The following is a 72,089-nucleotide window of genomic DNA, read 5'->3' as shown; positions in this document are numbered from 1 at the left end:
TTGTCTCTTGAACGAAGCGAATTCTTGACAGGCAGGGTCTGTGAGTATATTTACAAAAAAAGTTTTTGTCTATGGTGGAAGCAGCCCTTTGCGCGTGACATCCAGGACTGGCACTCTCAAATATTTTGCACGATGTGGTGGAGCATTATCGTTATTAAATATCTGTAAATATGTTTGCGTGCCACACTGTACAAATATTCATTTGAAAAGCTAACTGTTAAAAAACGAACAGAGAAATACACCTCATGCATAAATCCCCACTTGCATGGTCGTCGAGAAAAATGGAATTAACTACTAGGTAGGGTGTAATATTCACAATGTTTACCTGCAGGAAGGCTTGAACAATAAGTAGCAAGATACAACTTGCCACCCGTACAGATGTAGAGTGCTCAACTATCATGTCTAAAACGATGGAGCGTCGCGCACGGAACAGAGCGAGCGACATCTGCAGTCGCAAATACGCCACATCTGGTTATGTGCAGCGCCAGGACCTAGTTGACTGACGGAACATCAGGGAGGCCTTTGTCTTGCAGTGAACGTAGTCGGGCTGCTGGTTCTCATGATGAGAAGGATCATGATATGTGAATATAAATTTGAACGCAGGAGCGTCAGTCAGCGCCACCAGTTTCTATGACGGTGATTGCGGAGCACTCTTCTTGCCTGTTTGGCGCAACGTAGTACGTGATGTTAGTACGAGATGGCAGCTGACCAATAATCCCTCCCATACCACCTCACGGTATAAAGTCTGCCTGAACGAGACCCTCGCTATTAATGAAGGAAAGCTTAAATTTAAGGGCTTGTTTTCTTTGTTAGACCCAGTAATAATGAGAACTAACAGACAATAATGCCAATGAAAGTATGGGCGATCTTATTCTAATTACAATGTATATGAGAAGAAAGAAAGTGGATGAAAAGATAACTTGTCAACGTCATGAACAGAACCTGCGACCTTGAAATAACGAATTTGATGCTCTACCACTGAGCTGCGGTGACGGTTATCTCCCCCCCCCCTCATTCACATTATAGGGCATATATGTGCATTGCTTGTCTTCCAGTGCGGCGGCGAGGAGAGTGAGACGATGGGCGAGGTGCCGCGGGGTGAGGTGCAACGAGTCGCTTCCACGCAAACGACAGCGGTGTGGTTGGCACATTATTGCGATAACAATTATATTGGCACTCTCGGCTGGATTTCACCGCCAGCGTCGACGTCGGCGTCGATGTCATGTACCGTATATGTATTGTACCGAAGGAATGCGACGCTATCGCAATGTGAAAGCCCTCAGAGCAGCCCCTCGAATTTCATTGACGTGCTTGTGGACGGTGTTCGCGCATTGGCTCTTATTGACACTGGAGCTGCCGTATCAGTCATGGACGAAAAACTTTGCCGCTTACTTCGAAAAGTGATGACGCCACTTTCTGTATTGTCCCTCCGAACTGCTAGTTCGCATCGTATTCATCCTACAGCAGGGTGCACAGCTCGCGTTGTCATTCAGGACGTTCTGTATGTCACCCAGTTCATCATCATTCCGGCATGGTCTAATGACGCCATCCTGGGATGGGACTTTCTATCCCACCACGACGCCGTCATCTATTGTGCCTCCACTGAAATTGAACTCTCACCCTTCTCGCATTTGACGCCAGAAGACAGTCCTTCGACACTGAGCAAGATTCTAATGAAAGACAATACAACAGTGCCTCCAAACTCGACGATGGCTGTGTCGGTCTACTGCACCGGTCTCTCCGACACAATTGCACTAGTTTCGCCATCTGACCACGCTTGTAGCAGGAAAGGGTGACCGTGCAAGTCACCCAAAGCAACGCTGCTATTTTTGTAACCAACCCATCCCCGTACACTGTTACATTGCTTCGAGGGGAATGTCTCGGTCGAGTGGAACCAGTCGATGATGCACAAGTCCTGGACGTACCCGATGACTCGCGTTGTCCCAGTTCGCGTACCATCAATGCTGTTTCCACTTCTGATCCATCATCTGCTGATGTGTTTGGCCCCTCCATCGCTGACAACATTACGGTGGTACAGCGTTCCGAGCTTCTGGACATGTTCCAAGAATACCGTTCTTTCGATATCGGACGAAGTTCTCTCGTTCGCACGTCCGCTGTTACGCATCGCATCGACACTGGTGGCCATCTACCTTTACGGCAACGTCCATATCGCGTGTCGCGTGCTGAACGTCAGGTAATTAACGATCAGGTTGAGGATATGCTCCGACGCGATGTGATTCGGCCCTCGGACAGTCCATGCGTGTCTCTTGTTGTGCTTGTTGCGAAGAAGGACGGTTCTGTGCGGTTCTGTGTGGACTACAGAAGGCTCAATAAGATCACTCGCAAGGATGTTTATCCACTGCCGTGTATCGAAGACACGAGTGACAGCCGTCACGGAGCCGCTTTTTTTTCTTCTCTTGATCTGCGCTCGGGGTACTGGCAAGTACCCATGGCTGACGACGCTCGACCGAAAACCGCCTTCGTCACACCCGACGGCTTGTGCGAGTTACACGTCATGCTGTTTTGTCTATGTAATGCACCTGCGACCTTTGAGCGCGTGATGGACACCGTTCTACGCAACTTGAAATGGTACACGTGCTTGTGTGACCTCGACAATGCCGTTGTCTTCGCTCCGGATTTCTCCACGCATCTCCAACGTCTCAAAGAAGTTTTCGCACGTGTTAGCAATGCCGGCTTGAAACTAAATCGGAAGAAGTGCCGCTTTGCAGCACGGCAACTCACCATCCAAGAGTACGTCGTGTCCAAGGAGGGCGTTCTTCCTGATCCGGCCAAGATTCGGGCCGTGGCTGAATTCCCCAAACCTGCGTCCGTCAAATGACTGCGTAGTTTCGTGGGCCTGTGCTCATACTTCCGACGCTTCATACGAAACTTTGCCACGATCAAATTTCCGCTGACGAAGCTCCTTGGAAGTAACGCGCCCCTCAATTCGCGGTCATCCGAGTACGACGACGCGTTCGCAAAGCTCCGCCATTTGTTGACGTCTCGTCCCATTCTACGCCACTACCACTCTACGGCCCTAACGAAAGTGCACACGGACGCAGGGGGTTTAGGCCTCGGCGCTGTCCTGGCACAGCGCAAACCCGGATTCCCAGAATATGTCGTAGCATATGCAAGCCGTACGCTCACGAGAGCCAAGACAAACTACCATCACGGAGAAAGAGTGTCTGGCGATCGTCTGGGCCTTTACCATGTTTCTACCTTAGTTGTACGGTCGCCCAATCAATGTCATCACCGACCATCACGCACTATGCTGATTGTCATCATTGAAGGATCTCTGAGGCCATCTCACCATATCACCCGTTGGGCTCTTCGCTTACAAGACTACGACATCCGTGTGCTGTACCGCAACGGACGCCAGCATGCTGACGCCGATGCCCTCTCGCGCTCCCCTCTGCCTGATGATGACGTGCCCTGCTCAGTAACCTCAATTGCTGTTTCTGCCATCGATGTTGATATCCTCGCTACCGAACAGCGAAAGGATAATTGGATCGCCCCACTGATTGACTTCTCTCTGATCCGTCCGCAACACCATCCACACGTGTCTTGCGTCGTTGAGCTCACCATTTCGCCATCCATGACGGCCTTCTACACCGACGCAATTACGACGCCGATGGCCGGCAGTGGTTTGGTTTGGTTTGGTTTGCTTTATTCAAGGCAAAATCGAACAAGATTGCCTTGGGGGACACGACTAAAGGCTAAGTAAATGCCTGACTTGGTCGAGCCACCCGGGCAGCACAGCAGAAACATACCGCAAGTACAGTACGCAGAAAATTACAACATCACGTGTTATCTTACACGGGTACCATAGTCGAATAGAAACTGCCAAAAGTGTGAATAAAAGAATAGAAATATAAACAGTCCTTATTCCAGTGGTGGCAAATACAAAAAATGCATGATTTCTATCAAATAAATTAACAAGAGACATCTTGACTAGGAAATCGAGTTGCTCTACAAGACAAATTAGAGTATAATAAACAACAGGCAAGGGACAATAATGAACACAGTGCAACGAACACAAAAACATCATTAACTACAAATTTCAAAAATCAAGAAAAGCATTGCTTTCATCCACTAGAAACTCTTTCGTTATTTTTTTAAATGATCTAGCTGAAATTCCGTCTTCCAGTAAATGTAATATAGTTGGGTGTTTGTTTAGAATGTTTGGAATTTGTGACGCTATTCGTTGGTCACCGTAGTTCGTGCGTGATCTATAATTGTATATTAGGCTCTTTCTCAGCTCGTATGGTGTTTGTTTCACATAATATGTGTCCAAGAATAGAGATGTATTTAGTTTATACTGGTGTAATATCTCTAGACATAGCTTATGCCTGTATAACAGTTTTATAGGCAATACTTTGTACATTTTAAAATATGGTCGAGCACTTTCGTAAAGAGGAGTGTTAGATATAGCACGTATAGCACGCTTTTGTAATATCAACAGAGAATTAAGATTTGTGGTGGTCGTTGGTAGCCACACCAAGGAGCAGTATGTTAGTCGTGAATGTACTAGTGCGTAGTAAATTTGCAGCTTGACATTTGTTAGGACGTAGTATCTCAGTCTATTCAAAATACCGATTCTCCTGGAAAGATCTTTTTTATCGCGTCAATGTGAGGAGACCAAGAAAGTTGTTCTTGGAATAGATCTCCTAGAAATTTTATTGTTGTTGTGCGCTGAATATCGGCGCTCTGAAAGTAAATTGGAGTGCATGGTATATGAGCTACTCCTTTAGGCTTGAAAAACATGTACTTTGTTTTAGCGATATTCAATTGAAGTTTATTTGCGTTTAACCATAAATTTAGTTTTTCCATCCAAACGTTAGCTTCTTTATATAGTTCACATACGTTTGAACCTGCAAAAATTCCATTTGTGTGATCAGCGTACAATATTGTTTTCTTGTACCCCTTGATATTTACGATATCATTAATGAGCAGCAGGAATAGGATAGGTCCAAGAATCGATCCCTGGGGGACACCATACTTAATGTGTTCAACTTGAGAGAGTGTATTATTTACAACAGTATATTGTTTTCTAGACGAGAGATAACTTTGTATTAATTGAGCTGTGGTACCCCGAATGCCATATTACGGTAGTTTTCGTAAAAGTAGATCGTGTTGTATACTGTCGAATGCCTTACTCGTGATACTCCGCAGTATGCAGTCGGAGATATGTGAATCTTTCCAATCTGGTCCACAATGCGCCCACTCTGAGGTATCCAAAACTTACCACCACATTCGACAACGCTACTTTTCGCACGGGATGTACCGCTACGTGCAGCAGTTCGTTCGCTCTTGCCTCGCTTGCTAACGCCACAAACCGCCAAGACACATGTCACACGCTGGTATGCAACCATTACCTTGCCCTGACCATCCGTTTGGGCGCGTAGGTATCGATTTGTATGGACCACTTCTTCTGACGTCGGCTGGTAACCGCTGGGCCATCATTGCCGTAGACCATTAAACGCGATACGCCGAAACCACCGCTCTCCCTGCGGTTTCTGCGCGTGATGTTGCGTCCTTCCTGCTGCATCAATTCATACTGCGCCATGAACCACCCCAAGAGCTTCTCAGCGATCGAGGCCGTGTCTTCTTGTCGGAAGTCATCGAAGCCATTCTCATGGAGTGCCATTCTGTCCACCGCAAAACTTCTGCTTACCACCCGCCGACGAATGGCCTCACCGAACGCTTGAACCACACCCTCGGCGACATGCTTTCGATGTACGTCACCCCCAACCACACGAATTGGGATAATATACTGCCCTTCGTCACGTACGCCTACAACACTGCCCCGCAGAGCACGACCGGTTTTTCACCTTTCTTCTTGCTGTACGGAAAGCACCCGTCGCACACCATGGACACGATACTCCCGTTTACGCCGGATCCATCTGAGTGTGCACCTAGTTCTGAGACAGCCAGACTTGCTGAAGAGTTTCGCGAGCTTGCCAAGACTTTTACAACGCAAGAGCAATAGCGGCAGAAGAGTATTCGGGATGGCTCCACCACTTATGAGCCCACGTTCCTTCCTGGTGTGGTTGTATGGCTCTCGATCCCGACCTCTGCCGCTGGCCTCTCTTCCAAACTACGTCCCAAATACGAAGGCCCCTACCGTGTCATCGAGCGCACCTCTCCGGTCAATTATCTGGTCGAATCCGTCGAACAATCTTCGGACATGAGCCGCCGTGGGCGCGACATCGTCAACGTGGAGCGCCTGAATCCTTATTATGACTCACTCATAGTAACAAGCTGTTAGGTCGCCAGGCGGCTCCCTCTTCGACCCAGGGGTAATTGTAGCGAAGCTTCCGAACTCTGAAATGGGTCGAACTCTTGAGTACCTCCTAGTGGGGCTACCCAACAAGGACGCCGCTCGCGCTGTGAGTCCGTGCTTGGCCGTGACTGTCGTCATAGCGTATTATCGCTGGTTGCCGGCTAATAAACGCCTTAAAGTATAAATATCTCTATAATATATAAATGAAAAAAGAAAAGAAAAAATCTCAGAAAAAAATTGGCCCCGTATCGCATGTTTCTGCAAACGTCGTCAAAAGACGATAGTCTTGCGCGTGGAGAGAGTGAACAAGACATTTATTTGATGATCTGTGGAAGAAAATTGGTGAGTGGTACGATGTAGGCGCTGCGTTATAGTGCCTCGAGCATGCAGCGGAGGCGAACGAGCTCCCCAAGTCCCGTCACACGTGATACATGAGCGCCATCTGACAGTTTTCTTAGAAAACAAAGCGCGTGGCTCTGAGACGGGTGTGCGCGCCCATCTCAGGGATGATAAGGTGCAGAACGCAAGACTACGGGTAGGTGCCACCACCATCTCGTCTTAGCAAAGCGTTGGAAACACTCCCCGTTCCAGTGTAAGCGTTGCATGGTCAGCGCAGCGTGATTAGCGCTACGGTCCTTAAAATTACTTATGTATGCCTTTTCTAGTAAAAGACGCACATGCAGAATATACGTGTTGCTATGGTGCCCCAGACAAGCGCAATAATTGCTTTTTATTTGACAGTTGCACAAGCATGAACGCTCAACCTTCAGCAACATTGGTGGGCGCTTCGGATGGGGTCGGCCGTTTCAAGTACCCGATGCCATTAGGAGTGGACAAACAGACAAATGTACAGACAGACAGACAGACAGACAGACAGACAGACAGACAGACAGACAGACAGACAGACAGACAGACAGACCAAGATTTTTGCGTCGAAGGTCCCCAAGAAAGACTATCGTCTTTAAAAGACTACGGCGCGTGGAATCGAAAGTGAGACCTCCGCGTCGGGAGAGGCGTTAATCACTGAGCCACCGAAAGGTACCTCCTTCAACGCTCAAACGGCAAGCTATTGATAGCACTTGCCGCTGTTGGCAGGCATGTCGGAGGGGAAATATTGTGTTTTCAGCATTATCAGCAAGATGGCGCAGTGAGCGCGTGGCAGCTCTCATCTCTCAAGCGTACTTTGACTCACGTAGAGATAAAGGGGGTGTACGCTCGATCGCGCGCCCTCATCTTGCAGTGGGGAGAATTGTACGTCTTGGCTAGTTTCGTCGGAACGATTCTGTTGTTACCTGGCGCGCAAAGGTCAATGCAATCATTGCGCCGCCTTTGTTTGCGAAAAGGGCTTTTCAGATATAGTGACTTCAGTAATAACTGAGACGCTTATTTGCGTTAATCTGTACTTGTGAGTACATTTCGTGCGTCCTTTTTGCGTGAGAAACGCGGGGCACGTTTTAATCTGCTTGCCATTCTGCGCGTGACTTTCCATTTTGTTGCTATCGCATTCATCGCTTCCCTTTTACGGCAAAGCTCTGACTTTGTTGCGAAGCATGGTCATGCGGGCTTCGCAGCGGGCGTCATGGTGGCCTGAGAGCATGTTTTTGGGTAGCGGATTGACGCAGAAGACTGTGCGAAGGGCATGCGGTAGTGAGAAATTGTATGGTAGATGAGAAGAGCTGTCGTGTTCAATAGAAGAGAGGATCCAACGACCAGTCGGCGAACGAAAAAGGCGTTGCAATAGAGTAGTACGGTACGCCTCAATCAACTCGTTGATGGTGTTGTGTACACCGAGGCGGAGAAGACTCCCTGTTGACGTGTTGAGGAAAGACCGAGGGAAGTCTTGTATGCCCGACGGATAAGGGTGTAAATCTTGTCGTGTTCGGATTTGAGGAGGTGAATGTAAGGTAGGCCATAGATAAGACAGGTAATGATGAAAACCTGACTTAGGCGGAGTAGATAGCGTTGGCGCGTGCCCTCGCGCCTCGCTCGAACACTAGCTAGCATGCATGCGCGCAGTCTCCTGACATTCTATAAAGCGAGAGCAGGTCAATAGTGTGAGTGTTGCGACGGTTGGACTGCAAGACCAACCCCAGCATGCGGAGATGAGACGACGGGAACGGGGGTGGAGTTGGTGTAAACCACGATGGTGTGATGGATTGCCTTGTGGCTGCGGTGGTCGGGCGGCTGTATACAGTGGCGGATCTAGAGGGGCGGGGTGGTAAAGGCAATGCCCGCCCCCCTCCCTCAAATCCTGTGTCGGCACTCCCCCCTCACTTCAGTGGTTGTTGTCGACCTTTCAGCAATTAGGACAAATAAGTGAAGCCACTGTGAGTATTCATTAACGGTATTGATGTTATGAAGTGGAAGCGGTTTTTCTGCTAGTAAAAACAAAATGTCACGACCACGCCCCCCTAGATTTGCAATGTTATTTCAGGCGACGCCCCCCTCCCCTAAAATGAGTGGCTGGATGCACCCCTGGCTGTATAATGAAAAGACCTGATTTGGCCACCGAGTAGGTGAGACCAGCTGCGCGCACATGGCTCATCACAACATCGGTGGCGCGTTGCAACGTGGGCTCAACGTGCGCATCAAAACATGACGTGACCCAAAAAGAGATGTCATCTGCATACAGTTCATTTAGGTCAGGGATGTGGTCAAGCTTTTCGGGTAGTGAGCGGAGGGTGAGATTGAAAAGAAAAGGCGACAAGACTGAGCCTAGCGGTGTTCCAAGAAAACCGTGAGCGTACGTGGGAGATAAGTTTGACAGTGCGATCAGTAAGGGAGGAGTGAACATAGTTGAAGAGTCAAGCGCCGGGGTTTAGGGCTTCAAGTTCAGGGAGGATAGCCGATTGAGAAACTTGGTCAAGCGCCTTATTAAGATCGAGTCTGAGGAGGGCCTTCGTGCTGAGAAAGTGCATAAACTCAGCAGATCATGGTGAAGCTGCAAGAGAACGTCTTGCGTTGAGAGGCCAGGGCGAAAACCCAGCATAGTATGGGGAAGGAGCCTGTGGGCGTCCACTTGTGTTTGCAAGCGAGCAAGAATGGCGTGTTTCATGAGCTTGCCGATGCACGAGGTAAAAGTGGTGGACTGGGTATTTTCGATCGTGAGCTTTTTGCCGGGTTTCGGAATGAAAGCTGCGCTCGCATGCTTCCATGACTGGGAGATAATACCGGAGCGCCAGCAGTCATTGAGGAAAGAAGTAAGCGTTGTGACCGAAGTGGCATCGAGATTGCGAGTCATGCAGGCCAGGGGCAGAGTTGGTGCGAAGGTTGAGTAGAGCTGCGTAAGTCTACACCTCCGGAAGTTCACGCAACTAGTTCCGAGTGGGGGACCCAGAATAGCACACAGGAGGGGCGGAGGGAGCATCAGAGGGCAAGAGTTGGAGGTACTTGGCAGCCAGGTCTTTCATGAGCGATGACGTGTTGATGTAACCGGGGGTCTGCCCAGAGGACCGGAGCTAGCCAGAGTATCGGGGAGATGTCGAGAAGAGGGGTCAGGAGCTGTTAACAGTAACTTTGAATTACATTATATACAGGTAGCATGTTATTACATGATGAGAGCAGCATCATGGAAGCTCTCGACGGAGGCATGTTGGAAGCTTCTGCGAGCTTGTGAGAGCTTGTAGGGAGCGCCTCGGCGCTGGCATTTTATGCCCTGGCCTTCCCAGGATTTCCTGCAGGAAAAAAACAATAGAGTCCAGGACACTCCAATGAATTTTGTCATCTTCACCTCCGCCCCCAAAAGGGGAAGGTGAAACACCGCCTCTTTCCCAACCCACGAAAGGGGGAAGAGGCACGCCCAGTTCAGCCCATGGCGAGGGAAAAAACACTGCACGCTGCGCACGACACAGCACAGCACGAAGACGTTGAGTCTTACGTGGAAGTCAATTTCGTAGTCTGTTGCAGTGATGGGTCTGCGGCGCAAGGCAGAACACAAATTGTAGAAACAGCGGCATCAAGGTGCCATGGAGAACGTGGGAAATGCATCCACAGACGGTTCTCAGACGCTGGGCCTTTTGCCCGGGACACCTTGACGACAAAGCAAGCCGCCTCGACGGCCAACAACTCTTCCTAATCCATCAGTCGGTCAGGCATGTCCAAAGGGTTTTACAAGGGGCGCCAACGACCTGGGATAACTAGAAGAACAATTTCTCTGTTGTCGCCGCTCTCAATTGGTGCATCTCTGGGAGCACTGACTCGGAAGAAATCAGGATAGGCTCAGTCACAATGTCTCATGCGTCAAAGCAGCGTCAAGCCAGGCAGGCTTATCATAATAGTGTCACTGGGATAGGGCCGAATCACGTGGGGCAGCTGCTGCCGGGTTACGGACTTCGCAGACTCAGGGTCGAGAAGATGGTCTAAGAGATGCCATGACTGAATACAGACCAGCTCCCGAGAACAGCTGTTTCCATTACTGGCGAGCAGGGGTGGTGGTTATGCGTTTCGATTTTCCGGTCGAGGTATGCGATTCGATGTTGAAGACGACGGTTGTGTAGTTGATTATTCCACCGGTTGATGAGGCTTGCATGAGTGGCCTGCAAGTGAGCAAGGTGGGAATCAGTCGCCGGATGGTTTGTCGTAGTGGTTATCAAGGCCGTGACACCGTCGAGGTCCGCCAGTAGCTGGTCAGTCCACTACGAATGATCCTAGGTGTTGAGAGCGACAGAGTTCTGCTGACGTGCATGAAACGCATCCCAGTCCGCATCACGTGGGCGGGGCTTGCACGGTTACGTTAGAACTTTCATGGTGAGTAATAGTGGTCGCTGCCGAGGGATTGCTGTGTGCTGAACCAGCTTGCATCGCGCACGTAACGGCAGTAGCTTAGGTCTGGGGTGGTATCGCGGCACACGCTGTTGCCGACGCGTGTAGGCTGCGTTGGATCGGGGGCATTGTGAGGCGAATGTCGTGAGTAAGTGGCCAAAGCCTCGTGTTTGGGTGGTCAGCCTTGGCGTAAACCCAGTCCGGGTGTTTGACGTTGAAGTTGCCGAGGAGTACGAAAGGGGATTTCGCAGCTTTTACTGCCGCGGCGCGTAGTAGGGCGAGAAGAGATGATTCTTCGGTAACACAGGGAGGTTTGTAGACATTCAGTATTAGGAGCGAAGGATCTTCCCGTTTCTGAGGTAGAATCTCAACGAAAACGTGGTGGACCGCAGGAAAGGGTAAATCGACGAGGTTCACCATGAGCGTACGCTGGGTGAGGATGGACGTGATGGAACGGGGTGCGGCATAGTGAGCTGCTTGATTGTGGAGGACGTACCCCGCCAGGGAGACAACTATGCTAGTTTCCTGGAGCGTGAGGACGTCAGGTGTATCTGAAATTTCAACTTGTTGAAAGTGTAAGAGTAGGTGGCTTCGCTTGAGGAAAAAACCACTGCGAAATAGTTACAATGACCAGTCAGCCATGATTAGCATTAGCAGAAGTTTCTTCGGCTTGCGGTTTCGAGGGTCAGGTAGCGGAGGTGGTGCGAAGCACGGCTATAGTGATGACTTTGCTCGGGCGCTCTCGAGCATGAAAGCGTGCAGGGTATCGACTGTCTCCTAAAGTGATTGAAGGGATGTTGTTGAGAGGAAGGCAGCAATGTCCTGCGCAAGGAGTTGAGAGCTTCGTGCTGCGTCGTTAGTAGCTGGTGAACTGAGTTGAAGCGGCTGTCTAGCCGCTTCTCGAAATTGGCTTGGGCCATTTTGATGGCTGCTTGGATCTCCTCATAAAGGTGTTGAGGTTTAAGCAGCGTGGTGTGCCTTTTCCGCTTGCCGACGCACCCATCGGCAGGTTGAGTGTCCATTCCCTATGCAGAGGGTGTGGATGAGAGAAGAGCAGATAAGCGGTCGAAGATGGTCTCGAGTTTCTGTTCAAGCGTGCTAGGCTGAGTTTGGAGAGGCTTCATTTCCACCATATGTTTCAAGCAGATAATCTTTGGAAGCGAGTTGCTGTCGTAGACAGGAAATTTCCTGTTGCAGTGCAGCGACCTGCGGCTAGGGGAGTGCTGGTGGAGCGGCGGAAGAGGGAAGAGGACTACGCTGAGGGTGTGGGTTGAGTGGCGGCTTTGGGCACCACACCGGCGAAGAATGGTAAAACTGTAGTTGTCATGCCGGGAGGATGGGGCGATTGTGGTGGCGGCGCAGGGCCGTGTGTAATTTCATTCTTAGGAGTCTGCACAGACTCTGTGGGTTGCTGGGGCGAGGATCAATTAGGCGGTCCCAGGGTCTTCCGGCGTTGTGACCTCTGTGCATAGCGATGCTTGCATTTAAAGCTGTGTGCCGAGCGATTCCCGTTAGACATGATGCAGCGAGGTGTGCATGCTGGCGGTGAGTTCTCGGGGAGCGGCGGTTGTTTCGCGCCGCAACGGCTGCACCTATGCAGTCATGGCTTGGAGCACGCGTCGGCTCGGTAGCTGGTCGAGCGCGGCATTTGAAACAAGCTTGACACCATGGTAGAAAATCCACTGGGGTACTTTAGGTTTGGTGAGGGTGACAAGAATGTGGAGAATTTTGCCCATTCAGTGGCCTTCAACAACAACAAGAGTAGGGTTATCAGCTTATAGTTCGGCGAGGATGGCTTCATCTGTGAAGTCATCGAACGAACGGTATAGAATGCCTCGCAGGGCATCATCCGGGGGCAGAGCGTAAATGTGCACATTGAAGGTAGTGCCGGACACCGATGTGATGCGGAGGTAGGCTTGGGATCGAGCCGAGTCTGTGACGCTGAATGTCAAAGTATTATTCACTGGGTGGATTTGCACATTGTCACGGGATGCGGTGGGGAAAACATGCAAGTGTGCTGCTTGCAGTAAGGCAGAATATAAGTGCCAAGGCTGAAGCTTATTAAGGCCGATGGAAGTTTTAGGACGGCCAACGACGTGGATGGTGTTGGCCGCGAGACGAGAAATTGGAGCGTGACGGCGAGGCGGCGTTGGCGAAGCACTGGTCTGCTTCAATGGCGACGAAGGTGGCGGCGGGGTGGCTGACTTGTCGGTGCACGTAGTCTTCGCGGCAGCAGTGCATTGCAATGCCGCGCGGCGTTGATCTTGGGCGCGAAGGCGGGTACATCGACAACGTATTCCACGATGATAGGCAGCTAGGAGACGGGCGGCGATGAAGCGGTGGGAGCCCGCACTCGATCTAGGCTTGAGTATATAGCCTAGGTCGGCACCAGGCTTGGAATTTCCGAAGGCTCTTCTGGGCCACCCCAGGATAATATCGGGATAAAATTGATGTCAAAATGATCCTGACAATTAGCTATACTAAGTCATGAGAAAACTATCTGGATATAACCTGAAGAACCGGCATGAGTGCTCAAAATATACGGAGCCGACGTGAGCTGCAGCAGCAGTGGGAAACGCTCCTGGTTCTCTGAAGCTCACACGCTTAATGGTCATTAGGAGGTCGCAGCGGAACTTGCAGTCCGCGTAATATACAGGAAAAACCTCATTTTTAATCTGACCCTTTTTAAGCAGTGGAGCTGCTTAAGTCTGACATAATCTGTCCACTACCAGCAAGGAAAAAGAAATTCTCTGCCGTGATAACGGAACGTGTGTTGCCTAGCAACCGGTTGTACAGGTATACACCTGCTTCACTTTCCCATACACTGCTCCGCCACTAGCCTTCTTGCCTGGACAGTGCACACAACCCCTCCGTCACGACAGAAGTGATGTCGCAGCCAACTGCGCATGCGTTCCCCCATTCTGTATAAAACGTGCACGTCAGACGGAGACATGGGAAGGCCGAAGAAGCATGAAGAAGGTTCGGACTGCCGATGAAGAAGCCGCTTACCAGACATCGCAGCAACCGGCCAAGCGAGACTGCTGGACTCGTCGCGCCGGATGTAGTCCACCATATAGCAAGGCTGAAATGGCGAGAGGCAATTTTGCTGGATACGATTGGAACTTTTCATAGCTTTGAATTACTTCATATCGGCATCACTCGGCATCACTTTGTATAACTAGGCCTCAATTCTCTGAAAGGTAACCTGAAGAGCCAGCAGGTACGTGTTACTGTGATGAAAACAGCGCGAAAACAGGACGAAGGCTAAGGATGTATGTTGATCAAAGATGCGTGGAGGAGCAGCGCACGTGTGATTTGATCTTAAGGATTCGTCCCATTTTCGCGCTGTTTTCATCAAACTGGCATCGCTTCGTGCGGCTAGGATTAGCTAGGAACACATCAGCTCCGCTCTGCCTTTAGCTCGCACCACTAGTGCAGACTATACCCGGGTGTATTTTTATTCTTGTTACACCAGCAGTTAGGGTACAGCTTCGCTTTACATGATGGTGATATTACTTAACGTTCCAGTCATAGTGCGAGCAATTGTATTCGTCTCTTCACCACCCACACTAGGTGCGAGTACCGTCAAAAACGTGATAATTTTTTTTCGAGAAAGAAATATAGATGTGAATGCTTTCTCGAGTAGTGTTGCGATTATTTGCATTATTACCTAAACTATTCCAAGCTGGGTAGAACGTGTTTTTATCGAACTGCCGTTCTGGTTATCAGACTTGTGTGGAGCGTGTACCTCTCTTCAATATGTTATCCCACAGTGATCACCTGAAGCAGTGGCGCCATGCACTGTCGAGGGGAGACCAACTATAGTGCCTATCGATCACGTCTGCTCTAAGCATTTTTCAAATGACACGATTGCAAGCACGTATTGATCATCATAATCATCATCATCATCATTATCAGCCTGACTACGTCCACTGCAGGACAAAGGCCTCTCCCATGTTACACCAGTTAACCAGGTCCTGTGCTTGCTGCCAATTTATACCCGCAACCTTCTTACTCTCATCTGCCCACCTAACCTTCTGTCTCCCCCTAAGTCGCTTGCCTTCTCTGGTAATCCAGTTAGTTACCCTTAATGACCAGCGGTTATCCTGTCTACGCGCTACGTGCCCGGCCCATGTCCATTTTCTCTTCTTGATTTCAACTATGATATCCTTAACCCCCGTCTGTTCCCTAATGACTCTGCTCTCTTTTTGTCTCTTAAGGTTACACCTACCATTTTTCTTTCCGTTGCTCGCTGTGTCGTCCTCAATTTAAGCTGAACTCTCTTTGTAAGTCTCCAGGTTTCTGCTGCGTAGCTAATTACCGGCAAGATACAGCTGTTATATACCTTCTCTTAAAAGATAGTGGCAATCTACCTGTCATAATTTGAGAGTGCTTGCCAAATGTGCCCCACCCCATTCTTATTCTTCTCGTTACTTCAGTCTCGTGGTTCGACTCCGCGGTTATTACCTGCCCTAAGTAGACATAGTCTTTTACAACTTGAAGTGCACTATTACCTATCTCGAAGCGCTGCTCTCTTCCGAGGTTGTTGTACATTACTTTCGTTTTCAGCAGATTAATTTTAAGAACCACCTTTCTGCTCTCCTTGTCTAATTCCGTAATCCTGAGTTGCGATTTGTCCCCTGAAATAATCAGCAATGCAATGTCATCGGCCAAGCGCAGGTTACTAAGGTACTCTCCATTAACTCTTATCCCTAACTGTTCTCATTCTAGGCTTTTGGAAACCTCCTGTAAGCACGCGGTAAATACCATTGGGGAGATTGTGTCCCCCTGCCTTACACCCTTCTTGATTCGTATTCTGTTGCTCTCTTTATGAAGCACTATGGTAGCAGTTGATCCCCTGTAAATTTCTTCCAGGATGTTTATATATTCTTCATCGACGCCCTGAATCCACAGTTGCTGCATGACGGCTGATATTTCTACTGAATCAAACGCCTTCTCGTAATCTGTGAAGGCTATATATAGTGGTTGGTTATATTCTGAGCATTTCTCAATTACTTGATCTATAGTATAAATGTGGTAGATTGTTGAGTATCCTGTTCGAAATCCTGCTAGTTCCTTTGGTTGATTGAATTCTAATGTTTTCTTTACTCTGTTAGCAATTACCTTAGTAAATAGCTTGTATACTACAAAGAGCAAGCTGATCGGCCTGTAATTCTTCAAGTCCTTGTCATCTCCTTTCTTATGTATTAAGATGATGTTAGCATTCTTCCAAGACTCTGGCACTCTTTCCATCAGGAGACACCTCGTAAACAGGGTGGCTAGTTTTTCGAACACAATCTGTCCTCCATCTTTCAGCAGATCTAATGTTACCTGATCCTCACCAGCAGCTTTGTCTCTTTGCATGCTCTCCAAAGCTTTTCTGACTTCTTCTATCATTACTCGTGGGATGACAGTGTCATCAGTGTTACTGCTAGTTCTTATATTATTAAGGTCATGGTTGTCCCGGGTATTGTACAGATCTCTGTAAAACTCCTCCGCTATTTTAACTATCCTATCCATATTGATAGTTATTTTGCCTTCTTTGTCCCTTAGTGCATACATGCAATTCTGCCTATCCCAAGTTTTCTTTTTACTGCTTTGACGCTTCCTCCGTTTTTCAGAGCGTGTTCAATTCTCTCCATGTTATACCTTCTTACATCGCATCCCTTACACCTATTAATCAACTTCGAAAGCTCTGCCAGTTCTATTTTGTCTGTTGTACTTAAGACTTTCATGATTTGACTCTTCTTATTGAGATTCTTCGTTTCGCGGGAAAGCTTGCCAGTGTCCTGTCTAACTACCCGGCCTCCAACTTCCACTGCACACTCCGTAATGATGCTCGTCAGATTATCATTCATTGTATCTATGCTAAGGTTGGTTTCCTCACTAAGAGCCGAGTACCTGTTCTGAAGCGAGACTCTGAATTCCTGTACTTTCCCTCTCAGTGCTAGCTCATTTATTGGCTTCTTGCGTATCAGTTTCTGTCGTTCCTTCTTCAAATCTAGGCGAATTCTAGACCATACCATTCTATGGTCACTGCATCGTACCTTGCCAACCACTTCCACATCATGCATGATGCCTGGGTGTGCACTCATTATAATGTCTATTTCGTACTTATTTTCACCATTAGAGCTCCTCCATGTCCACTTGCGGTTTCCTCGTTTCCAGTAGAAGGTATTCGATATCCGTAAATTATTGCGTTCAGCGAATTCTACTAGTAGCCCTCCTCTGGCGTTCCTAGTACCGATACCATATTCTCCTACTGCCTGGTCCCCAGCCTGCTTCTTCCCTACCTTTGCATTAAAGTCTCCCATCACTATAGTATAATGCGTTTTTACCTTACTCATCGCTGATTCCACGTCTTCATAGAAGCTTTCAACTGAAGCGTGATCATAGCTGGATGTAGGCGCGTAAGCCTGTACCACCTTCAACTTGTATCTCTTATTCAGTTTAATTACGATACCTATCACACTTTCAATAATGCTATAGTATTCCTCTATGTTGTCAGCTATGTTCCTGTGAATTAGGAACCCCATTCTCAGTTCTCTTCTGTCAGCCAAGCCCCGATAGCAAAGGACGTGCCCATTTTGTAGCACTGTATATGCCTCATCTGGCCTCCTAACTTCACTGAGGCCTATTATATCCCATTTAACACCCTCTAGCTCCTCGAAAAGTACAGCTAGACTTCCCTCACTAGATAAGGTTTTAGCGTTAAACGTTGCCAAGTTCAGGTTCCAATGGCATCCTGTCCGCATCCAAGGATTCTTAGCACCCTCTGCTGCGTTGCAGATCTGTTCGGCGCCATGGTCAGTTGCTTCACAGCTGCTGGGGACTGAGGGCCATGAGTTAATTGACGTATGCATGTGGGAGGTAGCAGCCAGATACTGCACCAGGGCGGCCAATCCTTCTCTGGTGAGGGAGTGCGTTGCCGGCGGTGGTTACCGGTGAGGCCGCACCCCAGGCCTCTTAATGCAGTTCCATCACCACGCGGATTTTTTTTTAATTCTGTTGGGAACTGCGCGGCACCGTGATTTGAACCACGGACCTTTTGCATGCGAGGCGGATGCTCAAACCACTACGTCATCGCCGCACTCATATTGCCCCGACGTTGATAGAAGAGTGATGCTCGACGTGCCAAAGAGGCGTATTCTATCTAGAAATGCTATTACCAGGCAGTTTCCAAATTGTGCTAAGCACTTCACATGCTCTTACTAATTAAAATTCCAGCCTTACTAATTAAAAGTACCACGCCACATTTCCACCCTATTCCTTTCTTAGGCGACTTAAAAAGGTGGCTCTTCTCCCCCTGCCCCTCCGTGCGCACGCCTTTATTGCAATGCATCAACATTGTCGCATCGATTTTATATTTAACAATATATAGCAATATTATGAAGGCTTTATTCGAAACGAGCTCGAGCTGGCACACACTGATGATGGTATCTACAGATGAGGAAATTATACAAATGATGATGACACGTCCAATTGATAAAGAAGCGTCAGTGGCTGCGCTTCACTAATTCCCCGTCACGTTGGAAGCGGCCTGCTGGCGAGCGACATACAATATTAAGAATTGCGTCGAGTATACAATTTTAGTCGAGAAACATGCACAGTTTATGTCCCACAGCAACGGTGGTTGGAGAGAACCTTAAGTGGTGAGATACGGTAATTAACGGGGGACGTTTGTTCAATGACCATATAAGGTCGTATAAAACAGCTGAGGAACACACGCACGGGAGTCCAGGGAAGAACTTCGTCTCCTGGAGAAAAGGTGACAGCACGGTGAGTCGAGTCATAGTGAGACTTGCGAGCTTTCGGGAGATGCCGATGTTAATTCGGGCCAGAGGACGGCAGTGCACGTGGTGAGACAAAAATTGTGCGGATAAAGGGCGTGCTGAGGTAGCCGGAGCCGAAAGGAAGGAGACATCCCAAGTTACAGTTAGAGAGCGGCGATGATCCAGAGAATAAGGAGGAAAGGTGGTGGTGCATTGCGTAGCCGTATTGTGGGCGAACGTTACGAATGGCAAAATGGCGCCCCAGTTCATGTGATCAGGGTTGACGTATATGGCAATCATGTCCGGGAGGGTACGATGAAAGCGTTCTATCAAGCCAATGTGGATGATAAGTAGATGTTGTCTTGTGGATGGTGTTGACGGCGCGTAGAACCTCTGCAACAATAGAGGAAATTAATACCTTGCCGCGGTCGCTGAGCCGAACACGTGGAGCTTAATGGCATAAAAATATGTTACGCGCAAAAAAAATTGGCTACTTCAGTGACTGTATAAGCGTGCAGCAAGGCTGTTTCTGCGTAGTGAGTGGGGTGGTCAACAGTCGTCACAATCCAACGATTTTCATTGGGGGTCATGGGAAAGGGGTTGTACAAGTCTATCCCGACGACTTCGAATGGCAAAGCGGGACAAGGAAGAGGTTGCAGAAAGCCAGAAGGAGCTGTAGTGGGCCGTTTCCGCCGTTGACATAAGGCACACGAAGAAACATATTTGGCAATGGCTGATGAGCGGCTAGGCCAGGCGAACCGACTGCGTGATTTCGTACGTTTTGTGATTGCCGAGATGCCCAGCGTCAGGATCATCGTGGAATGTCTCAAGAACCTGACGTTGTAGACAACGTGGTATAACGGGGACCCATTTGTTTTCTTCGACGTGGTAAATATAGTGGTGTAAAACACCTTTGTGAAGTTTGAATTGTTTAAGTTGTCGACGAAGTCGGGCGTTCGGAGGAGCGGATGTGCCTTCTAAGCGTGCTATATGGAGCGGCAGTGAGGGTCAACGCGTTGATGCGACACAAGGGTAGATGGGCGGCCGGATCTTAGCCAACTGAGACCCGCGATGGGTGATGCCACGGTGGAAATTGGCGAAAGTGGGCTATCACGGTTGAGTAGAGGGCTGCGAGAGAGAGCATCAGCATCTTGGTGCTTTTTACCAGACCTGTAGACGACATCAAAATTGCGCTCCTATAAACGAAGCACCCAGCGACCAAGGCGACCCGATAAGTTCTTTAGCGATGAAAGCCAGCACAATGCGTTGTGGTCGGTGACGACTGTGAAGTGGTGGCCGTAGAGGTATGGGCAAAATTTTTGTACCGCCAATACAACAGCGAGAAACTCTTGTACGGTCATTGTGTATTTTTTCTCGGCAGCAGTCAAAGCAAGACTGGCGTAAGCGATGACACGTTCGCGTGCGGTGTTGTCACGCTGCAGTAGAACGGCACCGAGAGCATGACCACTGGTGTCAGTGTGAAGAATAGTAGGTGTGCCTGGATCGAAGTGACAGAGTATCGGGTCGGATGTCAGGGCTTGCTTTAACGCCAGGAAAGCCTTTTCACTGTCTTCGGACCAGACGAATGCCGTGTTACTTGCGAGCAGTTGATGGAGTGGGGATGCAAGCTTTGGAAGTCGCGTATGAAGCGCCTAGTGTAGGATGCCAAGCCGAGAAAACTGCGCAGATCTTTTTCATGCAATGGACGGGGGCACTCGAGGACGGCGGCATGCTTTTCAGGATCCCATCGAATACTGTCTTTGCTGACTAATTGCCCTAGAACCTTGATTGTTTTGCTTGCGAAGGTGCATTTTTTCGTATTCAGCTGTAAAGTAGCTTTTGCAAGGCAACGTAGGACTTCTTCGAGACGTTGCAGATGTTGCGAAAAGGTAGACGAAAACACTATGATGTCGTCGAGGTAGCATAAGCAGGTTTTCCACTTCAGGCCACGCAGTACGCTATCGATCATCCGTTCGAAGGTAGCGGACACGATGTAAAGTCTGAAAGGCATCACGTTAAATTCATACAGCTCATCTGGGGTGGAAAAAGCAGTCTTCTCTTCGTCAGATTCAGACACGTACTGGTATTTGCCAGTAGCCCGATCGTAGGTCAAGGCTGAAAAAATACTGTGCACCATGCAACGAATCTAGTGCGTCGTTGATTCGATGGAGAGCGTAAACATCTTTGCGCATTATTCTGTTCAGTGCCCGGTAATCAACGCAGAAACGAACTGTTCCGTCCTTATTTTGCGCCAAAACAACTGGCGAGGACCATGGACTCGAGGAAGGGCGTATGATATTCCGTCGAAGCATGCCTGAAACGTTTTTCTCGATGATCTTGCGTTCTGCAAGACACACGCGTTATGGGCGCCGGTGAATAATTCGGGAGCCGTCCGTCTGAATTCGGTGAGTCGCGGAAGTTGTCATACCGAGGACAGCAGAATGAACTTCGAACAAAGGGAGACGTTGGTTCAATCAATTAAGCAAATCTTGATTGATATGTAGGGTTTAACGTCCCAAAACCACGATTTAATTATGAGAGACACCGTAGTGGAGGGCTCTGGAAATTTTGACCACCTGGGGCTCTTTAACGTGCACCCAAATCTGAGCACACAGGCCTACAGCATTTCCGCTTCATTTGCCGCTGCAGCTGGGATTCAATCCCGCGACCTGAGGGTCAAAATTAAGCAGTTATTGACTCTGGGCTGCTGTCAAATCAGGGCTTGTCGTCCCCGATAAAGGAGTGGGAGAGTTGAGTGGTTGCGAGCTTGGTTCTCGTAGGTCCTCTTGACTCGGAAGGGCAAACATTGCAACGGGATGCGGGTCAATAGCGGAAGTGACTGTTTATTCACAGGGCAACAATAATGATAAGGGGGTCTGATTTAACGCAGTAATGAAAGCAGACCCTTCAGAAAAATGGATAAGGCCTGGAATGATCGGAATGCCCCGTTGTACCGGTCAGCCATAAGGTAGTAGAAGCACGTCGCCATTCACAATTTTGATGCAATCAACGCTAATTACTTCTTTTCGGGATGGTCAAAGAACATAATCTGAGGTCGTGACGAGGCGAATGCGCCTTTTTTATTTCGATAAAGAAGAGTCAGTGGCACTGAGGTGGATGAGGCGCTGACGACAAGACATAGAAGCGCATGCAGACGACAGGAAACCCCACCCCAAAATGAGTTCGTGGGTTGACTCACGGAAAACTGAAACAGCAATGTGATGACGAATATCGTCTATGAAAACACGAACTGTACACTAGGCGAGTGGGCGAGTAATGGCGTTCGTCGCAGCACGGAGAGACGGGCCTGAGGAAGGTGTGATCACTTTGCGGAGACGGGAGCAAAGGTCAGAGCGAATAATCGAAATAGCAGCGCCTGTAACCACTAGGGCTTCGATGCGTATACCTTCTACTAACACTATTAAAAAGTTCGAGGGTCTGTCTGGAGGAATCGCTGGCTGTCTGGTGGATGCAGTTTCCACTCCTAAAACTGCACTGGGGAGTTTTCTGAGTGGGCATCCAGAACATTGGAGGCGGGTCGCAGAGGTGACACGGAACGGTGATTTGGAGATGGTGAGCGTCGGCAAGACTCACGGGAGTTCACAGGCATACCCATACTGTAAGAAGGAGAGGGCGAACGCCGAAAGGAAGACCGGTAAGGCGTGCGCTGGTAGTTCATGAGTTGACTGAAGCGTCCGCTTTACTCTGGAGCGTAGCCACGTTGCTCGTACTGTTGGCACCTTCGGCAAAAGCGAGATATGTGACCCCTATAGCCGCAATAATAACAGATCGGGCAAGAAGGGCACGGCGTGGCGTGTTACGGCTGTGGACGTATCGGTGGTGACACTGACGCCACAAGTACATGACCACCTGGTGTAGCCACTGGGATTGTGGTGGGTGCTGAGAGTGCCGAAACGTCGGCGTACGTTAGTACCTGATGAGGTCTGGATTCGGTGGAACAAGGTAGATGTGAAGCAGACGCAAATTCTTGCCTAATGATGTCCCGCAAGTTGGTTGGAGCTGAGGCTAAAGTAGATGGTGGAGCGCAGGAAGAGCAGTGCCCGTGAAGCTCCTTACGAATGATGTCGCGGACCGGGGCACGAATGTCAAGGGCCGCAAGAAGACGAATGTCCGAGACATCATAGCAGAGACGAAGAGATTGAAGTTCTTCTAGTCTCTGACAAATGGTGATGACATCTCGAGTTCTAGTAGGATTTTGCGACGCATGCAAGGGCGTTAAATGCGACGGTATTTATGTCTGATAATATGGCGTATTTGGTCGCTTTGGGTCATAGATGAGAAGCACACGCTTGCACAAGGCAAGAACATCTTAAATGTACGAGGTGTATGGTTCACTCGCCAGTTGAATGCGTTCAGGAAGCTTCTTGGTTGCTGCCTCAGGGCGAACACAGGGGGAACAAAAATCTCACGAAGCTGCCGTGTGAACGTGTCCCAGTCGGGAAGATCTTAGAGGTGGTTCCAAATCCAGGTTTTGGCAACATCAGTCAAGTAGAAAGGGACCGTACGTAATTTATGTAGAGTATCCCGCCTGTTCAGCTCGCTGACGAGGTCGTAGGCGTGTAGCCATTCTTCAACGTCATTCCCTTTGATACTCGACAACACTGGCGGATCACGCTGGTGGCTGTGGATGGTCAGAGTCGAAGGCGGCGGCTGCACTGAGCCGGTGGTGTTGCATGAACCAGGATTGTCTTGCCCTGCCATGGCAGGAAGCAGTAGACAGCGACACGAGCGGAGCTCCAGTGATAACGTGCGAGACGACTTGGGGATCGAGAAGCACCGTCCACCAAACATAAGGAAGAGCTTTATTCGAGACGAACTCGAGCAAGCACACGCAGATGATGGTATCTACAGATGAGGAAATTATAATAATGATGATGACACGTCCAATCGATAAAGAATAGTCAGTGACTGCACTCACAATATATATAATAATGCATAAAAGATTGAAAATATTATCACCATAGAGGAATATTTTAATAGTTGCTGATGATTTGCGCTCTAACACCTCAAGTTTATTGCGAGAGACGCCGCAGCGGAGTATTCTTGACCAATTTTAATTATACGGTGTTTCTTAACGCTCACCTGAAGTAAGCACAATGGTGTTCTTTGCATTTCGCTCCCATCAAAATGCGGCCGTCCTGACTGGAAATTATTTTGATGGTGGAATGTCACGCGGGATAACGTTTTTAAAAATTATTATTACAATTATTTTTCGACATGGGTGAATGCCTTGAAGAGACTAAAGTACAAATGCGCGCAAGCGGAACTTAATTGGGTTTTGAGTGCTTCCCGATCGATCGGTTTTCATGCGCATTCACACCCTGTACGTGGCATTTTCATGCAAACGAATCCTTAAACAAGGCACACTTCTCATTTTATTCCGCAATGACCAACTTACTTCTCGCTTTGTGGGGTCGCTGTCTCCACCAAAGGTGAAACGTTGGGCAGGCAAAGAAAAGTCGTCAGCATTACTTTGCTGGGTCAGTGACTATGGTGCCATCTATGGCCTGCAACAGAGCGCCCCTGAGAGACCGAACATACTGTGGCCGCTCAAGGGCACTATGTCAACACGTGAATATTCTGACACCGTGGTCACTACGGATAATCCTCGTATAATGACCAGTCGACAGTATGTACCTTAATTACGTCACGTGATTCACCCTTCTGGCGTGACGAAGTGTGCAAAAAACAAACAAGAAACACCAAGAGAGAATAACGTATTCGTTTTTTTTCTTTTTCATTTATCAGAGACGTTTGGAGGGTCTTTAAGAAAAGCGGAGGGAAGAATTGGTCTGAGCGAAAATACTGTAACGAAAAAATGCACGCGCCATGGTGATCGAGTGTATAGGTCTTTGTCTGTTGTGCGAGACAGTTTTGCCACTTGTGCGTGGCGGAGGTTTTTTCGGCTGTTAGTTGAAGAGAACAAAGGCGTTTTGGTCGACTGTGGCTGATGTGCTGAAAGCCATGCTATCATTTATTTCCATTCTATTACCATGAAAACTAGCGGAGACGCTGGGTACCATGCCCCACTGTGGTGGTCATTGGCTAAGGCGTTCGGATGCTGGCTGACCCGCAGGCCACGGGATTGAATCCCGGCTGCAGCGACTGCACTTTCGATGGAGACGAAAAGGATGTAGGCCTGCAGTGTGTGCTCAGCTTTGAGTGGAAGTTAAAGAACGCTAGGTGGTTGAAATTTCCGGAGCCCTCCACTACAGTGTCTGTCATAAATTCATAATCACATGGTGGTTTCGGGACGTTAAACCCGACATACCAATCAATCGATCAATCAATCAATCAATCAATCAATCAATCAACCAGCCAACCAAACAACCACAACTAATCAGTCAATCAATCAATCAATCAATCGATCAATCACTAGTTACAACCCTTTTGCGCTATTTCCATCTCACGACAATTTTCTACTACTGTTTTGACGATTCAGGAGAAAACAGGCCACTTCGGCACAGCCGTCGCTTGATAGGACTACCTCCCGAGTTCGGTTAATTAGGCTCAGCAAGAGTTTTCATGACGTAGACCACTTGACTACCATCCCGAGCGTGGTCTATCTAGCACTTATCCCAAAGTCTTTTCATGTCGATGTGTTCGAGAACAGGGATGATTGACTGAACCACTTCGACCCAGTCACCACAGCCAACTAGTGGAACGAAAGCAGGAAACTGCGCTATGTCTACTTCGCCCCCAAGACTGCGCTCGTACGTGGTATGGAAATCATGAGAGCCTTATGAACACTTGAAAAGAATTCAAATGACAGCTGCGTGAGTCATTCAGCAATCCTGGAAGAGAATAGAGCAGAGCAGGCCCTGCAGAGCCCAATGAAAGCGTGGCTGCGTTTGTTATGTCTGATATGGCTCAGTAACAGCGCGACGACGTGGAGCTTCGTCCACACATCGACTTTCAAAAGGAACAGCTAACGCATCCACCGCTGACGTTCAGACGCTCCATTTCGGCGTTCTTTCACCGAAACAACGTCTTATACTGGTACGGCGTTCGACTTAGCGCTAAAATTGATCTTCTGGTGGTACCATCTGCGATGAGAGAAGTGCGTAGTGCGTGTGATGACGGAGAGTCTTTCTTTTTTAAATAAATGTATACAGGGTGTCCCACATAACTTGAGCCAAGAGTTTGAAAGTGAGTCACTTAGGAGGCGAATTGAACCAAACACATTCTACTCGCACTAGCTTGTAGGTACTCAGGCTATTTTTTTATTTCTCCCCATACAAATAAATAACTATTCTTAATTACCTAACTAATAAAATTATGGGCTGGAAACCCGAAATATCAACACTGAGTTGTAGAGCACTTTCAGAAACAACCGACCAAATTGTTTCCTGTACGATACGTCTCGCGCTGTTATTTTTTCCCTGTTCCGTGAAATGTGAAAAGAAGCCTTGTGACGGGCCGCGAGTGCACTTCTATAGTGCTGCTATAGGCTTTCTTTAAAACGCGGAAAAAATAACAGCGCTAGACGTATCGTAGTTTGCTGTACGATAAGTCTCGCGCTGTCATTAGGTACACGTTGTAAAGAAAGCCCGTGAAATGTGAATAGAATCCCTGTGATGAACCGCGAGTGCACTGCTATAGTGCTGCAATGCTTTCTTTACAACGCGGAAAAAACAACAGCGCAAGACGTATCGTACAGGAAACAATATAGTGGGTGCTTTTTGAAAGTGCTCTACATCTCAGTGTTCGTATTTCGGGTTTCCAGCCCACAAATAAAAATTGGTAATTAAGAATTATTTATTGTTATTATGGGGAGAAATAAAAAATAGCCTGAGTACCTACAGGCTAGTGCGAGTAATACGCGTTTGGTTCAGCTGACCACTGAAATGTCTTTCATTTTCAAGTTCTTGGCTCGAGTTATGTGGGACACCTTGTATAAGGAGAGGTTGGTGGCGCCGGCTACTCCTCTTCTCTTGCACAAAAGTCGACACCGCATATTGTGTAGCAAACGCAGGGCTATAGATATGTACATATAGCACAGCACTTACGCAAAGAGTCCACGTTTTTCAACACTGAGATGTGTCAACATCACGCGGAAATGTGTTCACACCACATATAAATGTGTCCGAACCACACACAGTTTGTAAAAACACAAGTATTCGCGCCATATTAGTTGTCCACACAAAAAATGAAAGTTCAATAAAATGTCAAAGGTGACTTCTTACGTACTGAACTGTTTTTGGAAAGGTTTTCACAAAGAGATCCTAGTGAAACACCAAAAATAATGGTATGAAACATACCTATTAACAATAGAATATATATATTTTTTTCTTTTTTTCTTTAATGTGTTTGATATATTTCTGACTCCTCCAGAAAATGAATGACTGCACGCGCTGCAGTAGCTTGTAGCTTCCCTTCTTGCCATGAACCCAAGATTTTTATGATTGATGGAGATCGCTTTTCCAAAGAATTTAGTTTTTGGAAACGTTTTTCTTTTCGAGGTCCGTCATAATTTTTACAATGTAAAAGAATCTGCTCAACATCTTCTTGAGCTTCTACAAATGAGCAGGAAGGGGCTGCCAGCTTTCCTTATTCTATACAGGAAGGCGTTCATGTAGGCCATACAAAGTTGAAGCCTATGAATGACTCTTTCTACCGATCAGCTAACCTTTAACGGAATGTTAAATTCTATACCGGGATCAGTGCTATATAACTGGGAGTTTTGCGCACCATTTTCGAACCAGGTTTCCATGGACAATTGACAGCTCAGCTTATTTTTTAGACATAGCGCATCGTTCATCAGTAGAGGTAGCAGTGATATACCATTCTCCTGATGTGCTGCAAGGTTCCAGTGGGTACCAAGCCACTGTGAAATCATAGAAGACGGACAGTCTTCTGGGCATCTTCGGTTCACGCGGGCTCTCGAGCGTATCCGCCACAAATAATACTGGCCTAAACTCTCCCGCACTGTCAAACACTAGGTTAACCCCTGGGCTAAAACCTACTTGGACTACCAGCGGTGCAGCAGTTCACCCATGTAACTTGCTGGCTTTATACTACTCGTTGAATCCCCACGAGCGCCTTATCAGCAAGTTCGCATAAAATTACTTGGTCCATTTCCCAAATGTTCGACTGGTAACCGCTGAATACTAGTTGCGATGAATCGTTTAACGCGTTACCAAAAACACGGTCACTTCCAAGAGCCACCGTTAGTGATGTCACCGACTTCGTCATTCATGCTGTTGTCCTCCGTCATGGCGCATCATCAGTGGTTATTACCGACAAAGGTAAGGCCTGCAGCACCCAACTGTTGGAAGAAATGCAGATACCTATAGCGGCACTGATCATCGCCGAACAACTGTACACCATCCGCAAGCCAACGGTCTCAAGGAATGGCTCCACAAAACCATTGCTGACATGCTCTCTATGAATGTGGACGAAAATCGCAAGAAGTGGGAGAGTGCTCCACCATTTGTAATCTTCGCATATAACATTGCCGCGCAGGAGACCACATGATTCGCACCTTTACCTTGCTTCACGGCTGCGAGGTTACGACGATGTTAGACGTCGTGCTTCCACCTAACACGTTTTAGAGCACCACAGAAAATGCAGTTGAGTATGTTAAGCGCACCGAAGAATTTCGTCAGCTTGCCCGGTTTCGCATCCGCCCTCCGCAACAATACTAGGCTTACCGATACAACCTTCTTCACAGACAGGTGACGTACGAACCCGTAAAAAAAGTGTTGATATGGACTCCCGTCCACCAACGCGGCAGGTCCGAGAAACTCCTACGTCATTACTCTAGGCCTTACGGAGTTCTCGAGCGCCTCAACGACGTCAACTACCGAGTTATTCCCGAGACTAGCACACGGTCTTCTTGCGCAGCATACCCGCACGTAGTCCATATATCTAGGATAAAGCAGTATTACTCACGCTGAACACTTCCCTTCCCCCTTACAACTTTGTCAGTGTTGAGGCGATGCTTTTTGAGAGGGGGAGCAATGACACGTGCACACAGTGGGTCTTGGTCTGTTGTGCAAGACAGTTTTGCTATCTGTGCGTGGCGAAGAGCTTTTGGCGGCTAGAGGACAAAGATGTTAGGCTCAATTGTGACTGATCTGCTGAAAGCCAGGCGAATAAATGCGAAGCATTTCTTAGCGAACTTTGGTGACATTGACCGTATCAATCTGTCTATCTAGCCACCTACAACTTCTAGCTCTCCTGGCAATTTCGACAATGCGATATATACCCAAATTTGTATGGCATAACACAGCTGTATTACGAGCACAGATAAGTAGTCATAACATAAAAATTATTACATGTATGTCTTGAATGTCATGATTTACATGTCATAGTCTTGCTTCTCTTGTGGTGGTTTTGCTCACATCACATATTGAAAAACTGGGGTATGACATGACTGCATGGTGAACATAACCAACAGGCCCTAACGTGGAAACCATGGCATACGTGTCATATAAGTCTTGACTACACACTACAGTCTTAGTGCACTCGCGGTCGTTTCGCTATCTTCCCATATACCAACTTAGGTGTTACGTGACGTAAATGGATGACGAAGGTATATGACTGGTGCGAATATGATAATCATGACATGAGTGTCATGTAAAACATGAGTACATACCATGCTCTGGATGCACTCGCGGCCGTTTCGTTAGCTTCACATATACAAAATATAGTATTACGTGACGTGAATAGACGATGAAGGTAAATGACACGTCCAAGCATGATAATAATTATATGCTTTCCATGTAAAGCATGACTACATGCTATGCCCATCGCGCCCTCACCACAGTTTCGCTAGCTTCACACATGGCAAATTCGATATTATGTGACGCGAATAGACGATGAAGCTAAATGACAAGTCCAAACATGATGATCATGATATGCGAATCATGTAAAACATGAATACACGCTGGACTTATAGTGCACTCGCGGCCGTTTCGCTAGATACAAATATATACCAAATTCGGTATTACGTGACATGAATCAACAAAGAACAGAAATGCCAGGTGCAATCATGATAATCATCAAATGGAAGTCATGTAGGGCCTAATTTACATGTCTACCACTGTCGGTGGTGATATTGGAAACGTTTGTGGTGCAGTCGTCACATCACTATAAGCAACATGCTTGCATCTTATCTAGATACGCCAACGCACAAACGTTTCTACTTGTGTAAACTGTGTACTAAGTCGGTCTGCCTCGTAACGTCGTGCTGATTTGCAAGTGACATATCAACCATTCTCATTCGCGCTTCGCATATGATAGATTTCCACTGTACGTGAGATCTGCCCACTTTTATTTACTTTCCTTTTATTGCCGTAACAGCATCAATGAGACCTAACAAAAATGATGCCAAGAGAATTATAGGACATCTTATTAGAACTAGTTGGGATGTGTATGTGAAGAAAAAAAACGTGGGCGGTGAGATAACTTGCCGCTAGCAGGAACGGAACTTGCGACCTTCGAATAAAGTGTGCGATGCTTTGACACTCAGCTACGGCGACGGTCATCCCTCCGTCCCCCTTATAAAGTGTAATAATAAATAATAATAATAAAGTTTATTATTATTATTATTATTATTATTATTGTTATTATTATTATTATTATTATTATTATTATTATTATTATTATTAATATTATTATTATTATTATTATTATTATTTGCGTTCAATTTCATTCAAGACTGCGTTAGGGCCTATGTATAAAGGTTCCTTGATTACCGTTATGATTTTTCAAGTTATTCGATGCCCACACACACCATTAAATTTTTTGGACATGTAAAAAATGAACATACCGTCCACAAGTTTGTCCAGAAATTTTATTTGCCCGCAGCTAGAAAGGATAGCAGCAGGAAGATCATGCTTCAATAGACGACAATTATAAGCCCTAGAGTTGGAAGACGTAACCCGACTGCAAAAGAGGGTTTTAAGGAAAAGAAAAATAACCATTAGGGGAGGAGAAGCATTACGCTGAGAGGAAAGGGAGATTTGAAATTCGTGACCACCTTCGCAAAAAAAAAAACATAATAACCGTAATAGTGAATAAGTAATAATTAAACATGAAGTTCTGAGCCCTAGCTAGTGACCTGGCTCGAAATGAAATATATTTAAAATAGTTTAAAACATATTTCCACTGACAAGCTCTTCATTCCACGAGAAAGTGACTTTTGTCCATCGTACATCCTTCTTTCTTCCTATTAGTGCCCCCTATTCGTTTGTAAGCAACATGTTTAATGCGCTGTATGCACAAGCTTTGAATAGTGGAGTTTTCCGTCGGGGAGAATCGCGAAGAAGGCCACGACCACGTGTATTTCTGCATAGCTTATTACCTGTCAGAAAAAAAACGAAGACATTTTGACAAGAAAAAACTAAGCAGAACAGATTCCGGTGCTCCGCCAGCCCGCACGAAGTGCCTTGTGTATATAACATCACCCGTCATCTAACGCCCGGTCAAGGAGGCGTTTTTGGTATACCAACAAAATAAAATAAAAAACTACAACTATCCAGCTTAGCTCACCCCGCGTAATAGTGGCGGTGGCCGCATCTCAAGGCAGGCAATCCGGAGGAAATCTGGCAAAAACGTTTTTCCCTCGGGTGTGTAAGCTGCGTCCTTTGGAAGAAAATTGATCGGTGCTTTGACGTGGAAATGCTAGCTTACGGCCGTAGGAGTTACGTTTTGAGCTATATACAATGACAAACTGCGCGTTTTGGTGCGTTCTTTGGAGGCTTGTGTGGCCTTGATTTCGAAACAAAGTGCCCTGAGGGTCCGTTATAGTTTCAAGGGTCAGTGGACTGAGCGCGCGGCTGGTCCCGTCCCTCGAGCGACGCCTTGCTGAGCCTGCGACCGAACTGTTCCCGCTCTTCAAGCGGTTGAGTCTCAACGGGTGCCCAGGCGTCGAGCAGGAAGTCGTCCAGCTCGTCTTCTTGACGCTCCCGAGACACACTGGGCTCTTCTCGCAGCGGCTCGTAAACGGGGACGTTGAAGTCGGGCTCGAAGAGGTCCTCCAGGAACTCGCCGTCCGAGTTGTAGTCCGAGTCGTCCAGCTCATTGCCGTGAAGGAAGTAAAAGTCTTTGGACATCTCACACGGTAGTGACTCGTCCGGGTTTGTGCATGTCAGCGTCGCCTGCGGAGATACAACGCCTAAATGTTGGTGCATTAGCAAGGAGGAGGAGGAATACACCATATTGTGCATTAGCAAAATATGGTGTATGTATACGAGGTGATGAGCCACCTAACAGACATTAGATATGCTTTTCTGAACACTGCTGAAGGAAGTAATTTTTTTTCTGACAGTAGCAAAAAAGAAAGGAAGATTCGTCTAGGCGCAGAGAAGCCTAGAGCGCATTACCACAGGCCGACTTATCTGACTTCAACCAATATTTTATCTTAATCTCTTCTTTTTCGTTCGAAATCTTGGACTTCGAGCAGAGCTGGCTGGCTCTGGACATGGATATTCGAAGCCTGTGCATAAGAATGCACATTTATTTTATGATGACTTCATGGTTGAAACTCCAGGGATTACGTGATAACAGTTAACGCATAGCTAGCACCCCACTCTAGGAAGCCACTCAGAATAGGGCAGGAAATTCATAGCTGGTAACTACTATAATTCAAGCAACACCATTATAAAACAGGACCTTGCATTAATGGCACTGGATCAACGCCATGTCATTGCCCTTTTATGTTTAGTTCATAGGTACAGCCGCCAGCACGTTCAAGGGCGCGTTCACACTGAGCATTCCGGCCGCCGAAAGTGCCCTTTCCGCGCCGATCACTCTCGAACCAATTTCGCGGCGTCTGCCGCCGAATCGGTCGCCGCGGACCAATAGAAGCACTAGTCAAGGAATTTGAAAAATGGCGGCAAAGCCCTACATACTTGTCATGTTGCAGTGCACGTAACTGAATGTTGTAACCAACGGGAGTTCAACCCACTGTGTGCCTACTTCACGTCCTTATTTTGTGTAAGAGGTGACCGAGCTTGTCGTTGGCGTGCCAGCTTGTCGCGGTCTTGCGGAGCAAGACAACCCCACCAACGCCGCTGGTGTCGCCAGTTTGTTCTGCCCTTATAATGCATTACAAATTAGTGGCATGCCAGTAAAGTAAGCAGTACTGTTTATTGTTGCTTCCTGCGTACGAGAATCATCGAAGCCTAGACCACCACTAAGTACTACTAGTGGTACTGCCGCAAGTCAAAGGCGTTCTCTCAAGCCCGTCTTCCACATGAAGCACAAAAGTGCCCTCACAGACTTGTGGGCCGACGAGCAATGATACAACATGGTAAATGGGTCGACCTCGATCTACGATCTCGCAGCGATAAACGGAAGTGATGATACTAAGAACTATTAGTAGCCTTGAAGATTACCAATCAGATTAGTAACGAACAAATTTTACTGTAAGGAATTTATTACACGACATTTATATTGTCACCACTATATTGATAGTTACCTGGTTAAAGACTGTTTTGTTGTGGCACTGGAAGGAGTACCTGTAGAAGAACGTCGACTGGGATCCAGGCACACGGTGGCAGACGTGGTAGAGTCGGCAGTTGGTATCCGTGTCGGCGAAGTAGCCGACAGTGCGACAACGGAACGTGGTGCTTGCGTTGACAAACACAAAGGACGATCCAGAGGGCAACGGTTCTCGTACCTGAGCAGCAAAGCACCGCACAGAGCGTGTTTCGGACGTGCGATAGCAGTTTCGAGAATAACGTAGAACATGCTATGCTACGGGTTACATCTGTCATTCATTATCAAAATGAAATTTAATAAAGTGTATAGCGAGCACCCCACTGCTGCCGCTTCATTGCATATACTACTGCTGTGTTGCTACAAGTATTATGAACTGAAGTCTTTCAATAAGTTCAACATCATTCATTACGGCAAAATTAAAGATTCGGTTAGTAGTTACCTAACGCAAACGTAGAATTACAAAGTTGGGGCCTATGGAAAAAAATGGAGCCGAGGACGAATGAAAATTACGCAGTGACGAAAACACCAAGTCTGCAGTCGTAAGAAGCAATATGATAATGGAAAACAGAGGTAACTGGAGACCACTTGAAAAGGATGTTGTCCAACAGTAGCCGTGAATGAGGGCACGATGGTCTGAAGCACTAAGATCCTCTAAAATGTTTTATGACTTCTTGGAGTATAATGTAGTCTTAGACATACATCTGCGAAAAAGTTCAACTCACTCCAGCTCACTCAAAAAAAAAATACCGTGCGCTTTGGATCCACTCGGACTCAGACTCACCAGTTTTCCTGAGCCAGGCTCACTTGGGCTCATGCTCACAAAAAAAATTTTCTGCAACCGGAATCTCTCGGACTCAAACTCACCAATATGATACTCATTCGGACACACTCATATTCAAGCTAACAGCATAATCTGAGTCTGAATGAGTTCGAGTGAGTCGACTCATGAGTCCGTTAGTCCCTGATGAGCTTCTTCGACCATAGTGTCAATGTTATTTAAAACCAATATCTCATGTATTCAGTGTCTTTTGATATAGTACCTTCAAATACTAGTTATGGGTGGTTGTAAATCAGTAAGGACATTTTTCCTGAAAGAGATGATGTCATAAATATACTTGTGAAAACTTCCTGGAACAATGTGTGGTTCGGGGGGGGGGGGGGGGGTTCAAGGTACTTTTTTACTTAATTCACGCCGTTGATCAATAAACACTGAATTCGTGCATGAACCATAATGTTTTAGAATACGTGTGAGTTGACATGTGTATAAACGTCAATTCATAGAATGCTCATAGTAATGCTGCGGGTGAGTAGATAGCTCACATACAGCAATAGCCAGAAATGGGGCATTGATATGCTTTATGCGACAGTAATTTTCTGATACTTCTCTATTCAAGAGAGAGAGATTCTAGAAAGCACACATACGTATAAGCATCCTGTCTCATATTTGTTTTTGCAGCGTTCCTAATGCCGTTTCGAATACCATTTTCGGAAACGAATCTTTGGTCCATGGCTGTGCAAGTCGTTTGCAAAGAAATCCACGGCAACATTGCTAGAATACCAAATGTCGACACACCTTTGAAATGTTCGTACACTTTATATGCACTCCAACGCATCCGGGCAACTAGCACCCTTTCTGACTCCTTGCCCTAGTGCAGAGTTGCCAACTCCACGTGTCTGATCAATCTTCTTGAATCGTGCATTTTCCTTTTTCTTCAGCCTTGACTGGTGATGATAGTTGAGACTCCTGAATGGACACGCTAAAGTGCACAAATTTTAAATGAAGCGTGTACACCTCAAACATGAAGATGTGTGGTATATTTTGAAGTGATTAGTTTGTTCATGAACTAACAGCTTAGTGCTATCGCGAATACACAGAAGTTAAAATGTACTATACATGCTTTTGTTTATTTATGTTATTCGTGCAAACATTAACGATATAATTCGGGGACACACTGGGTGGTGAAAGGTAGTCATTTATACACTGAAAAACGACTGTGATACGTCCCCAAAATTTCTACCTCGTTCCTGCGGTGATTCTTCCTGTTGTAATTCCTGGTGTCATGAACGCCGTCCAGCGAGCCAAGAGTCCCTGCGTGCGATATGATGACATCGTAATGCGATGACATATATTGGGGGGAAGCATTGACACTTAAAGGGCCCCCAAAACACTTTTTTGAGTAACCATGAAATATTTCACTGGAAAAGCGTATTTCCTCAAAAATTCAACGTCGCAAAAATTTTAAGAATCTGTCCAGTACGACCAGAGTTACAAAAATTTGTCACATGCTGCATTCGCTTTCTCTCTTCTCTCGTCCTGACGAAAGCGCTGGAGACTAAGCAGGAAGGGATGGGAGGGAAAATAAAATAAAAAAACGTCATGCGCGCCTTGTTCCCTTGAGCACTTTTTTTTTTCTTCGAATACGTGGCTTTTTCGGTGCGATCGCGCGCGCACGCGTGGACAAGTGATGGCCTCCCGCGGCGATCTCTGCAACGACCGAGTGCACCATGTTCAAATCAGCGAATGATTGATAGATGGGCTTACTACGAGTGGTTTTTGGACTTAATTTGTGGTTTGTCGAGAGAATATAAAGCTATTTTTAGCTGACTTTGACAATTTATTGTTAATTTCAGTCCGCGTGCTACGCTATAATATTTGGCTCGCGTGTTGTCGAGAGGCTCTTTTACCAATCGGCACTGTTTTTGACCATGCTCAAAAAGTGTTGCACAACCCCTTTAAGATCGCGCAATATTATTAGTTGACATTCAGAAATATTAATCTTCTCTTATTGTCATGAAGTGTTTCAAGACTTTGGGATTTTCTCGTAGTAGAGCGCTTTGAACTGGTTGGTGACTAAAACTTCATTTATGTGCGATTGCTTCCCAAATAGATGTCGCTGAAGATTTTTTTGTCGAATGGTGTGATGGCACGAATAATGATCTCTCGATTTTATTATGATGATAGTACACAATATCTGCAGCTTTATCCCCGGAAACAGTTGCTTTCCTAACACTTTCCGGTAATTTATGATGATTTAAAAAGCTGTTGCCATAGCGGTTCCTCATTAAGCTCAATAGCTAAAAAGAAAATACAAACAAGTCTATCAACGAAGGAAAGATCAACGCCGTCACTCATTGGAAAAGTGCCAAGTCACTGCATATCACACATCCGTGCTCTCAGATATGAGTATTTGAGCGTAGAGCATATGGTTTTGAGTACACGAATAAAGGAGAAAACAAGAAAATCAGGACAAAAACCACTCCCTGAACGATGGTTGACATAAGTACAGAACATGCAGTGAACACTGGCAAATTATGATTAACAGTGCTATCTTGCACTAACTTACTGGACCGTGAGGGAAAGGAACATACAAGATAAAAAACATCTTGGTGTAATACCCAGCTGGCCTTTCAAAGCACATAAATTCACTTGTGTAATATGAATAGTTGCGTCTAGTTCACGAGAAGCATGTGAAGCATGTTAATTAAGCATGTCTCATCACATTGAAGACACAGATGAGAAATGGTTGAAGGGGGGGTTTCGCTGAAACCAACGTTTGGACAAGTGTACCTGTGTTTGTCAAGGCGACAAGTTATCGATTTCTCGTCGCTTCGAGCCTTCACTTCCCCCCCCCCCCCCCCCACACACACACTGTCCTTATGTTACATCGAATATGATCACATATTCATTCTTTGATCAACTTTCTTCTTGGCATCGTCACTGAGTTTTTGAATAATTTGTAGTGTGGTTATTTTCTCTGAAGATTTTATCGGAGAGGCGACTGGTAGCAGCTACATTGGGGAACGCAACACTCGTTGTCGAAACGCTAGCTTGTAGCAGAATCTGTGTTTTACCACCACTGGCGTATTGCGTCAAGACTCCATATTCCTGAGCACAGCTCTTGTTGGACCCCTCACGTCATGACTTACATTGCGTTTTATATGCATAGGAAGTAGAGGAACGCTAAGCACAAAACATGCTCATCTCACGGTGGGGTAAGAAAAAGGGGCGCCAGGTTGTAGTCAGTGTTCTGGCGTATTATCATGGTACAAAATAATACAGGTGAAATTACGTGCTCTTCCGTTAAAAGTGTGGTCCTCAGCATAACGAAAGTAGTCTAGGGTTTCACAGATAAAATATGTTTCTGATTTTTAGGCTTCTGTCTATCTCATTAACTTCATATAAGTGCTGCAGAAGCAGTTGACACTTTTTGCTATACTTGCAAAGGGCACCTAAATGCCAGTGCTGATTCTCTCCTTGATTAAGTATGTCAAGTATTAACTTATTTTTCTGTGAATGAAGAGTGAGCTTGATGCGCTTTCAAGTTAGCTTGTTTTAAAAGTAAGATTTTTAAAAAATAAAAATTCTTGTTTCATGCAAATAGATGCATTCCACAAGTCCGTAAATAGGACAGAATAGCTCATTCTGTCGGCATAGAACTGCACCTATAATTTGCTTCCATTATCTGGATAATTTGTTAACGATCTCAGCAAAATATGCGAAAACCTTCTTCAAGGACAATTTAAACTTTCTAGAGTGACTCGGACCTTTTCGTTATTTACCGCACATTATTACGTGTGAATATTCTCTGAGCACGCAAGGGGGTCAGCGCTTACACGTGCAGAGAACGTTCACCATTTCCCATACTCAGAATATTAAAGAATATCGCAAGAACTCGAAAACATACAATCCTACACTCATAACACTCTCCAACAAAACTGGCAAACCATTCAGCACGGTCACAGGGTTAGTTAAGTGCACCAGTAGAAAGAGCAGCGGCACGGATGCAAAACAGAGTTTGTCAACAGCCGGGCCGTGGCTTAAATCCATTATTGCAGGAAAACGAAGGTGTCATCCAAAGCAGGCCTACCTAGGAGGACGATGACGAAGGTCCAGAATTTTGTGCCGATCATAGTTCGCGTACTCCGGGGGAAGTATTCGGAGAAGGTGGTGGTGGTACACAAGGCGAGTCGGTGCGGTGTCTTGGCGTGTACTTGAGGGCGCACCCGAAGTAAGTATAGTATGCGTTGCTGTTACAACGGGCTCTCTGGTGCTCCACACTCAGGGGGAAGCGTTCTTATACGGGCGGAAAAAGTGCACAGAAAAGTGCTGCCCTTTCCTCACTTGTCTCCTTGCTAAGGTAGAAAAAAAAAAGCGGGCACTCACTTTTCCTGGGCGGCGCGTCGCTGCTCGAGCACTGGGCCGGCCGGGAGCAGAAAGGAATTTTCGTGTAGCACGTGGGTTTCACAGTCGAGCCCTGCTTCCCGGACTGCTGTCGTTCCGCGACACGACATTCAGCACTGTGACAGGATCGCGCGCGCGAAAATGGGCAGAATAAGCGCGCGGCGAAACGGCTCTGGCGCGAGTTCCGTCTTAGCGGGATGCGTTTTCGCCATGCTCACGGAGCACGAAAATAAAACCTCCGCCATGGCTTTTTTTTTCTTTTCACGCATTTATTTGTGCTGTCACGTGCTAAATCACGAGAGTCTCGCTGCACCTAATTCATTTTTGCGCTGTCGATTGCACAAGCTTTAGGTCCGACCTTAAATAACCTCCCAAAGAAGAGGGACCATGAGACGGGGTGGACTAAGTGACGTCAAACCGTCAAATGACAGTTTTCTCGGAACCCTTAAGTGACGAAGGTCGCATACTTATTTCCTTCATGAAAGACGCTGTCCTTATGTGCACAAGCAAGAATTTTCTTCGTTCCGGTATTGTTTTCGCACACTTTCAACCGACCGTCACAATTATTATAACTCTCACAAAACAATTATTTGAATTACAATTTATGAAAAGTCGTCAGTCAGAACAATAGAAATGCTGGCGCACTATCTCTTATCAGCACAAAAGTTGATGTCTGGTGCATACGACGTATTAAAGTAACATTTTTTAACAAATGTACAGCGCCCGTTAGAAGTTATGTCCCAGTTTGGAGCCTCGAACAGTATTTCGGTTGCATATCTACAAGTTGCTGTCGTTAAACACCCAGTTATTTTTAACAGTTAAAGAAAAAAATCGAATGATCGCGAAACATTTGTGGACGAAAAAGTCAAAGTTTAGGATTCTAGGAGCCACACAGTCGGAGGAGTGCTCCTTTAGGCAAGAGTAATGCGAACTATACTAGAGAAGAAATTGAAGTATTCGCGCGTTTTATGCATCCTTTGTCATGGAACAAATTATAGCTTGTAGATTTGAATGCGAGAAATTCATGCTGACCAGACAAGTACTGAGACACTAAATCATATATACACTTTTTTTAAAACTCCGTTTCATGAACTATCACATCGATTTTTGAACCAATGCGACAGCTGAGTGGAGAGCTCTGCATCGGCGTCACGCGTGTCCGATAAACATTCCTTTCTCGCTGCGCCCAGCGATTCCGACGTTTCCTCTGTGGTGACTATTCTTACGCGCGGATATATTTTCTTCCGTGCACACCATTGAGAACGTTAGTTGGAAGGCCATTCCGAGCAATGCTTTCGGGTTGTTTGAATAGCTGCTACGCGATTTCCGCAAACTGCACACATTCGCTTTGTTCCGCAGACTTTCATGCCGTACCCGTTGCCACCTCTATTTATGGTCACGTAGGGGCGTCTCATAAGTTCAGTCTTTACAACGGCTCGCTTTATGTTGCTTGGATGCGATAAGCGATCCAATCCTGCTTCACCCCCAAAAAAAGGAATAAAGGTGGTGTCTAGACTGTATAAACCCATTTTTACTAGGGCTATCTACGTCATTTTGTCCTTCACTGTAGAACACAAGTGAGTGTTTTCCCTACTCTTTTCTATAACTCGACTTTGTAAATAGCACCAATGATGACTTCTTTACGGTTGGTTCCACAACGACGTAACTTGCCAGATTGCATAGCTCTTCACTCTATTGAGCCATGCAGTTAAAAAGGGCATATGAAGTGTGTCTCATTATTGAAGTATTGAGAGTTTGACCAACAGTCTCGTGTATTAACAAGCCTGGAAAAAAACTTTGAAACTTACTCGATCTTGGAGAGAAGATCGTTCGCTCGCTGTCGGCCGTACAGGCCGACAGCGAGCGTGCATGTGCATGTTATGTAGTGTTTCTGTGAAACGGCACATTTCCCTGATAACCAGCTACCACTCACAGGGTTATCCCAAGGGTGCAAGACTAGGCATATTGCTGACGGGAGCATTCTTTTTTTTAGCCAAAGAATGGGCTTCTATAAATCTTCTTTACCGCCTAAGGAGGGCCCCCGTTAAAGGATTTCTGCATATTGAATGCCAGGAACGCTAGTACATGATTACATTTTAAGTCTAAAGTGCACGGTAATATTCCCGTGCTTTGAGAAAGCCATCAATAAGTGTTTTTTTAATTTTCTTGATTTGTGAACCCTTGATTCACACTGCTTATTTAGGTATGATAACAGGGTTGTTTGATAAATGAACGTTTGCTGTGCCATACAGACATTATCGGTACCTCGCATAGTCTGTCAGTAAATAATACTTAGCTGGGGGGTCAGCTGCGCACTGGAACAAATTTTATGCAATGAGCAGTTTAGAAGTAATAAAATAACAAAGAACCACATCATATCTACGGAGTGAATGATGATGAGTGGGGCGAAGTGTCCGTCAGCCCGTACGTGCATCCGTCCGTGCATACGACCACCCGTGCGTCCATACATGCGTCCGTCCGTCTGTCCAGGTGTCCGTCCATGAGTCCGTCCATACATCTGTCTGCCTGTCCGCGCGTCTATCCACCTGTACGCCCACGCGTCTATATATCTGACCGTCTGCCTGCTAGTCTGTCTGTCTGTCCGTCCGTCCGTGCGTCCATCTAGTGAACATTCCAAGTACCACCATCTCCCATCTCGCATCCACTGTCGCACATACCCATTCTAGAGCGGGTATGTGCCACCGGTGGCTACGTACTACTACATAAATACATACAAGGAATAGACCAGCCCACGCCTTAAGGAGCTTCGCCCCTGAAATCAGAATTTCGCTGCAATTATCCCGACGAAAACAAAGACGCTTGGTTATTGTTGTTCCTGAGTGGTACGTAGTGATTCTTGGTGCGAGATTATTCGTTAATGCAACCACATATAACAGGCATTTTGCAATAGAGTGGCGAAATAGATAACTTGAATGCGTGAATACATCTTCATTGGTCGGCACTTTCGCGCACGAGCAGGCACTTCCCTTTCTCCGTATGCATATAGTTGATGAAAAACTTTTTTCGAATCTTTTAGTTTTTAGTTTGTAGAACCATTTCACAACAAGAAATGTGTTCCATTCATTCCGATTTTGCGTTCATTCAAAGTAATTGCTGCACACGAGACTGCTGCCGCTTGTGCGACGTTCCTCCGACTGAGTGAGGCTACTCGGTGGCAGTTGTTATCGATTCAGAGCCTCGTAAGAATTGCGATGATGGTAGCGCCACCTGCAGGCATCCTGGCGAAACTTGTCTCGAAGAATGCGCGGGAAGCTTGTAGTGTCGTAGCGTTTGCTTCAATATTTGCGTAGTCTTGTCTGTTTTGATAGCACTTTGGCTTGGGCGAGTTGGTACATACTCGGATAGGTTTCAGCGTGGTTTAGACGAAGAACAAGGAGAAAGAGAAACACAGAACGCACAGCGCTTTTCTCTGTTCTGTGTTGCTCCTTAGTCTTCGTCCAAATCGTGCTGAAGCCTGTCCAGCCTGTTTTATTATGATCTATAGTAGTGTTGTTAGACTAAGAGCATGGCAGGGGATGTTAAAGCATGAGCTACCATCATCTATGTTGTATTTAGAATTTTCCAACATATAAGTTCTCACCAGCTACCACGAAGAAAAAAAGAAAAAGTCATGATCTCGATCGTGAGTAGTGATAGATCTTACATACATAAAAGCACCCGTTGAAGCCGAAGCGCCCGTCTTGAAATCTTCCGCAGAGAAGAACGATGAAAGAAATTTTCCGGAGTTTAGGTGGTGTCCATGAACCTAAACGAATGGTTGGTCTAACGGGCAGTAACTTCGTGGAAAGAAGGGTGCCTGCCGCTCCACAGTTTTTCTTTTTTGTAAAATGAAACGAGCGGAAATGGCACATCAAAATACGTGCACATCTACACATTCACGCAATCAAATATGAGTGTGTGAGTGCATGCGTAAGCGAAAGTACAAATTTTGCATCCAATTATTCTTATTTAAAAAACAAAAAAACTGTCCACTAGCCCAAAAACAAGTTTTTTTAGGGTTTGCGCTTAATATAGCTTTATTATTTTGTTACCGGTATTCATAACACGCTCCCGAACATTTCCTGATATCCTTTTCTTCCTATGGTTTTCGTGGATATTCATTTTGATAGTAATAGCGAGAAATGTATTCTTCTTCTCAAGCACAAGTTCTTAAAAAAGGACCAAACATTCGACTCTGTGAAGGCTGACGACAAGCGAAGCTTTTTAGCGCATCACCCAGAGGAGACATATCATTTCCAAGCATAGCTTATTGCACACCCTTCAACCAAATCAGAAATGTATTTCAATGAAGTACCTTCTGAGCTTAGCATGTGCTCCATTATTAGAAGCATGTATTTGTTTTTTTGTGACCTGCAACATGTCTAATTTGCTGCATGTGCTTCGCGTTTCGTGCGCGATCTTATTTGATGTTTGCCTCGCGTGTGTTAGTTTCTTTGATTTTTGTGGCACTTACGTTTAGGCCACCGAGCGATGGACATGTTCTTGCCGTTTGCAGCTTCTCGGAACGTGTGCTTTTTTTTCGGTATTCGCGCAGATTAGAGTCGGAGCGTGTGGGCTGCCTGACTTCGTGGGAAACACCAGGATTTATTTATTTATTTATTTATTTATTTATTTATTTATTTATTTATTTATTTATTTAGCAATACTGCTAGCCCCAACTTGGGGCCATAGCAGAGTGGGTGTACATAGTACAACAAAATCAACAGTACAATACTGCAGTCAACACAGAACAAAGCACTTCAAACAACATAAAAAATGTTTCACGAAGAAAAAAAAAACACTAGTCAGATATAAATTTTTCAAATGCCTCGATACTGTCTGTTTGAATAATTTTGCTGTCAAGCTCATTCCATTCTTTGGCAGTGCGCGGAAAAAAGGAATACTTGAAAGTATTATTATTGGGCTGGAAAGGATGAAAAGTGAAGCGGTTTGGCCAGCAGAAATCTAAATTTATGGATCTTTTTTTTTATCTGTCTAAGTGTTGGGTCCCTGTTTCAGTGAGCTCCAATGTGGTTTTACGGAATATTATTCTTTGATGCCCGGCTCCTATTTTTTTCTATATTTTGCCAATGAGTCCCTTCTCCATCGATCGTACCATCAGTGGCGCTGTCAGGGCTTTTGAGCTCTATTAGTGTTGGCGCATCAAGAGGGCGGAGGGGGTATGAAATGTGTAAAAATATCCTTCCAAATTTTACATATATACCGTACATTCACGCACACATGCAAACACGCACGTGAACATACATAAAGGATCGCAAGACTCCATCGATATCGATTTCTGCCTTAGGGCATTGCCTACGAGAAACTTGTTCGAAAATGAAGTACTTTCAAACTAGACTCGAGCGTTTTAAAACTTGCTGGGTGATTTTTTTCTCGCCTAAGTGCAAACATTTCTAACATATATTGGTGATAAGTTTTACTAATGTGCTGTAACGTCTTGCATGCACCAATGATGTGTTCTAAATCTTCTACTTTTTCTCACTTAGATTAACGACTTAACCAGTAATGTATCCTCTTCTGTAAGACTTTTAATCAATGTTTGAGGAACTCATTATAAAAACCTAACTTTATCAGCTCAGAGAACTCTTCCAGCTGGTCTCAATAAAGTTTATATACGGTGCGAAATTCTATCCAGTGAAATATAATGTGAACATTTGTTAACCAAGTACATAAGCTGCTCTATACAACATAAGTTAAATATTGTATTTCTAATAAATTTTAGTTGTATTGACCTGACTTTTTGTTGTGTTTCAATTCTATATTGCAAATCGTTATCCTACAAGCAACATAAGATCTTCAGAATTAGCTCTCATAGGAAGCATCCTATGCCTGCAATTGCTTGTTTAAGAACATCTCTTTTCGCACATTAGCTATTCGCTGATGATCAGCGACGAGAATAATTTGACAAGTATTCCAACTAATTTATAACTGTATTATTTTAGTTATTTATATCTGCAACGTTATTAAGAGTGAAATGAAAGGAAAATAATTTAAAAAGTAAATGCCTGTCATACCCTTACCACACTGCCTTCAGACAAACGCCAAGTATCCTAAGCTAAAGCTATCGTTAAGTACAACACCAAGCTTCCCTCGGGCTTCATCAAAGGATATAAACCATCGATGCCACTCTGTTGCCTTATTCGGCCTACAGTGTATATCAGTGTCACGAATCCGGAAGGAATTTGAGCTGTCGTGGCCAGGGCTGAATCAACTGTCTCTGCTCCTTTTGCACAGGAGGTATGCGGACAGGATACATATACATACTAATTGTTCCACAAAACTCCAGTTTTTCTCCGGAGCAGTGGTTGTCCCATCAAGATCTATTACCATATGCTTTAGTACAGACCACCCCACGACGTTGACAACTGCGGAACTAGCTGCAGTGCGCGCTGCACTTCGATTGGTCAATCAGGAACCACCTCAACGTAGGTCGATCTTCACCGGCTCCAAGGCAGCCCTACAATCTGTGCTATCAGCACTGTGTCGTCGGCCATGCGAACAGCTCATATTTGAAATTCGGCACTTTGTTCACACATCACACGAGAAAGGGCAACACGTGATATTTCAGTGGCTTTCAAGTCACGGCGGCGTCATAGGAAACGAACACGCCGATAATGCTGCTCGGGCTCCTCTTGATGGCACACATGATGATACATAACCACTTTCAAGTCTGACATAGCCAGCAGTATTCGAGAGCTTGCAGAGGAGATCATGCTCTCTCTGTGGTACCCTCCAAGTAGCCTGACCCACCTGACCAACCGTCAACGCCACCTGCGCTCTTAGATGTCTCACTACATGCGAAGTGGACTATGCTAAGTGCACTATACGGAAAATGGACGCCAAATGAACCACACTGCTTTATCGTTTATGGTTAGGAGTGCATGCCATTTACGAAATTGCATTTCTTCCGAATTGAAATGGCCAACAGTGGCATCTGCAATGCTGGTAGTTGCGAGGAGACACACACCCCATCATGTGTGACTGTCCGGTTTATAATGTGCAGAAGCAGCCACTTGCGTACCTCTTTAGCGCACCTTAACAATCGACAAATGTCTGTTTACTCTCTTCTAGCATTTCATCAACAAAGGACATTGCAGGTGAAGGCAACCAATGAACTGATGATGTTTTTTGAAAGAAACAGACATGAAGAAGTGGCTGGGATGGCGATGTCACGTTCACACGCCAGGTTGATGGACACTTACGGACAGGGTGCTTGTGCACGTTCTGTGGGGTGTGCTATATTTCTAGCTCTTTCCTCTCTCTCTTTCGATCTCCCGTTCTTGTTCCCTCGCGTAGGGTAGCAAACTGGTTATCCTCAAGTAGTTGACCTAGCTCCCTACCTTTTCTTCTCTACCATTTTCTCCGTTGTGTATTGGACTTCTCGCCAAAAAAAAAATCATGAACTGAGGTTTAGGTGAAGAATATATAAACACCTTATCATTTATTCATAAAATTATATACTACAAAGGCAACACGTCCACATCTTTGCCGGCATATTTGAGTTTTAACATGCCTGCGATATGCAGCCACATGCTGCAGGATGAAGAATCGAGTGCATTAGTATATTAAATCACTTAGAAGCAGGATTTGACGTGGCAAAATTTTAGGTGACTTATTATGCAGAGGACCCTACCACGACACTTTCAGTAGCTACGCGTGATTGAGCATGCAGGCTGTCCTAGTGTATTAGTGTTAATGTAGCAGATAATATGCCACGCATGCAAAGTCTGTGCAAAGTATGCGAAGCTGGCTTTGCAGGCACTGTCTTTGTAGTCACGTGGAATGCTTTAAAGTGAGATGTAACGTGCATCGTATCTTCCCTTCTAGTTTAGTCCTTCATCACTGCCGCGTTGTCACAGCAAGTGTCCTCGAGCGATATGTCTTCGAATATGCATCTAGGCACATGGCACAGCACTTCTTATTTTAATTAAGAAGCGAATGTTTAAGGTAACGCATACCGCTGATGAAATAACAACCTTGACAAATGTAGTTGTCTAATACATTCCTCTCGATGTCAATATTCTTCCCATCACTAGAAACTGCGCCATTTCTTAACATTCGAACCAGTCGTATTTTCTCACTCTAGTTACTTGAAAGTAAGTCTGTCTTCTACCTATTTCCTGGAATCACTTGGTCTTGGTGATCGAGCTTACACCTGTACCCCCAGCTACCTAAACATGTTATATTTCTTTGTGGAAACTGATAATGTCCACTTATCAGCGCTACTATCCGCCGCAATCGGAATTCAATCCCGCGACATGGTGGTCATAAACATGTAAACATGGGGCAGCTAATAAGAAACGCAGTGTGGGCAGCTGTAGTGAGCACATGTTTTATCGGTCAGCAGTGTGGCAAACAGTGCTAGAATAAGGAACAGAAAAGTGAAAAAACTAACAATATATATATATATATATATATATATATATATATATATATATATATATATATATATATATATATATACATATATATATAATTTGCTCCATTAGTCTGTCCCTTTCAATGAACATGAATGGAAGGGCACACCGAGTGATTTCTGCAACTAGAGACATAACGCACAAGCATTGCACAAAATGAAACTTGGGTGGACATGTTATGAGGCAAAATTAGGAACAATGTACATAGTAAGAGTAATTATTTAAGAGAAATAATATAAACTCTGGGCAAGCAACGTTTCACACAGCAAAGAGACACATAACATATCGAGATAGTGTTAGTTATCTTTTTTCAATTGACACGAAGAATAACACGCGTATAAAGCATCGGTCTTGTAATAGACACACTCGTTATGGCTTCTGCAACTTTCGAGCGCGTTTTTCCAACGCGTGAATTGGTTAGTCCCTTTGCCTGAACTTTTTTTTTCGAAAAAGCACACATGTCTAGCAGAGAGATCCCTCTTGATTTTGGAATACACCAGCAAGGAAAACATTTCTAGTCAGAGAGGTTGGAGCTTGAGTTAGCGCTTACTAACTGAGAGGAAGGTGTAGTTAGCGCCTGATTGCTATGGCGTCATTATCAAACATCGTCTAATCTCGTCATCCTGCAACTCTTAGCGCCTTGCCCACGTTAAACACGTAAATACCAATGTTGTTGTCAAGAATCACGGTTTCCGTGCATGCATCATGCTCCGATCTGTTTTCAGGAGTTTTTTCGGCCCACTATATAGTCATATTCAGGCAGTGCAGAATAACAGCTGGGAACCATTGTTTCGGCTGCTGCAGGCTTTTCGCCAGTTGTCAAGGGTGCACAGGGGCAAGAGTCACCTTTCGAGAAAAAAATCGTCAAGCGTTACTTAACGGCGTTTCGGCGCGGCCATCGAGTCTCATAGAAGGCCGCTCATTGACGCAGAACACGAACTACCCAGCAATGTGTGGAGGTAGCGTATTTAAAGGGGTGGCTTCGCATTGCTATAGGAAGCAACGCGCCCAGCAAAGTTCGGGCAGTGACACTGAATGCGAGAAACAAGAACTTTAGCGATCATACATAGCTGCTAATGTCCTGCCTAAAATAGCGCTCGTTTCTCTCCTGGTGGAAAGAATCGCGGGTATACATTTCCTCCGCTTCCCTTCAGGTGCCGTTAAGGTCGCGCTTGCCCCATGCCTATTCCACGCGTGAACCACCTCACGTTTGTGATTGCGCCCCTACCGAAGGCGGTTGATTCTGTTGTGTTGCGATGCATACCACACACGTGAATGAACGCGAAGGTGTTGATGCCAGCAATGAAGTTCCAATGACTCGCATCAGAATGCCCGGAACAGACAACAATACAGGCACGGATAGTGCACAGTATAGCGTAAGTAAACTCGTGTTGCATGCGCTGGCAGTTCGCGTCGGAGTTCACGCGTTCTAAGAAATAGATTGTGGTGTATTATGCTCTGAAGAACACCGGAGTTCATTCATTCATCACTAGTGAACTGATCATTCGAGATTTTTTATGGTACGAGGCTGCTCCTGTTCGCGCTGACGTAAGTGCCGCAAACACGAACCCACGTATACTAGTTAGAACAGTACATACATGGCATATAGATGCTGCTAGGTGAAATATTCTTTACACTTCTGAATCTGTTGATGTAAAAAGAATGACGGCTTCACGTTTGCAGACAACGGGAGACAGCTTGCCGCAACGCTATCCTTTCAGGGAACAGAGTGACGAAATGCACACACACACACTAAAAAAACTAGAATGTTACCCTTTTTTGTGCACACTTGAATTTTCTAGCGAATATACGCAGCAAACGAGTTATTTCTATGTGAGTAGGTATAGTCTTGTCCCAGGTGCATTTTCGATTGAGACCAACTGAACAGTTCTCAACAATGAATACCTTGCCCACGCAGATTGCGGGATGAAACCTCCACAATTGGAGTACTTCATTGCTATCAAAAGTCACAGTGAAACTGTAATATCAGCCAAGGTTGCGAGAAAGTCCACCCGAAAAATAACGCACGTGAAATCACAATGCCAACGTGCAGGATAATTTACAAAATTATTTAATGCGTATAGTGGCAAGCATAGTCGCAATCATAGTTGCAAGTATGCTTAGATGCGTGCAGTAAAGTAAAAAAAAAGTAAACTAAATGCTATCCCCGCGTCAAGGCTTGCCATAGGCATGCTTACTCTCTTCACAAGCATACGCATGGGGAGAGGGGGGGGGAGTCGCATGACTTTAATATACATGTACACAATCTGCTCAAACTACCGCTGATAGTCACGTCACAGAGAAATACTGATGCCTGTGCCCCCCCCTCCCCCCACCAGTGTCGGTGTGACCCCCTTCTACGCCCTTGCCGAGCCGAACTCATCCAGACTCACACCCATGAACAATCTTCAACCATATTTACTCGAACTGAGACTACTATTACTGTGTTAGCGTGCCTCGACATCCAGTAGTTTTAGAGTAATTCACTTTGCAATACCTGAAATATTCAGCTTCACACCAGACAGTGAAGAAGTCGCTGGTACAGTTTCTGCAAGCAAAGTGTCTTGTTTAACGACTGCGGCAATCAAGTAGCTGTGCGCGTGTTCCTACTCCTCATTCCACCCCCCCCCCCCCCAATCTTTCACTCATTTTTTTCTTGTTTTCATGTTTCGCCTTACCCTTCCCGCAGTGCAAAAGAGCAAACCGCATATTTGCCTTCCGACTAGTCTCCCTGCTTTTTCGAAACACAATTATCTCTCTTTATTTCTTGCAACTTTTCACTATATATACGAAGAAGCTGATCACTTTAAACTGACAAAGTCTATTGCCTCACTGTAAAATGCGTAATAAGTGATAGTGCAGCAGAAATCTTTGGGGTATTGATGACCAGTCTGCTTTTTAATGTGTTCCCAATGCTTGGCGGGAACTACGTTCTTCTAGCGTGGTTTTTATCATTACTGCATCGTGAATTAAGCCTTTGAAGAAGGCTTTGTCTTGCCCGTCTATTCATTATCTTGTGCTGACGACGGCCGCTGTCGTCATTCGTAAAGGATTCAGCAGGACATCTTGTCATTTCAAGTTTGTCTACCGCGAAACGTAGAAAAAAAAAGAAATCTTAGCGAGGTGGTGCGCAGAAGAACGATAACACAGACAAAGGAACATGAAACATGGCGCAAACAATCAGCTCAAAGTTTCTCAAAACAATGAACACATATATCCATGGTTAGAAGAACACGTGTTAAAAAACATAATCGGACAAGGATTGCCAAAATGACGCGATTTCAGAAATTCTAACTCAACGGCAAGTAACGTGACCGAGGGTTTCGCGACACATGGATCACTCGCTTTATTGATGAGATACGCTTCTTCAATTTCACGTGCTACCATATTCTTGAACCTCGATTTCACTGTCGTATTAGCGAACAAGAGTACGCCACCGCATTCATTGCAATGTAAAGAAATGTTAAAAAAAATGGCTTTCTTTTCAGGGAAGATTTATGCTAGCCGTGTTTTGCACTCCTTTTTCTGTGCTATTGTTAGAGGGTAGCTAGGTGGGCTACTTGGTGTCTCGTGATTGAGTATATCTTAGAGCACCAATAAATGACAGTGTACCAGGAATAAAAGCACAAGCACAAAGAAAGTAAAGAAACCTCAGAGGTCTATCACGGCGGAGGCATACCATATCAAAAACAATGCCGTGATATGCGTAGGCCAGTCATCTCTTACAATGCGTGTGAAGGAGGTTAGTTTTAATAACAGATGTTGAATACATACTTGTAACTCTATATATGGCATGCACAATGCAATATTTGTAGTTTCCAGTTCCAATTTATTGCTTTTAAAAAGAAAATGTTACATCAACAAATATACAGACAAGGGTCCCAAAGTAATGAAAGTGTGGTGGGATTCTCGGTTAATTATACAAATGTAGAGGGTAATGACTAGCACAGCAAGTGAACAGAATATGTAGTAAAATAAAAAAATGAGATAAAGCGTCTACAATTACATCAGTGGAACATGAAAAAGTGAATCAAGAAAAAAAACCAAAGGTACAAGTAAAAAAATCAATTTGACAAGAGATATGACATCAGTACACTCACTTAAGATAGTGATATTTTAGGTCATTTTTGTAGGTTTCAAGAGAAACAAGAGATTTGATCGCTGTTGTCAAAACATTCCCAAGTGAAATTGCAGTGAATTCAGATGTTTTTGTCGTAATTACTACGAGCTATGCATGTGTGCTTTGTCATCAATGAAATTCCGTTAGGAGTGAGCGCTTGTGGTGTGTGCTTTCTTTCCTGGTCCCGTGTCGTTTATTTGCGCTCAAAGTTACACGTAATCGTGTTCTCGCTCTTTTGCGCACTACCATGCTAGGATGACTAGCTTGCCCAGCATTCCACCACAGGAATGCTGTTCAATGCAGCTCATATGAACTATAGTAATAGATAAATAACGGTAATATGAGCCCTAACAACGACCAAGAAACTGAAAAGGGGGGGGGGGACAAAAAAAGAAGACACTAAAACGTACACTCTAATAAAAAAGGAGTTGTTTGACTTTTTTTTAGATTTCAGGCTTGCGGTTTATAATCATGACTCTCTTTAAAGATTCACGTTAACTTTTATGGGGGACATTGAGCTTTCTTTTGAGAGTCGGTCGACCCACAAAATAATCAACCTACCTCTTAAAGAGACATAAGTGGCAAGTCGGGACTACCCGAATAGAGTCACACATACTTTTCTTTTTTTCTTGCGAGTGTATGATTCAGTTATATACACTATCGAAGAAATGCTACTGTAAAATAAATGCAGCTTTTTTTAGCTGAGGCACCATAATTTTTTGTCATGTGTATTTAAAAAATATTTTCTTGCGTTCATTGTACAGCTCCAGACAGCCTGTTGGTAGATCTGCCGTAGCTGTGGGTGGTAGCAGATTAAAGCTCTCGTCTGTGGTGTACCGGTAAAATATCTTCGGGCAGCCAATGTAGGACACCGCCATTTGAAAAGAAAGTATGAAAAAAAGCAAACGTGTGAGTTCTTTCGCGTGCAAAACTTTGTCAGTGAAGCGGTTGTGCAATAGTTCCAACACTGAGAGGGGATCTCATGTTATTGTTTTTTAGAAAAGTGATGGTAACATTTCTATGAGTAATACGCCACCTCCTCGTTAGCTCAATACCAAAGACTCTGAAGAGCTGCCATAGAATCGCAGGACTCGACACATTTCGCAGCTAGTATAGTGCGAAATTCATCGGCGTTTTGTGTAAAGTAACGCACGGAAAACGCTGGCTCAAAAATTACGAAAAGTAACAAGGCAGCCGGAAACAACGATTTAACACCTCTAGGCTCGCGCTTGCTGCAAACATTTCCGACAAATCAAAGAAAGCGAAACACCACTACTTCAACCTTGTGCTCCCCAGTTTCCTCAAAAGCAATTAAAACATGTTTAGGAACCATTTCCACCAGAAAACAAGCTCACAACTCAACTGTTGTCATTTCCAAAAAGCTGATAGCGTCAACGAATATAATCATTTCTTTCAATCCTTCTTAAGCACAGATAATGGTGTCATGCCGGGCTTAATACCACGGACTATTTCTACTATAAACTCACTCGATCCTTATCACAGACGCTGGTGTTCTTAATCGTCTGCTTGCCTTAGATACTAAAAAGCACGTGGACCCCACAATATACCCAACCAACTTCTGAAAAGGAGTGCACAGTGGTGTAGCACATATATCAGCCATATTTTGCGTAAACTGCTTTCAACATCAAAACTACCCGAATATTGAAAAACAGTTCAATTTATTTCAATTTTTGAGTTGAGAGATTCATTCATTGAATAAAATTTCAGACAATATCATGAACGAGCGAGGCATGCAATCTAAATGAACATATTATTTTAAAGCCTTTAGTGCTTTTGCAAAGCTACGACATCCTGTCCTCTAAACAGCATTGTTTTCGTAGGTGTTTATTGAGCACAACGCAACTAACCGAGGTCATACATGATGCCGCGCTATATTGACAATTAAAGCATAACGGAGCTATTTTACTTACTTTTTTTTCAAAAGCATTTGACTGCGTTTGTCACCCGAAGCAAATAAATGAACTGAAAACTTTACCGAAAATGAAACCAGTTATTGGGTACATGAATTTTTATTTAATAGATCTTTGTACGTAATTTTCGCATATATAGCATTATAGGTAATACCAGTTACGTAAGAAGTGCCCCGGAGTGGCGTGCTCGTGCCCTTTTTACTTCTCGTGTACATAAATGAAATATCTAGTAAAGTAGACATCGTAAAATACAGATATTCGCTGATGAGTGTATCATTTATAGAAAAATCAGAAACGAGCAAGACACTTACTCGTTCAACAAATCATTTTATATTACCGAAAGGTGCTCAGACTGGTAGCTAGATGACCATCAATGTAAAAAAAAAGATCTGCTTGTATGGCGATAACAAGAAAAAGAGAGTCTTCAAACTTTTGCAGCACTTGAAATGATACAGTTCTGACCAGATTACACAAACATAAATACCTAGACTTAATAATAACTCCCGAGGTAAGGTGGTACGAGAATCATATTAGTTCCTCTGCCGTGCAAAAAATATCTTTTTTAGCAGATTAACTCAACTGAAACCCTTAGCTTAAAAAACATTCCTCACGTCAATCCTCAAATACATAAATACGGCCTGGTTTCATGATACCCAATAAAAAAACAAAAGCAGTACGAAGGAAGGCCAACAATTCATCCACAACAATTTTGCCCGCAAATACTCACCCACTAACCTTTTTGATACTTCTGGACTTTCTACGCTAAAAGCATGAGTGAATCAGCGCATGTTAAGTTTTTTATCCAGTCCTGCATATTTATTTGAAAATAGACATTTCACATTGGTTTTCTTATTCACAAACACGAGCCACCAGGTACAGACATATAAACACATTAATACATAAAAAAAGCAAAAGTGATGCGTTTATATATCCATTTTTTGTTCGATTGCCATCTGTTAATGAGACATGTTAGCACCTCTCACAACTTACACTGAGTCATTGTCTCAATTTCAGGCAAAACTTAACAAAAATTATGGCATGTTTAAATTGTCAGTGGCATAAATCACGAAAATAGCATGTTTAAGTTTACGTTGTTTAAGTAGTCGTGTATACAGCCTTTATTGTTCAACTTGGCATTTTAAATACTTGTAATTTGTTGATATTTTATGTAGCGTAAATTGTCCCTATATGAAGTGCAAAGTGGTAGCTACCTTTACTTTGTGTGTATTGCTGATTTATACGTAGTGCCTGCAACGGGTAGTAAACAGGACAACACTGTGCGCCATCCAGAGCAACTCCTCGCAACGCTGTACGCTAGCGTTCCGATTGTATCAATAAACCACTTTTCTTTTGGCTACCACTGCGTGCAGACGCTCTCTGCAAGACGCTCGTTACATGGTGTCAGAAGCGGGATCCAAACATGACTGAACTACGCCCGCTCGAGTCATTGCAATTTGGTGACAACGCAACGGTGTCCTGGAAATTATTCAAGCAACGCATCGAGCTGTACCTCATAGCAACAGAGCCCGTCAAACCATGCAACAAGGAGCAGAAACTGCGATTTTTTTGCACGTTGTGGGTCAAGAAGCAATAGAAGTGTTCAATAGCCAGAATCTGACGCCGGCAGAAGCTAGGCACTACTTTAGTTAAAGTGTTCCGAAGCCTACTGCTTGGCAAAGTGCAAGGAGACTTACGAACGCTATGTGTTGCGCTCGCGTCGTCAGGCCCATAGAGAACCATTCGAACAGTCATTTCGAGACTTGCAGCTAAAATATAAAAAAGTGCAACTTCGGTGATTTACAGGACTCCATGCTGCGGGACCAAATTGTGTATGGAATATCTTCTACTTCTCTGCGTAAAAACTTTTTCGCAAGATGACCTGACCCTTGTCACAGCAGTCGAATACTGCAAAGCTGAGGAACCTGCTGAATCACAAAACACAAGGCGTGGGCGGAAGAAACCAAGATTGAATCAGTCTCAGAATGCCAGTTAAAAAGAGGCGAAAAAAATGCCGTTAGTGCAACTTGTCACACGCGCCGAAAAGGTGTCCGGCGTACGACCAGATATGCAACCATCGCATGAAGCCCAAGCACTTCGCCGTCTGCTGTATGGACAAGCAAGCAGCTGTTGATGACGTGGTCAACGGTACTGAGAGTGACAGGGACTTCGACGTTCTGGAAATTATGACGACAGAAAGCAAGCGTGGCTGTGAAAGTCGCGATTGGACTGTAACAGCAAGCATTGAAGGAAAAGTGGTGCATCTGCAAGTCGATACCGGAACGCAGGCTATAGCTTACTGCCGCGTTCAATGTGTAACAAGCTCGGTACCAAGCAGCAGCCGTACCCCAAGGAGCGTCTTGCGTTATTATGGGGGTGGCGAAATACCACGCTGTGGGAAGGTTCGCCTCGCCATGCACTTAGACCGCCGACGTGTACTGCTCGAGTTTTTCATCGTAAAGAAGAAGCAAGCCATCTTGGGCCTCGAGGCTAGCAAAAAACTTGGTCTCGTCAACATGTTCAACGTGGTGGACGACAGAGCCGGATACGCAAGCCTGAAGCAGACGTACCCAAGGTTATTCACTGGAATTGGAAGGACGCAGCGCGAGTACAAATGATGCTTCGGGAAAATGCTGTCCTTGTGCTTCAGCCAACCCGGCGTGTGTCTTATGCACTAAGAAAGCCACTCAAGAAAGAGCTCGACCAAATGTGTGCGGTGAACATCATCGAGAAAGAGGAAGAACCATCAGACTGGGTAAGTCTCTTGGTTATCGCAATGAAGAAAAATGGAGGCAAGAGAACTTGCATGGACCCGCGAGCAATTAATAGGGCAGTGAAAAATGCACACTTTCAGTTGCCATGCTGGCATGAAATCGAGGGTGAGCTAGCGCAAACAAAGTATTTATGCAGACTTGATGCAAACATTGATTTCCACCGAATTTCTCTAGATAAAAAGACTTCCCAAATCTGCACCATCAGTTTCTCGTTCGGAGGTTATCGGTATCTCAGGTTACCGCTTGGTATAGCACCTGCACCTGACGTTATCCAGCGTATACCGTAAACAGATATTCGATGACCTCCTTGGAACGCGCGTCTGTATCGACAATGTCATTGTGTGAGGCTCTATACTAAAAAGTAACATGATGAACAACTGCACAAAGCGCTAGCGAAAGCACAGGCTGAGGGCCCTACTTTAAATGCAGAAAAAGTATTTTTGGACAAACTGAATTTCTTGGGTGATAAAATTATCTACAAAGGTATTGAGCTTAATCGTGACCTGATAAAGTGTATACTAAATCAGCCTGTGCCAAAGACTATAAGAAGGACGTTCAGTGTTTTTTGGGAGCTGTGAACTATTTCGGGAAATATTTGCCGTTGTTGTCCGCCCACACAGGGGCCTTGCGCAGCTTGATAAGAAACAATGCAGTTTTCGAGTGGATGCAAAGTCACGAGCGTCAATGGGAGCAGCTCAAAGTGATGCTGAGAAAGGCGCCAGTCCTGGCCGTTCTTAATTCCGAGCTTCCCACGAAACTGAGGTGAATGCGCCTGGGTTTGACCTCAGAGTGGTCCTTTTACAACAACATGACCGCGATTGTCATCCCGTATATTGCCCCGCCGCGGTGGTCTAGTGGCTAAGGTACTCGGCTGCTGACCCACAGGTCGCGGGTTCAAATCCCGGCTGTGGCGGCTGCATTTCCGATGGAGGCGGAAATGTTGTAGGCCCGTGGGCTCAGATTTGGGCGCACGTTAAAGAACCCCAGGTGGTCAAAATTTCCGGAGCCCTCCACTACGGCGTCTCTCATAATCATATGGTGGTTTTGGGACGTTAAACCCCACAAATCAATCAATCATCCCGTATGCTACGCTTCCCGAGCACTTACTGAAACTGAGCGAAGATACGCTCAAATAGAAAAGGTGACATCGGGCTTAAAGTTCGGCTGCGAAAAGTTTAATGACTATGTGATCGGAAGACACATTGCTATCGAAACTGATCACAGCCCATTATTGGCTATTTCAAAGAAAAAAATGGGTGACATGCCACCACGTCTGCAGCGCCTGTTTCATCGGCTGATGAAATACAAATATAATTTTCAGTATGTTCCAGGCCGAAAATTAAATGTTGCTGATACCTTGTCAAGAATCCCATCACAGAAACTCCCAGACAAGGGCACAATAGATATGGACGTTCACGCCGTGGGCGTCCTTACCGCAAGTGTGGGCCCAGCCACTCTTCACCGTCTGCAGGCAGCAACAGCTGATTGATGATTGATTGATATGTGGGGTTTAACGTCCCAAAATCACATATTATGAGAGACGCCGTAGTGGAGGGCTCCGGAAATTTCGACCACCTGGGGTTCTTTAACGTGCACCCAAATCTGAGCACACGGGCCTACAACATTTCCGCCTCCATCGGAAATGCAGCCGCCGCAGCCGGGATTCGAACCCGCGACCTGCGGGTCAGCAGCCGAGTACCTTAGCCACTAGACCACCACGGCGGGGCAGGCAGCAACAGCCTATGATGCAACGCTCCAAGACGTGATATCGAGTTTGCAGTCCTCCATTCCTGTTGAGGGTCAGCTAAAGCCTTTCAGAGCAAAACTATCTGTTGTCAACGGCATACTTCTAGACAGAACCAAAGTTGTGATACCTGCTAGGATGTGCGCGGAAATACTGCAACGAGCGCACCAAGGGTACCTCGATTTAGGAAAATGCAAATTGAGGGCCCGTAATTTGATGTGCGGGTCAGAAATGGCACTAGATATTGTCCATAATATTGACACGTGTGACATCTGTAGGAATATTGCTTATCGGCAGCCTGACAAGCCTTTTCTCCAGCGCATCATCCCTGACTTCTGTGGACCAAAGTTGGTGCGGATATTTTTCAAGACGTTGGAAAGAATATTTTGGTTGTCTATGACGCCTGCTCCAATTTTTCTGAAGCCTAACACCTAAAGAAGACTTCAGCAACAGCAGTCGTTCAGAAACTACGTCAAATTTTTGCAAGGCACGGATTAACACTGGAATTTCGCAGTGATGGGGGCCCCCAGTTTGCATCAAAAAAGTTTAAAGATTTTGCGGCTTTTTATGGCTTCGAGCATACCTTTTTAAGTCTCCATTTCCCCAGACGCAATGGACTCAACTAGAAAGGCGTGCAAGTGTTCAAGCGGATTTCGGACAAAACGAAGAAAAGTGAAGACTTTTATTTGGGCCTTCTGAACTGCAGAGTGCACCCTCTTGAGAATGACCGATCGCCAGAAAAACTGCTACTGAGACGAGGCCTCAGAATGCTGCTTCCAGACTTTTCAGCATCCCCCCCCCCCCCAATGCCTGTGCGAAAACATGTTGAAGCAAAGACCACAAAAAATCGCTGTCTCCACTGCAGAAGGGAGACGTCGTTCGTGTTCTCAACAATCGTAGATGGGAAATAAAAAGCGCAAGTCCGAGATCTCGTAGCGCCAATGTCGTACACCATTCTGACAGAAGACTGCAGGATGTTCTGTCAAAATAGACAACACCTCCGTAAAACGCCAGAAGCGTTCTGTCGACTTCGTGGTTACAACGCTGACAACAGAGACGAAACTTCCGATTCAGCTACAGGCGAAGTCAACCGCATGGGCCACAACCCCGGAAAGCTGCACAAGACCAACCACCAGCAAACTCAGCAAGCTCGCCTAACACCGAGGATTTATGCCGACGACCCACCAGACCCCAAGACCACCATTTCACCTGCAGCCTACAGTCACAGATTCCAGCCGAGTGAAACAGCCAAGAAAGTCGACTGTTGACAACTAGCGTTCACAATGCATTTTGTGTGTTTCGCCTTCAAAGAAAGAAGGATGCAAAGCGGAACTGGCATTCAGTGTTTTTTGTGTCCTAAGTGCACTTTGTGTGTTACGTCTTCAAAGAGAGGAGGATGCAACGGGCAGTCCACAGGACAACGCTGTGTGCCATCTAGAGCAACACCTGGCAACGCTGTACGCTATTGTTCCGTTTGCATCAATAAACCAGTCTTCTTCTGGCCACCACTGTGTGCAGACGCTCTCTACAATACGCTTGTTATAGTGCCCACTTGGTATGGCTGAAGTAGCGACTGGTAATAAGTAATAACATGCAAATAAATAATAGGATGCTGCAAACACTACTATCGTGAATGCCGTAATGTGCGACACGTTGCCTTTGACGTCTCGCTTATCATCTGCTTAGCTGGTCGGTGAAATCTAAACTATATGTAGATGTGGTCTCGTCATCTCTGGTGCAGCATTATACCAGCGTCAGCTGCTTGAGAGAGCAGGATAAGCGATCAGCAACCAAGAATTTCAGCCATAAAAACTTGAAGCACATCGAAGATGCCAAAGGGAGAGGGAGGAAGGGGAATAGGAATCGATTCGCTGTTGTCGTTGATGCATAATTTGATGGTGTAACATGTATACTTCTTTGATTCTATGCCAACCGCAGTTTTCATTCGTAGAGTTAGTTGTCAAATGTGTGCTCTCCCCTCTTAATCTCTGCTGTGTTTTATCGTTTCTTTTTTGCAATATGTAGTCCTATCTATAGTCGGCTGTGTAGTTGTCATTTCTTGTTTTGATTATTATTACCTTTTGTTACTAGTATCAATTTTGTGCGTCGGTAGATGTGTACATATGTAGTAACCAATCTGTTTCCTTTTGAACACAGTCCTGTAAGAGCCTGTTAAGTCTTACTATATGAATAAATAAATAAAAACAAATCTAAATAGGTGATATTGAGCTCTAATTAGAGCTTCAGGAATATGAACCAACTAGACCCAAATCGGTTTACTTCAGGGACGGGAATCGACGGCAGCAGAGAACGCGAGCCGTGGATTCACGTGCCTCTGCCAATTTTTCGGGTCGCCGATTCTAAAGCTTTCTTGTAGCTGGGATGTGCGCCTCCGACTTTTTTGACACACAGGGCGTGGTCACCCGTTATTGCGATTTGAGAGGGAGTTCTGTATGCCTTGTGCTATTACCGCAGTGCTTGCATTGAATCTATAGACCACACAAAAGTAATTTTGCTTGCGGCAGCAGCCACGTTTGCAAAAGGTATGAATCGCAAGCTAGAAGAACCAAATTAGGAGCTAGTTGAAGTAACAACTGTGACTATTCGCGCTCGTCATGTGTATTTTGGTGCGTTCTTTTCGGGTGTCTTACCTTGTCTTTGAACAGCACGCAACAAGTTTCTATCTGCTTGCCATTCATCCTGTGACATTCCAAAATCTTGCTCCCGCATTCATTGCTTCACCCTTGAGTGACGTTTATACAAGAGAAAACAAGAAAATATGACTTTCTCAATGTAAAAACTGCTTCTTGGCTGCATTGAGGGTATTTTTACGCAGGCATTTTTAACGTAACAATGGGAACTACTGCGCACCTAGGCAGAATAATGCAAGGGCACCCAGGAACACTAATTTATTGTTTTACTAACGAAGAGTTTGAAAGCGTCTTTCTGAAGGGCGCAGAAAACAAGAAATATGGGACGTGGAGTTCACATGGTTTCAATGTAGCTAATACCTGATACATCATAGTTTTTTTTTTCAATGCTGCATATATATAGAGAGCTACAGGTGTGGTATTCAAAAGCAAAGAAACTTAGTGTTGAAACAAGTGTATCAATGATAATAGAGAAAATCGAACCGCCAATTTCTATACATCGCTTTCATCGAGGACGACTTCTTCACACTTCGTATGGGCGAGCATAATTACTGCCTGCGAAGGAGGGTTATATCCTTTCGTGGTACGCTTCCCCGCAACCCTCCTCGCAAGCAGGCTCTTATGCACAGAGATGATTTATAGCACCCGGTGAGCTGACATGCAAAAAGGTTAACCACCAGTGGCGGTTGTAGCTGGTTACCTTGCCCAGGCTGAAGGTAAAAACGGCTCTGACGAAAAGAAAAAAAAACTAATTTAATGGAGCTAGAGATTGTATGTAATACCGCCAGTTACTCGTACAGTATTGAACATCTGAGAAGCACGTTTGCAGCTCTCCGTTACTACACTGATCGCAACCTTTGTCCAATAAAGTGACCTTAATCATGCACCAGCGAGCCGGTACAATACAGACACGTAAATCTATAGTCCCTGGCTCAGGGGTCACAGGTGGAGATCCCAGTCAATACAGCAAAGAAGCTATTGCAACGCCGAGTCCCGTATGGCACAGAATGATTTGTTCACGCCGTAATGGAGCCAGACAGAAGAAAGAGCTTCGGACAAAGGGCGGTCAACCAAGGGTCCCGAATGGCTGAACACATTCTACGGCCACGTGATCTACAAATATTCCTGCGGTAGGCAAAAAAAAAAAACCCCTGCCGCTTCATTATTCTTTGGAAGAGAAAGTGAAACGCAACAACTCATATTGAAAACGGCAAAAGTTATTTACCGGTTACCATTAGTTAAGCACGTTCTGCCTTCTTTTGAAGGTATACGTGCAGGCTATTACACCCAACTTTCACCGACAAAGAAATCTGCACTGCATACGTAAAATACTGCAGCTCATAAATCCTTTTTGGATGTGCATGCGCACAACCAAGAGCTTCACTGACTGCCTTTCAGTGTGGCTTAGCGACTACATTCCCTCACAATAAAAGTGACAGACTGTCGTTTAGTGCGGAATATTTTGGTTTAAGAAATGATCTAAGGCAGCGGTGAGTTCTCATAAAGACTTGATGGGATGTTGAAAGACCTCGCGAAACCATCATTTCCTTACCTGTCGAGAAGAGGTTGGGAGTGGCATGCTTTATTTGTTTTGTCACAGTTGATGCAGCAGTCGTTGTAGCTGTACTTGTACGCTGACGACAGAAAATCAACTATAGTTACGACTTATCGAGAAGCTGACAGGGACCTATCTGCGGGTCTAGTGGCCTAGCGTCTTTTTGAGTTGGTATAGAAAAGAAATGCCTGGCAGTAGATACTGTGAAGAGAGCGTTGCGAAGCGTGCTGGCATTGTGGCGTTGCTTCCCGCAGTGATGACGGCTGGGATGGTGACGATTGCGCATGCCAACGGACACAATACATTTGAGCATCAGGTATATAGGGATGCGCGTGACCGAATGATTGAAAGGACAGTCATTTGTGTTACGTAAGCATTGCGCCATTTCACAAACAAGACTCCACAACAGGTTTCTCTTTCTTGTGCCCTTTTCTATACGCAGACAATTGTCCTAGAGCGAGGGCGCACTCGTTTCCAGCGTATTTCCTGATTATGCAGCCAGGATTGCTGCACGCTGGGAAATTCCGTGCGGGTAACTGAGTTTCACGCTCTGTGGGAAACTGTTCTAGGCTGGTAGAACATTCGATGACGCTCAATGCTTTCTTGTATATTTTATTATCACTTTGTGTTGGTAAAGACCTTGCGAACTAAATCGACAAAGCCAACAAAAATTTAAGCCAGTTACACCCTTAGTGAAATCTCTGTGAACTGCCGAGCACTAATTCATCTGGGTTTCCCTTGTCTTCATTTTGTGATTTTTTTTTGCTCTTTCTTGTTGTTCTGTGTCCTTTTTACGTATTTATATGCTCTTTTCTGGCACTAGCGTTCAAAACGTGCAATCTGGTTGGCTTATGTGTATCAAACGTTAGCTGTGCGCGACGCCAGTGGGAAACACGGGACTGCCCAACTCCCGACGCTGTCACCTCGCTGCTTTGCACAGCTGAATGAACCTTTTGGTGACGCTGGCGTTCACGGAGAAGCGCGCGCTTGCGTTCCAAACACGCAGCCTTGTCGGCTTGAGTATATCGAACGAGGTGCCTACGTGACGCCAACGTGAAACATGAAACCATGACACTGCGAACACTAAAACTGCTACGCAGATTCAAAAAGAAAAAAAAAAGGGGGAGGTGAGCTGTAATTCCGGAATTGCCAAGCTGGGACGCATTTTTGTGGTAGCAAGTTTTGTTGGCAATATTTCGTGTCAGAAAGAGTTCTGAACTTCATAAAGCACTTATGCTGCTGGCTAGGCGTCGTCTATATATGACATCAGGGATGTCGCTGGTATCTTACGTGAAATTTTAGCGTAATAACGAACGTCTTCTTGTCAATGTGGCCCAGACACACAATGTTATCTCATGGTGACCTATTTGGTGGGTGGTCGACTGTCAATTAAAAGTGACACGCTGTCACTTCTTATAAAACTGTCACCTAATTAGGCTTCCGGTCCGTTTAATAATTGATTAACCTACACTTATAATTAGGATAAGAACATTGTTTCTCTCAGGCACGATTATATGATCTTTCTATTGATATAAATTAAGCATTCGTATCAAACTTACGGGCACGCTGCATGCCATCGCTACCCAGTGGTTGCAGCACTGTGGCGCTTAGGTCACGAGATAAATGCGGACCCACCGCCGACTCATTTCAATGCGCGCGAATCGCAAAAACGCTTCTGGGCAAATTGAAAAAAAAAATATTTACTTCATGCTCTAAGCACTAGTTACATAACGTAAATGTTTTTATATCTTATATATGAAGTCATCACTATTTTATCCACATGCAGGTAAAATACGCCGTGAATATTAAGTTGACGATAATTGTAGAAGTGCAAGCACTAAGATAAAATTGAACGAATGTTTGCCTCATTGAGTGCGAAATTTTAGGAAACAAACAATAAGTAATTGTTTTGCCATGTGGCGTTGGCAATATCAAGCAGTGCATTGAACTTAAGAACATACTACCCGCGAAAATTTTAATATTGTCATTGTTCCTGCTTTCATACCTGAATGATTGATATGTGGGGTTTAACGTCCCAAAACCACCATATGACTATGAGAGACGCCGTAGTGGAGGGCTCCGGAAATTTTGACCACCTGGGGCTCTTTAACCTGCCCCCAAATCTGAGCACACGGGCCTACAACATTTCCGCCTCTATCGGAAATGCATTTCCGCCTCCATCGGTATTCGATCCCGCGACCTGCGGGTCGTCAGCCGAGTACCTTAGCCACTAGACCACCACGGCGGGGTTCATCGATGTTCCCCTATGTTCGTCAATGTTACCATGTTCACAGTGCAGGCTCACACACTGTAAGCAAAAGTTAGCCGAGATGGGAGTTTCTCCAGCACATGAGCGCACAAAACTCCCCTGCCCCAATTATTTACTCCCTGGTAGGGAGTAAACTCGGCACATGTCATCGTAAAACGCCCCCTGCTTAATCACAGAGTTTATGAACGACATGACCTTGTTAAACTCCCCAGGGAATTTCAGGTCACGTGGTTACAAACTCCCTAGAGGAGCTTTAAAAACCCTCTTTGGGCGTGACGTGTGTGTGTGTGTGTGTGTGTGTGTGTGTGTGTGTGTGTGTGTGTGTGTGTGTGTGTGTGTGTGTTTGTGTGTGTGTGTGTGTACGGGCATATGTTTGCACGTCGGTGTGAAGCACATGTGCCTTGTGTGGCTAACCATGTAAGCATCTGTCAACAGAAAACGAAATTATAAGTGCAGCGAAGAATAACAACGAACGGTTGGTATTTACTGTGAAGATTTCCATATATTTCGCACCGTTAAACCACGCTGCACATCGGTCCGATTCCTCAATGAAACGCCGTGAATGCCGTGCTTCAAAGGGCCGAGTAACAAAAAACTTCGAAGAATAAATTATAGGATGCAAAAGTAAGCTGTTACGATCTTCAGCGGCTGCTCCTGGAGTTCCACCGTCAAAAACTTCGAAGCGGTTCGAAGTAGGCTTCGCTCGACTACGGCAGGCTGGCCGGCAACCGGTCTGAGAGTTGCGCCGGCGACGCGCTCGCCCCGTCTCCGCCGATAGTGGCTTCTCGGAGTGTCACCGGTATTTCATCGCGGCTGTAACATCTATGTGGTTAGAAGGCCTCGCTATGCCGTCGGTATCAAGCCGGCATCGTATCGAGCTCGCACTGCGTACCGGCCGCCGTGGCGAGCTCTGCGAGCTATACATGCAGTGCATGTGAGCAACGGGAACAGCGACTGCGAACCGTCTCATTCGTTTAAGTCTATCGCTCCGTAGCTTAAACTGCGTGGATAGCGGACACCTGTTTCTGTGCATGGGAAAAACACCGAGACGTAAACTGCACATCAGTAAGGATTTTATGATCGCCAGCTCTCATTCATCGAATCACCGTGCCGTACTCGTGAGTGAGGCCTAGTCTTCGAACGCGGTAGCGGCGGTCTACCTCGGTTCATCGCGGGAGCTGCTAAATGTGCCCCGTTAATGTGTTCATTCAAGGCCGCGCGCACTTTGTGTGTGATTCAGTGCATTTTACGGGTCCACAAACAGTACTGCTAATGCGAATTCAGCCCGTATGACTGAGCGTAAAATGATCAAACTTTGTCTCTATAGTAAAAAAATATTGAATATTAGGCAGGCTTAGGATAAAAGGCATGTGCGCTGAAGTGCTTACATTAGACCACCACAAGTTCATACTTACGCCGTGCGTATTTATTGCCTAATTATTAGCAAAAAAAGGCATTCACCAGGGCTACATGGGAGGTAAGAATGTGGTGCCTATATATACCCGGTGACTATAAGGTAGGTGTGTACTGCGTGTGGCTAGCTGTGGTGAGTGCGAGTGTTGTGATATTACGTCAACATTGTGATAATGTTTGTGTACTGTAATCATTGTTGTGCGCGTTAAATGTAATGTAATTAAAATTACGCTTGCGCATGGTACGTCTGCTGACGCATTTTTTTCTCGGTCGATGCAAAAAATTTACTCCCATACCGACCTGAAAAAGTTCCCCAATGGATGTAAATAAAAACCCCCCTGGCACCATGCGAAAACCCCCTACTGATGGGGAGTAAATTTTTTACTCCCTCCGGACGGTGTTTATAAAACTCCCATCGGGGCGTGTGCTAAAGGACAAGGTCATTTACTCCCATCTTGGCTTATTTATGTTTACAGTGCAGTGCCGGCATTGACGTTATTTCAGAAACCATGTCACCTAGTTCAAACAAAGGGATACATATTCGGTATCTTGCTGCCTTGATAGCTCAAAGCAATGTAAACATACGCGCACGCAGTCACACTCTTATCGGCCTTGGTTCAATCTCTTATCCATCCACCAAGGCACACTTCCAGTGCCATCGAAAAAGTTGCACTCCACACAAAATTTCCACAACCAAACATTTTTAACGAAACGTTTTATGCAAGCAAAATATACAATACAGGTTCTTGCATTATGTGGGCAATGTACATTTGATCCTAGTAGCCATGCACGTGACCATAAGAGTATACCAGAACACCAGGCATCGCTCCAAGCAACGTCGCCGCTTATTTAAAGATGATAAGAATGAAGTGAGGATGCAGTGTAGCACAGATGCCATTTGAATACTTCCTCCCCGCGCTAAAAGCCTCATCGAGCCAAGCCCTTCACCAGAAGTTGGTACATTTGAGCCAAAGTCCAGAGTCCATCACCTTTCAATAAAAACAATATATACACTGTGGTTTGTTAGCGCTAAAAGAAACTAGGTACGCAGAGCACCGCAGAACGCAGAAAATCAAGCCGATGTCATTTGAAACGGAACTGACGTTGTCCACGTACCTTCTATCGATAAGAAAAATGTATGTACATGTGACTGCAGGCGGGCGATAAGAGGGAGACATAGCAGAATAGGAACAATTGTGCAATGAAGAAAGTGTGGGAAGTTCGAGATGATGACGTCACACTGCAGTGTTTCTGTCGGAGGGGAAAGACCGGTGAGCGAAAGCCAATGTCTAAGCGCCGAACTGCTTGAAGTCGTCGCAGAACTAGGCCCGCCTATCCGATTCGCCCAATGTCTTCTGTCCGTCGAAAAAACAGGGAGGGGAGCCTGGAGGCTTCTAAAGGGATTATGATTGTCCGTCGCAGTCCGTCGTGGAAAAGTGTTATTGCGGCGAGGATTAATAGCCCGTCGTGGCCCCAGAGAAGCTGAAACCAGCTAATATTGAAGTCATACTACATCTAACGACACGGTGGGGGAAGAGTTGAAATGGTTGGCGTGAGCTTTCCTAGAAGGGTCTGCGGCCGGGTGGTGGAGCCCCGGCGCCACCTCCCTCTCCGAAGCCCGGTATTAGCGGAGCCGCCTTCTGCACGTCAGCTTCGGTGAGGAACGGTGCCGTCGGGTTGCCGATGTTGTCGTTCACGTAGAAGAAGTCGGGAGCGTTCTGGCACGGCACGGCCTCCTCGGCGAAGGCGCACGTCAGGCTCAGCTGGTTGAAGACGGTCTGGTTGCCGCACAGGAAGCTGTACTGCTGCACCTCGGTACTGCCGTCTTCTTTCGGCACTACGTTGCATACGTGGAAGATGAGGCAGGCGTTGTCTACATCCGCGAAGTAACCGTTCTTTGCCGGACATTGAAACGAGGTCTTCACACCACCCAACAGCAGTTCTGCGCCATCGGGCAGCTCATACGCTGCTCGTTTTGCCTGAAATGGTGAAAGCGCGCGAGGTGAAGTAGTTGCTGTAAGGCGTAAATAATTTCCATGCAGCTCAGAAACTGTGCCATAACTGAGCAGTTAGTTTAATCTACATGAGGTTGTGCATGCTGGTTAAGGCTAGTTTTCTTGTCCTGCAGTGGTAAGTACCAGTATTTCTCTCTGATTCTCATTCTGATTTAACAATATCGTAATTTATCTTCCGTTGTCGCAATTTCTTAAATAGCTATCTTTTTTACACAAATGTGGTAAAATGCATCATAATGATTAGTGATTATCTTATTTCACTGTATTCTTATCTTTATTTACATAAATGTAAAAATAAGCTATCGATAAAACAATATAATGGGGGGAGGGGGAGAGAGGACATTAAACTCCTATGGCTTGTAGTGCTGGTGCAAAAAAAAGGGTAGTTTCTTTGTTTATGTTATTTCCTTGTTAGCGATTTCCTTGTTATATTAAAAGAAATATGTTATTGCATAATTAAAGCTGCGACCCGTTTGTTGGGAAGTAACTGGAATTAATCACTGCTATGATACACTCTCATTATATCGTTAGCTTTTTGTAATGAATGCGTTGAACGTACGTGCACATGAACGTTCTTTCATAAGCATTAGGGTACATTGTACCACTTACCCTTGGCAATGCCAGCGCAACGGTCATTACAGCAAAAGCTGAAAGAAGGACATAGAGGGAGAGACTCAGACAAAGCGCTATGAAAACTGGAGAATTTTAAAGTTATTTAAATTACTTTAAATACGTATATGTGACTACACGTACATGTCAAGCTACGAATAGTTTTTTGTGTTAGGCAGTATTATTAAAACTCCATTTACGAGCCAAGATAATGTTCTCAACAGACTCTTGCAGAGCCCAGTATCGGGGTATGTTCAAAGTAGTGAGAAATCTTTAAACTGTGTTAACATGAAGACACCAGGCTCTGTTTTGTTTTCTTTTTTCTTAAATATCTCTGAGTGATAAAGGTAAATACTTTATGTTCTGTCTTATTACTCAGAAGTTATTTTTACTACTAACAAGAAGTGCCAACTTACCTAGTAGGAACTTCATTTTGTCCTATAACCAAAAGAAAGATAATAAAATCAGTACAGGATGAACTGTACATGCAATACCGGCTCGGACTGGGGAGAAGAGCACAGCGTCAGTCAATTGTACAGTAGATCTATAGGGACTGAGGCTCCTATTTAACTCACCTAATAATTCCTAACGAGCACACAGATATAACTATGGGAGCATTTCCACCCATAAAAATGCCCCCCTTGCACATAGAGTCTATACTATAAGACAATAGAGAAAAATTCAAATTTAAGGTTGTGAAGCTTCGGCAAAAGTTTAGGAAACTTGGGAAGTAAATAAAAGTGAACCATGAAGGGTGCGAATGTGTTACTTTGTTTCGAAAAATTAATATGTAACCTTTCTTTGCTGGCGTCTGTTGGAATCCCTAACACGGGAAAATGTATTTATTATTTTTAAAACTCACATGAGATGTTTACTATGTTTCCGAATATTTTGTAAAAGGGCAATGTACAAATTAAATACATAAGTCTGGGCGGCATGAAAGCCTTCAATTTTGTTAGCGTCGTGTACTATTAGGAGCAATTCGCAGCATTATGATAGACTTTTTTTATTATTGAGTAATGCAGCTGTAAACATGCTTGTTTATTTTTTTCAAATTATTCCATTTTCATGATTTTTCAATAAAACTTGACTGTATAGCTCCAAATTTGCTCGTCACTGTTACAAGCCTCGTCATGAAGCCTTTTGTTTATTATTAGGGAAATTAATTAAAGTTCCTTAATGAGAATTGAAAATTTTTAATTATAATAAAATTATTTAAAATTTAGTAAAGAAAATTTCTCCAGTGACACTTACGACTGGAGCACTTTGACTGAATCGCCCACATAAACATGAAATTGTAGTTGCGTAGTAACTAAAATGGGTTTTGACTGTACCAAATTTCTCATTTATTATGCGAAATTTTAGATGTACTATAAAATATTTGGATCTCCCAACGACTCTCCGTAGCGTGGAAGGTATGTTATTCTGCAATGTTTTGATGATGTAAAAGAAAAAAAAAGATTGGCCGTGACACAGCGAGCTCTTTGCTTAATTAGTATTTGAACTTAAGCCATAAAGCTTAAGGTAATGAGGTCTTCTATCTTACCAACGGTCTCGTTGTGTACTAGGTAATGTCCATTAAGTTCAGGAAAGCAAACCTGCTATAGGGCACTTCAGTTTTTTATAGGGTCAACCGATATAAATCACTGCGATATAGGGTCAACCCTATATCGCAGTGGAGCATTTATTTAACCTTTATTTAAACCAAGTCATCTGTTTTGTTTAAACTCAGTGATGCACAGCGCTATAAAACTGGGGGAAGTTGTTTGTTGCAAGGACTCATAAGACTTCCCGCCAGTTGCTTCAAGCTATTGAAACTGTTGGAAAGTTTAGCAAATGCATAGCGATAAGTGTGTCGTTATGCTAGTCATAATTCAGAAGCAGACCACAGCTAGAGGCTCTTAGATTAAGATTCATGATAAATAAAGACAAGGGGTAGTAATTTCCGGAATCCTCTACAACAGCGTTCTTCACAATATTATTACGGTTTCGGGATGTGAAAACCAACTATTGTTACAATTAGTGGAAGACCACAAGAATAACAAATAATAGCACCTGCAAAGCACGTCGGCATTTTGCTTCCTGAAGTGCACAGGTAGTTAGACACACCTTTCCAAAGGGCGCAACAGCCTTTGCTTTGTTATATAATGTTTTAATGACTTAGTTCACGCATAGACGTAACGGGCAAGCGTGTGGATGATGCACTTTTTCGTGATGCCTTTATTGTCAAGGGGAAAAAAAGCGGAACTTAGACACCCTTAGTGATTTTCAAAATAAGCAGAATTGTAGTATATACAATGCTACAGTATGGCAAGCTTACTGCGAGCCCCGCCGTGGTGGTCTAGTGGCTAAGGTACTCGGCTGCTGACCTGCTGGTCGCGGGATCGAATCCCGGCTGCGGCGGCTGCATATCCGATGGAGGTGACAATGCTGTAGGCCCATGTGCTCAGATTTGGGTGCACGTTAAGAAACCTCAGATGGTCCAAATTTCGGGAGCCCTCCACTACGGCGTCTCTCAGAATCATTTGGTGGTTTTGGGACACTAAACTCTACATATCTATCAATCAAGCTTACTGCATCGCATAGTATTTCGAGCAGTTTTGTACGTTGGTTAAACAAAAGAACGTTTTCATAACAACATATGGAGATTTACGTGTCAGAATCACGATATATGAATGTGAGGCACGCCATTAAGGGCTCCCTCTGGTGTTCTTACACGTGCTCTGGCATCACACTCTTCAGTACGCAGGTCTCTCTCTATTCCATATATCCTCTATCGAAATGCGACCGTCGCTGCCGCTATCGAACTCATGACCTGCGGGTCAGCAGAAGAGCACTATAACCACTATACCACTTTGGTGAGCAAAAACACTCTTTAAGCTCAGTGATTTGTATTGCATAAAGTATAACGTGTTTTTTCAAGCTTTGCTCATGCTATAGATAACAAAAAATAGATAAAGAAACTATGCACAATGAGAGAAGCAATGGTTTTTTCTTGTAAAGTGGTATACTTTCCCGTGCAAGATTTTATTTACGGATAGCACCAGGTTATGCATACCGCCGTTTATTAGGGCAACTTAGGTCTTCTAACTTAACTAGAACTAGGTCTTCTAACTTAACTAGTATTCCCAGAGTCCACCACAACAAAAAGGAATCCCGCAGGTAGTCTATTAAAAAAAAGGCAGGAATAATAGCTTGAGAGACAACCATAACCGGCATCACGGCGGTGCACAATTGTGGTATTGGTAAAAAACGATAACAGCGTTGTCCTTCAGTGTTCGTGACTGTCGTTTCACCCAGTGTGCACTGATAGAAGCCGTAATGATCGACCAGCGGCCCCGCCAGTACATTTTAAAACCATAAATGACGCTCAAATGTTGAAAGGGAGCAGGTCTCCCTCTGACTCTTTGACCTCTCCTTCGTTTACCTATAGTATCTGTCCTCTAAATGTAGTTATAAAGTTTACTCAACCATTTAGGAGTAGTGTTTGGATTCGTATTATTTAAACTGTCCTTTGAGCTATAATAATTTCCTTCTCCATTCGTACGCCGAGGTCGTATGCACGCCAGCCAAAAAAAAAAAAAAAAATCCGCATTCCGTTGAAGAGCTCCTCCATTTTTATTTCTGTACTCTCTGTGTGCTTCGAATTGTCTATCAAGACTCAAGACTCGGGTTTGTTGTCCTGTGTGCACCATTATTTTTCTTAGTTCGCGTGAAGAACTACTGCATTGCGATAGCGTCGCAATCAACGGATATTTCAACAACAGACGAATTAGTGGAAGAGAAAATACCAAGAGAAGCCCCCAATCGAAGGTCTGACCTATTCAGACATTAACGTCATCTCAGTGTGAAAATGGCTTTATGTACACATTAGTCGGGCGACAAGCAACCGTGAGTAATCTAAATTAACCCGAGACTATTATGCGGCCACCACTTGGAATCATTGGCGCCTCGTTGGATTGCGTTCCAATGTAGTCCAAAGGTACGGTGGATAAATCCTGGTAATTAGGAACACATAAAAACTTTGTGCATGCGCGTCGAGCAATATTAGTGCCCCTACAACATAGCCCAGCACTAAATTCATGCATTAGCGATAAACTAGT

The 72,089-nt window shown here is 45.2% G+C and overlaps 2 protein-coding genes across 2 annotated transcripts in view; both read right to left on the bottom strand.

The window, feature by feature from the left end:
- Positions 1 to 30,632: 30,632 nt before the first annotated feature.
- LOC119175543 (uncharacterized) lies at positions 30,633 to 38,320 on the bottom strand. Its single transcript, XM_037426456.2, has 4 exons — positions 38,157 to 38,320; positions 35,307 to 35,377; positions 33,266 to 33,466; positions 30,633 to 31,943 (listed from the first exon to the last, which is right to left on the bottom strand). The coding sequence occupies exons 1-4, from the start codon at positions 38,197 to 38,199 to the stop codon at positions 31,596 to 31,598; spliced, it is 663 nt and encodes a 220-aa protein (XP_037282353.2). The 5' UTR covers positions 38,200 to 38,320; the 3' UTR covers positions 30,633 to 31,595.
- Positions 38,321 to 66,062: 27,742 nt separating this feature from the next.
- Positions 66,063 to 72,089, bottom strand: part of LOC119177159 (uncharacterized) — a 6,645-nt gene continuing 618 nt past the window's right edge. Inside the window, exons 2-4 of the mRNA XM_037428559.2 lie at positions 68,403 to 68,424; positions 67,987 to 68,024; positions 66,063 to 67,341 (exon numbers count right to left, since the gene is read on the bottom strand). Of these exons, the coding sequence (XP_037284456.2) occupies positions 66,925 to 67,341; positions 67,987 to 68,024; positions 68,403 to 68,418 (471 nt within the window). The 5' untranslated portion in view covers positions 68,419 to 68,424 and the 3' untranslated portion in view covers positions 66,063 to 66,924. The remainder of the gene's footprint in view (positions 67,342 to 67,986; positions 68,025 to 68,402; positions 68,425 to 72,089) is intronic.

This window comes from Rhipicephalus microplus, chromosome X, assembly GCF_043290135.1.
Source record: "Rhipicephalus microplus isolate Deutch F79 chromosome X, USDA_Rmic, whole genome shotgun sequence".
Taxonomy (NCBI): domain Eukaryota; kingdom Metazoa; phylum Arthropoda; class Arachnida; order Ixodida; family Ixodidae; genus Rhipicephalus; species Rhipicephalus microplus.
This window is presented reverse-complemented; position numbering and strand designations above follow the sequence as displayed.

Coding starts and splice junctions, on each gene's coding strand:
- LOC119175543 (XM_037426456.2), bottom strand. CDS start 38,199: ATGATCGGCACAAAATTCTGGACCTTCGTCATCGTCCTCCTAG. Junction 33,467..35,306: donor AGAATCACCGCAGGAACGAG/GTAGAAATTTTG, acceptor TTTGCTGCTCAG/GTACGAGAACCGTTGCCCTC. Junction 31,944..33,265: donor ACAAAACAGTCTTTAACCAG/GTAACTATCAAT, acceptor GTATCTCCGCAG/GCGACGCTGACATGCACAAA.